General features: G+C 42.5%; 2 protein-coding genes across 2 annotated transcripts; one reads left to right on the forward strand and one right to left on the reverse strand.

Moving 5' to 3' along the window:
* Positions 1–2,022: 2,022 nt before the first annotated feature.
* Positions 2,023–17,658, forward strand: ptpdc1a (protein tyrosine phosphatase domain containing 1a). The gene is made up of 10 exons (XM_080460937.1): positions 2,023–2,354; positions 7,940–8,035; positions 10,575–10,746; positions 11,125–11,205; positions 11,284–11,402; positions 12,555–12,692; positions 12,777–13,723; positions 14,318–14,503; positions 15,006–15,116; positions 15,184–17,658. Exons 2-10 carry the CDS (start codon positions 7,948–7,950, stop codon positions 15,280–15,282), a joined length of 1,941 nt encoding a protein of 646 aa, XP_080317063.1. The 5' UTR covers positions 2,023–2,354; positions 7,940–7,947; the 3' UTR covers positions 15,283–17,658.
* An 11,746-nt stretch (positions 17,659–29,404) lies between these two features.
* LOC308108797 (copine-9-like) lies at positions 29,405–37,882 on the reverse strand. Its single transcript, XM_080462029.1, has 10 exons — positions 37,811–37,882; positions 37,539–37,592; positions 37,390–37,451; positions 36,121–36,167; positions 35,125–35,306; positions 34,544–34,671; positions 33,375–33,477; positions 32,765–32,822; positions 31,858–31,931; positions 29,405–30,360 (listed from the first exon to the last, which is right to left on the reverse strand). The coding sequence occupies exons 5-10, from the start codon at positions 35,272–35,274 to the stop codon at positions 30,133–30,135; spliced, it is 741 nt and encodes a 246-aa protein (XP_080318155.1). The 5' UTR covers positions 35,275–35,306; positions 36,121–36,167; positions 37,390–37,451; positions 37,539–37,592; positions 37,811–37,882; the 3' UTR covers positions 29,405–30,132.
* Positions 37,883–72,089: the final 34,207 nt, after the last annotated feature.

The following is a 72,089-nucleotide window of genomic DNA, read 5'->3' on the forward strand; positions in this document are numbered from 1 at the left end:
AGGAGACAATTCTGTCTGCATACCAGGAGCCGGCAGCGTCATTACCCGCTGCGTGAGGACCCGCAGCGTCATGATCCGCTGCGTGAGGACCCGCAGCGTCATGGTCCGCTGCGTGAGGACCCGCAATTAATATGAAATTAAATGAAATAGGAATTAAAATATTGTTGTATGTGATGATTTTATTCTACAGTTTGAAAGGTTTTATTTCTCGTTTTGATCCCAGTAATGTCTACAGACTTTTTCCATGTAAAGTACGACTCGAGTCCTACCGGTGACTTTAAAGCTTTAATTCATCCACAGTTATTTTTGTATAACTAACAAGTTAAAATTATTCCACCCAAAACATGACTTATCATAATAACTTGGTTGCTGAGACGTGTCGTTGAACAAATTGTGTAAATCGCAGATTGTGTTAATCAGTGACCCAAGGCTGAATTGAAATCAATGAAATATTCATTTCGAATATTTGCTTTAATTATAATATGATCATAATTTATGTTTTAGTTTCCAGTAGCTTACAGTACCAATAGGTTTGAAAGTGTCAGCATGTTGTGCTTTTCATCACCCAAATGACTCAACGCCACTATTTCCTGGTATGGCAGAGAGGCTGCACAAGTCACTGGGTCCGTCCGACTGGTCCCTCCGAACTCCTTAACTATCGACTTTACCTTAACCCCGTGGATGACGTCACGGGATTAAGGAAAGGTGTTAGAAGGCTTCCTAAGGTAGTTAGTGAAAGGCGATCACTTTAGTGTGGCAGTCAGACAGCGCGTTCACTTGGTGACGTCATAATAATGCGACGGCGGAGCAAGTTAGTGACGTCTTCGGTGGTGAGTGAAAGAACTACAAGTTTCTGAAAATGGACTACAAAAGGCGCATTTCAACCACTTACCCGTGTGCCTCTAACCGCTGATATAAACTCAAATATCTCAGGGTTTGAATGTAACTCAAAGGAAAAGAGGCTTCCAGGCTACAGGGAACTAAAGTGAAAGTAAAAGAACGTCACATTGGGAATGGTGGCACATACTCACCTTCCACTCAGGAATCAACATTAATCTAAAAGTATGATTACATGAAATTGTTATAAGCATGCAAATGTACAACTGCACAAAGCTCCTTGGTGAGTGAAATGTGTTGAATAAAGCATAATGTGGCTAAAAATGTCTCTGATCCCTTTTTCTTGAACGACAGAGTGCTCTGTTTTATGTCATTTATGTGATAATATATATCTTATCATAAGAACCAACACACACAACAGTAATCACTGACATGTAGACTTTATTGTGCTTTGACATTAGGCTGTGCAACTGTAATGTGAGAAAATAGTTGATTTCTGACAGAAATTACTGTCAGATAATAAAATGCCCAACACTGCCACACTTCAATGAATGAACAATATCCGATCTACACAGATGAGTGCTATCCACTCAGATGAGCCAATTAATTACTGGCCTATAAAATAGCAGCTGGGGGGAGTGCAGAGTTGAGTGACAGTAAAATGGAGCAAGAAGAGGTTGTTGTAGCTGCTATTTGGTCTGAGGAGGGTGCGAATGCGAATGCAGAGGCTCATGGCATTGTATACAGTAACAGTAACTGTAACGGTGGGTTTACACAACTGATCAGAGCATGTTTAAATGGAGCACACATCAAAGCCTAACTTAAACTAATCCCACATATGTTTTATGTACAATGTTGGCATTATGTATTACCTTACAGAAGGAGACAAAACATGCTTTATGTACTGACTATTTTGTCCTTGACAGGAGAGGAGACCCATGTATGCCCCCCCCCCCCCATGAACCTGCAGTTCAGATCTTTTTGGACCAAACCCAAGATTTGAAGACCGACTACCGCCTGAGTGGACCATCAATGGAAGCACTGATGGCCCTACTCAGGAGGGAAAAGACCCATGGCTGGGGGCAGTGCATGGAAGTCCTCATGGCGGTGTACTGGCTGGCACATGGGCCGTCCTCCAGGGTTGTGTCCCGTGTGTTCGATGTGCCAAAGTCGACTGTCTTTGACGTGGCGCACCGGATGTGTGGAAAAAAACTCTGCCACCTGGAGAAAGTGGTCTTCTTTCCCACTCTCACGCAGTGTGCTTAAGTAGGCAACGGTTTAAAATAAAGTGTAGATTTAAGCAGTGTGACTTTTAAAGTTTTTAAATATTCAAGCGGTCCTGTGACGTCACGGGCTGTGACGCGTCAGCGAGCGTGGTTAGCCTCGGAGCTAGCTGCTCTTGCATCGCTGAACGATGTGGCTCCGGGGAAATACGAGGCGGAAACAGTCCGCGGCCGGGGGGGACATGGGCCCGCTCTCCCGGGACCCTTGAAGACAGCTCGGACGACAGAACGACGGTGAGTCGGTCTCTTCTTAGTCACTATGCTAGGAAGCTAAGTAGCTAGCGTCAAGACTCCAGCCTGCAGCATCAGCACCGGCTAAAGCTAACGGACCAGCCGGGGGGGGGGCTCCGCCCGGGGGGGTGTAAACTCCGGGGCACAGGTCTGCAGATGACACAAAAATCAGAATAACGCCAAACGTCAACTCACTCGCTCCCATCATAGGAGGTTATCGCACTACACATCTCATTTTATTTATACAAACTTTATCATCACAGTCAAATCTCATTTTAGTCATAGAAACTTCTATAAGCCCATCTGGTGTCTGTTGTAGAGCAGACCGCCTTCAAACGCAGGTAAAATGTGACATGGAGGTGCTGAGGCTTCCAGGCATTCATTGGGTGGTGTGGATAACGGTGCTCTTTCTCTCTCCACAAAGCTACACCACCTTTGACAAGGCCTTTTTCAATGGATTCAGATTTTTTTTATATTAAACTAACAATATTTGTTATTTGCTACCAATGTAATGAACATATTGGATTCATGAGAGAATACACTTGAAAATGATGACACAACAGTAGTACAAAATACTTAATTTACTTTGACAGTATTAGTTGGTCAATTTTTATGAGCTGTCCAAGACATGGTCATCAGAATGAACCTTTTACAGTTGTGCATAAAAGTGTTATTTTTCCTGCTGTTTGGAAACAACTGAACATGAATTAAGTCATATTTTTGATTAAAACTTATCTAATCAGGCATAGATATCTGGAGAAATACAACATGTACGTACATCGGTAATTATTATACATTTTTATTTGTGGTGGGTCAAATATTGCAGCTATAACCTTTAACGAAAAAGCATTTCTGCAAATGGTTTTGCAAAATACTTTCTGGGGTATCGTTTGAAAATGTAATCGTCCTTTTCTTTTTAATTTGAATTAAGTCACAGAATAAGCAGTCTCGAAGAAGAAAATGAAAAAGCCGTTTGGATGATGTATTATTAATTTAATTTCTGAGTCAAAAAAGCAGTTTTAATCTGAAAATTAAAAAGGCGTTTCTATACATTTCAAATTGATTTCTGATCCATATTCGCTTCCATACCTCAGAACTCCTGGAGGGAAATATCGACAACTTTAGGAAAGGATGAGAACGCTGGCCACCAGAAGTGGAAATATTTTCATGATCGTTATGTTTTGTTGAGGAACTTGCACCGACGTAAACCCAGAAGTTTGAGCGGTCTGTGGACGAGCAAAGTGGAACGTATGGCAGAGCCCTCAGGCCAGATGTAACGAGACACACACCTTCCAAAAAGTTCAACTTTTGTCTTGTCAGTCCAGAGAATATTCTGTTTGCTCATTCAGATGTTTGTTTGCCTTTTATGTTCTTCTTGGTCAGCAGTGGTTTTTGGCACTCGATGCCATTTCTGCCCAGCCTCTTCCTTGTTGTTGAGTCATGAACTTAACAGAGGCCCACACTTCTTTAGATGTTGTCCTGGGTCCTTGGTTTGGATAGTCTCTCTTCAAAACATTACATCATCATTCAAAAACTGCATTTTGTGTTTACTTTGATTATCTCTGTGTACTATTTAAAATTTGTTCGTTCTTAAGCAATTTTGTTCATGTATGTGCCGAAGGTGTATCTTTTGATTGACAATAAAGATATCGGTCATCGAAATATATACATCTCTGTTGAACATTTAAGTGGGGGAAAATATTAATTTGAGAAGGGAAAACATTTTTATCACAGCACTTTATGTACAGCTAAGGAAACTAGACTCATTAAACACTGACTGTTAAATGGTAAAGGAATTTCACTTTTGTAGTGCTTTTCCACCACTTGAGCAGTCCACAAAGTATTATTTCTGACTATCCATCAGAGTTTGGTTTAATCCACTGTGTAATTCATGTTGTGAAAGGTCAGTTAAGGTAAGTCATTACATCTCATTTCACTTCCTGCTGTAGTGTGCGTTTAAAGAGAGTGATGCATGCTGGGAAAGCACTGCTTGTGAATGAGTTTGTGGTGAAAACCTGTGAAACACTTGAACTATACATTAATCAGAAGAGCCCATCAGGCATCATCAGCATGAGCATTTCACGCCTCCCATCGGCCATGTTTCCCTATGAGCACTCTGTCGAGGAGCCTCTTGCGTCCCACTGTCATTATCTGAGCGTTCACACGTCCACCAAGACAGCGTATGCTCCCTCCCCCTACGTGTTGGCTCTTCTTCAGATGATCTGAAGAAATGTGTCTCTCCATGTAATTGTTGATATTTGATGTGTGGACATCACGAGGAGCAGCTGGTGATGGAGCCGAGCTTCCTGTGAGTGCAGCCAGGCGGTGTCAGGCTCGAACTGGATACCCAGACACTCCGCCAGGCCCATCGGGTCAGTCTCTTTCCGCCGGGGTGTTGGAACATCGTCAGCTGCGATTTGGAGATACAAGCGTGTCTTAAAGGGAGGCCGTTTGCAGATAGCAGCGTGAGAATCCGCAGCAAGAGGACTTGCAGCCATAAAACCTGTGCTGCTTATTAAGGCGTCTTCACATTCCCCTGTTTGGTCTGAACCAGAGTTCTTCTCAGGGAAAAAACATTTTGTTCTGGCGAACACGCCCACCAACTGTGAACTGGAGCAAACAAGATCTCTGGTCCCCTTGAAAAGCTAGAGGGACATCCTAATAGTCCCTCCTTTCTCTTTTCCGATCTACTTCCCTGAACCCCCTGGATGACGTCATGGGATTAAGGAAAGGTGTCAGGAAGCTTCCTAAAGGAGTTAGTGAAAGGCCATCACGTTGTTGTGACAATCAGACTGCACTTCCACTAGATGACGTAATAATATTCAGACGGAGGCGAAGGTTAGTGACGTCTGCTGTGGCGAAAAAACTACAAATTTCCGAAAATTTATTACAAAAAGTGCATTTCTACCACTTTCCCCTGCGGCTCTAACCACTGATATAAACTCAAATATCACAAAATTTGAATTTAAATCAAGGGAAAAGAGGGACTAAAGGTAAACGGCTGCCAGGTGAATAAATAACCAATCAAACTGAGAATAAGCTGCACAAAAACGTTACTGTGTTCGTTATACGACAAAGCGACCGCCTTGCTGTACAACTGATTTGCAAACATCCACGTTGCTGTGTAGCTTTGAGTGTTTTGAGCGTAAAATCCATCCAAACAGCAACATGTTGTCATGAGAAATTGTATAGCACAGTGCTACTTCCCTAGCCTGCTCGCTGGCTGCAAACTGTGGAATGGATTTCCTGACTCATTCCTCCTCGTCTCATTGAGACCCGCCTCCCTTCAGGAAATCCAGTCCACAGTTTGCAGCCAGCGAGCAGAGCAGCAGCAGGGAAACACTGTGGAGTCATTTCAGTAACAGTGAAGCACAGACAAGGCTCATGGATCAGAAATCTCTGCAGGTTGGATCGTAAATTTCTGATCTGTGAATTACGTTGATATCGGAACCCGATCCCGGATCGGATCAGCTCCATCCCTAAAAACCAGGCTATTGTGCAACAGGTTCAGTTGACTTCTGTCCCTGCTGCTCTGCTCCGCTCGCTCACGATGTATATGTGGGCGCATGACACGCGTAGGACACGCAAGTCGTCACGTGACCAGATCACGTGAGCAGTCAAATCGCAGCCCTTGCGATTGGAAAATCCTGTTTTATCATATCGCGATATTATCGCAAATGCAATTAATTGTTCAGCCCAAGTGGAAAGCGATGGCCATACTCGCGATTTGTGTTGAAAGTTTCTGCGCCCAACCCAGTGTTTGTTCCTCCACCTCGGTCGTTGTCCGTTTGGCGCAGTGCTCCTCTCTTTCACCTTTTTGTTTGCCTTACTCCTTGTTTGTCCAATGATTCTTGATGTTGACATGTGCTCTGTGTTTTTACTAAAGTTATTTCTCCCCTTTTAGATTCATAAAATTGAGTCAATCAATGCATTTCAGTCATTTAAATGCCTGGCCAGAACACGCCAAACGACTCACGCCGCCATGCTCTTTTGTCACGTGACTCCATCCTTCAGGCTTTACTATTAATTTTGGTAATTGTAATAATTTTTATTCCAAATCAATAGTTTAATATACATTTTGAGACTGATATAAAGAAATTGCCATCGTTTCCTGTTAAACAGGTGGTGCCCCGAGGTATCTGATGCTCATCAGATTCCATTTTGTGTTGATAATTAATAACCATCTTTGATAATTATTAATCATTATTGAAAGCCAAACTGCCCATAAACTGTGTTTAACCCTAACCCTAAGACCAGTGTTCACAACGTTTGCCTCCTCACACAAAAATCTGTACAGGACCTCCATTTTCTCACGGAGGAAAAAAGTGGGGGAAGAAAGTGAGTCTTTCTCCGATAGTTAACATGTTTAGATTTATTACTTCCACCAAGGAGGTTATAAAATCACCAAGGTAATTTCTCTGTTTGTCTCTCTGTTAACAAGATATCTCAAAAACTAATGAGCTGGTCTTCATCTTCAGTTGATCTGGATGTGGAATATGTGTCATTTGCCTGTGTCCATGTCGATCGACCCTTGGCGGAGGACAGAAATCTCTGATTGCTCTTGTTATCTATAAAATGTATTTTGCTGTTCTGAAGTTAAGCACTGTATTTCAACATGCAGTTTTCCGTATTCTTACTAGAACTAGTTGTTAAAATCTCTTGATGAATCAGATCACCGCTTGTATTTGTCTCTCATTGTGAAAATGAGACTGACTTATATTTAGTAAATGGGAACATTTCATCAGCAGCCATACGTATATTTCATGTTATATGACAATAAATATTGTCAAACTGTTTTTGAAGTGCACTGAATTCATTTGATTTGACAGTAAGGTGTTGATAGAATTACTAGGCTACTTAATGAATAAATATATATGAGACTTTGTCCAACTGGACCTGGATGTTTGTGTGAGGAAGATGCTTTATACACTGGATGTCACTGCAAAAGAGTCGGCATTGTTGTGCCTCTGCCTGCAATATGTTGTCTTGACAGTGGGTGGCAGTAGGTAGCACAGTGATAATGACCTTGTTTGACCCCAGGATTAATGTAATGAGGAGAGATTTAGCATCTAACAAGGCTACAGCTGAAGATGCTATACTGATGCTCAGGACAGAGAGGCAGCAGGTTTGCAGCTAAATGTGATAACAGGAAGCAGTTGGTGCCACTTGTTGCGTTTTAAGGTGTTATTCAGAACCACCGGCCTTTGATAAAGACTTCTTGAGTGTTTCTGAAGGAAGAAGCAGAGATCAGGGAATCATTTGGCTGGCAGAAAGTCAGCATGTGCTCAATTGTTAATGCTCTCGGTGTAATGTGAGAAACACTTGGTCCCTGCAGTTAAACCGACACCCTGACAGAGCTGCCGCACAACAGTGAGAGGAGCCCTGATCTGAAACTGTGATGTCTGCTGCATGCTCTGTTTATCTGGAGACGTTAATGAGGCTACAGGAAGGGTTTCACCTGTTCACTTCAGGCCACGCCCACCTGCAGCCTCCCCCCTGGGTTTTCCTGCCAGGCAACGCTCTGGAAGCTTCTCCCTGATCTTCCGCTCTTTGCCATCACTGACATAGTGTTTTGTTGCACCTTGCAGTCCCTGCCATGGCAGCTGGAGTCGGCATGCAGAGTGACCGGTCTCACTCCACCAGCACAGACCACAGACCACACATCGCAGGAAGCATGCAGACAGGTAGGACCACTCCACCGCACACAGCTGCTGAGGTTCACCCAGGAACGCCAGCATGTCCACACCTTCTCAATGCGTCATTAAGGGCGTGAGGATCAACCTAAATAATTTCACGTTGTCGTCTCTGGTTGAAGGATCAATGTAATTATTTCCGATGTGGACTAAAACAAATGAGAATGTTTGGTTGTTGTTATTTCCCGGTTATTACTAATTTATTTTCCTCATCAAAAAAATCTCACTGAGATCAGATTGTTGATTTCAGAGTCTCATTCATAAGTAGTGGATACAAAAAATTGTTGATTCTAATGCAATTTCATGCCAATTTTCTGGAATAAAATTAAATCTACTGAGGTTTTGACCTTATAGAGCTTCCTATCACTTTAGTTGCATTCTTATGACCTGGTTGTAAGTGAATCTGTATGTTGAATCTATTCAAGTTGTTCTCTTATTACCACTCCACCGTTAACTCATGGGTTTATGAACTAACAAAGAGATATCACTATAAGTCATATTATTTATTGAAAGGTAATTTTCCTTGTGCATTCAGCTCATGAAAATCAAAGAAAAGATGTCTGTACCAGCTGATGCTGGTACAGACATCTTTTCTTAAATGATTCACCCAGAAAGGGATCACAGCTTGCTTACTTCTAAAAGGAAAAATAAATATGGAGGAAAAAGCTGCGTGATTTAGAAAAGAAATGTTGAATAATGGAAAATGTAGAGTTTGAGCTGCAGTTACTGGCAGAAATGTTGCCTCCTCTCGGTTAGAAGTTTTGCCTCCTAACCGCTGAGTAAGAATAAGTCTTTGTACAATAAGTCTTTATTGTCACTCTGTTAAAACAGTGTTAGCAGCAGAAAGTTAAAATCTTAGTTCCTCTTTTCCACACTCTTCAACTAACGACCTAAAGGCCCTTCCTCACTTTCCACATTGCACATCCGCAGACTGTGTGCCAACTGCAAATGCTCACAATTGCCTTCATACTACACTGCTGGGCTCACGTCGGCATGTGTTTCATTCATGTGCATTGGTCTACGCATCCCGGTTGATAAGGGCGCCGTGTGCATTTAAAACCAAAATGGCGATCTCGCAAAAAGGGAAAGAAATAGAGCGGCTGTGTTTGTTGTGTTTGGCTGAAGAGTTCAGTTTCTCAGAATGGAAAAAACTGACAACGCACATGTAGTTATTTGCATGTCCACAGTTAATTACATACCCTCATGTGAACACTCGTGAGCCACACTCAGAATAGACTGAAACTACCAGCCTCGGCAGGCCTGCTGCTCGTAGCTACTTTGTCTTGATTGCAGCCTCTCGTTTTCTCATAGTTTTATGATTTCTTAGTTCACCTTACCTCTTCTGTATTCCATTTTCTATTTTGCTTTCACGTACCGGTCGCGGAGAGACTTCCATTTCTGGTGGCATATGTGCTCCTCTTTCCTTACATTCTTTGAAATCTCGTGCCATGAATTTAGAGCCATCTGGCTGTCTTTGTAAACCTTGAGGTTGGGATTAAACAGATGTGGATACCGGCGGACCTCCACGTACAAACACTCCTCAAAGGTGGCATCCATTGTTGTTTGTGTGTGTGTGAGCTCTGACCACGTATGCACCAGAATGGCGCATGCCTGTTTGGAGCGCACAGTCCACCCAATGACCAGATTTGAGCTGCGCGTGGTCGACCGCATAGAGGTCAGAGCGGAACCTCGAGCACAGGGTGGATTACCTGTGCTCGGAAAGTAAAGATTGGACTTAAGTCCCTTTTTCAACCTTGACACTTTAAAACAACACTGTCTCTGAGAAGTAATGTAGTTGAAGTAATGACTTTCTGGGTGTTGGTCATAATGTTTTATCGATGAGTGATCACACACGGTCACAATGCATGTATCACTTTACAGTTCTTAACACAATCACAGTGTCTCAGCCAGGCGGATCAGTTTGGCCTCAGAGCCTCTTGCTTTTCTTTCTCAACATGTGTTTATAATGGTTCACTGATGCTTTTGTAGTTTGCTGCTATTCATTTGGTTTATGAAGAAGCTGAATGTCATACTGAAACATTTCAAAGTATGTGATGAAACCTAAAATCCTGTGTTAAAGTGTGTCTTTGGGTGTATGTCCAGCTGCGCTTCAGATAAACCACTTGTTAGCAATCGCCCATCAAAAGCAGCAGGAGGAGCTTCGATGCTGCAGCAGATGAACGAAGGACAACCTATCACGGTGGAGACGGTTGTCATGGGGACACATGCTGCTGCAGATGAAGTGATGGTTGATGAATCAGCATTGGCCCTTTGTTGGTGCGGTGAGATGCAGCAGTGAGGAAGCCGCTCCCTCGGCCCAGGGAAGGAGAGCTGCCACTCAGCCTCAGACGCTCTACCGAAGGAGATCCTCTCCTCCTCTCACATGTTTGCTGTCAGCGTGAATCAGCCTCAGCTGCTTGGCAGGACCAGGAGATGAACCATGACTTGAGCTTCATGGGACTGCTGGAACTGCATCAAGTCACACCGGTGACTCTCACCATTTGTGTTTTCTCTTGTTTTTGTCTTCTAGTTATTGCAAGGGTTCCCACAGCAAAGTACACCAAGATGGGGGAGACCCTGAGGCATGTCATCCCCGGTCACATGCAGTGCTCCATGGCCTGTGGAGGCAGAGCCTGCAAATACGAGAACCCCTCTCGCTGGAGCGACGAGGAGCAAGCCATCAAGGGACTCTACTCGTCCTGGTACGATGGACACAGCCTCAAGTCTCCAAGAAAAACATCTCAATATTCTTCACTTCAAACTCATTGTGGTTGATCAATGAATCAAGGAATAGAATTACATATGTTTGTACAACTAATTGGTCTTCATTTATTCTGTTTTTAAAAGTCTAATGTCAAAAACTGTATGTAGTGTATAAAAGTAGGATTAAACGTGAGCTGGTGGCTTCATGTTTAGTGTTGTGCTGATCCAAACATTTGTATTTCTGGATGTGTCAAATCTTTCATTCCACTTAGTAATAGGAAATAACTCAGACATGTACTTCCTGAAGAGTTTTTACCTCCCTGAAGGATTTTATTGTATACACAGCTCTCACTAACTGGCCAACTCTTCACTTCCAGGATTACTGACAACTTGCTAGCTATGGCGAGGCCTTCCACTGAAATAATCGACAAATACAATATCCTCCAACAGTTTCAAAGGTACAGCTTTAATCATCAGATGGATGTTGAGTCTGACTGTGCAAGCTCATGGCTGTCTGTTGTGTCGTCCATGTTCAGCTGCGGTCTGAAGACGGTCATTAATCTGCAGCGGCCCGGAGAACACGCTAGCTGTGGATACTCTCTGGAGCCCGAGAGCGGCTTCACTTATCGACCCGAAACCTTCATGGAGGCAGGCAGTGAGTTTGACTTTATTCGACTTTGAGGGAAGGGTTAAGATAGGTTGTGTTGTCTGACGAAGGCGGAAAGCTTCATGAAACGGTCTCAAGAGACATTGTCCAAAGACTTACATCATCATGGTCGTGTAAAAGAACGAGCTAAACGTCAGAACCAATACAGTCCCCAGACACTTGGCTGCAGTACTGTTCTTCTTCTTGCTTCTTGATGCAGTGACCTGAGTGTTTCCCCTGTCAGAAGCTTTCTGATAGGATCCTCCAGGAGATGTTTCTGAGCAACAGCGACACAAGCTTTTGGTCTATGACACAGTTCTTAGGGAATATTTTCTACAAGGATGAGAAGAACTGACTGAAGGTTTTGTTTGAAATGTGTCAGATCTCTGTTCAGAGGGTCTAAAGAGCTCTCTCAGAGGAACAGGTTGAACCTCAGCTCGGTGCATGACACTGAGCAGCAGTCAGCTATTAAACGACAAACTCAGGAACATTTAGCATTTTACCCCGGCGCTGCCACAGCTGGGTATTTTTGCATCCCGGATGTAGTGCAGTCCCTTGTAGCCTGCTAATTGCTGGGGGATTGTGCATGTGTTCTGTTTCCATTGGGTGGTGGTGATAATTCCTCTTCCTAACAAGCTCTCTGGAGACAATGACCCAAGACTGGTTGGAGCTGAAAGCCTGCAGCGTAAACACAGGCTTGTTTTCTTGCCACAAGTCATTTTCTTATGCCGGCAAAACTAAGCGCGTGAAAAATTAAATGAATAACCATCAATGTACTCTGCAATTCAACATTTTGAATTTGACTATTTAAGGTATACTATAACTTTCGAACAATTCCCAGACGTTTATAGTTTTGAAAGTTATAGAATATATGCACGGGTCTGCCCATACGCATGTGAAAGTTCAAATGGAGAAGCAAGTCATCGTAGTTCTTCATCATGCAGAGTGAGTTGTTCTTTCTGCCAGAGTGAGCCGCCGTGTAGATCGCTGACTTCTGTGCCTGTATAACAAAAGCACTGCTCCGACTCTGGATCTCAAAGTAATGGAATTAGGTCAACTGGACTTGGTGTTGGAACATGTTTAGCTCCTCTGCCTTTATCACTAGTTTTCACAGGGATGAGACAGAAACCAATGCATTAAGTCTTCCTTTGTGTATTTCAGTCTATTACTACACCTTTGGCTGGAAGGACTATGGTGTGGCCTCTCTGACTACGATCCTGGACATGGTCAAAGTCATGTCCTTTGCGGTCCAGGAGGGAAAGATGGCGGTTCACTGTCACGCTGGACTCGGTCGGACAGGTTGGTCTGAGCAGTCTGCAAATCCTCCGATGGCCTCGTCAGTCTTCTTTCTGAAGCAGCCAGTTTGTGCTTTGTGTTGTTCAGGTGTGCTGCTGGCTTGTTACCTCGTCTTCACGACCAGGATGAACGCTGACCAGGCCATCTTGTTCGTCCGGGCCAAGAGACCCAATTCCATCCAGACCAGGGGCCAGCTGCTGTGTGTGCGGGAGTTCGCCCAGTTCCTGGTCCCCCTGCGGAGCGTCTTCTCCTGCGCCGAGCCCAGAGCCGCCGCCGTCACCCTATCGCAGTACCTGACGCGGCAGCGCCACCTGCTGCACGGCTATGAAGCGCGCCTGATGAAGAACGTCCCGAAGATCGTCCAGGTGGTGTGCCGGCTGCTGGTGGACATCGCGGCCGACAGGCAGGTGGTGGTAGAGGAGGAGTGGCCAGAGGTCCCTGACCTCACGGCCGAGATAGAGAAGACGGTGTCCCGCCAGGCCCTCCAGCAGCTGGGGAAGGAGATGAGGGGGAAGGGGATTCCCGTCCCACCGTGTCCGACTCACCCCCTCAGTCCGGAGGCCCTCCAGCCCAGACTGCCTCACGATCAGGCTCTGGCCAGCGACAATGACCTGGACCCCCTGTGGAGGCTGCAGAATGAGGAGAGCCCTGTGAGGTCCTTGCTCTCTCACAGCAGGAGGCTCAGCTACAGCGACTCTATTCTCCACAAACTGGAGGAGCAGCAGAACCACAGACCCTTCAGCAGTCTGATCCAGCACTCCCTGTCTCACAGCAGCCTTCCAGCAGCCTGTCACCTCCTGCCTCAGGACCCTGGGTCAAAGGTCATGAACAGGAGCCCGTCCCTCTGTAGCTCCACAGTGCCTGTGCTGTCCCCCCGGAGCAGCCTGCTGCTCAGTGAGGAGGACGAGTCTCAGGTCCCCTTCATCAGCCTCCAGTCTGAACTCCCCCTGGAGGCTCGCCGGCTCATGGTGGCCAAAGCTCTGGCTCTGGACTTAACGGACCAGGATCTGACCACCAAGGTTTCTGTGTGGCAGGTAGGACCCTCCCACCCCCTTCACTCAACTTCCAACTGTGCCTCTGCCTCTCCATATGTGTATGTAATGTATTAATCATTTGGGGAAATTCCTTTAGCGACTGACCGTCAGTAGCAGCCACACAGAACAGCTCTCAGGGGGCTGCTGGGGTCTTCCAGGGTCTTGCTCAGGGACCCATGGTGCAGGTTTTTTGGATTGTGTGTACAGCTCAGATCTGACGATACGCTGGTTTATAAATCAGCGAGGCGGTAAGAATCTGTCATAATCCTGAAATGACAGAAAACCTCTGAGGGATCGATGAACTCAAACCAGGAGGTTTAACACAAATGTAGACCGCTATCAGATTTATTTCTTTATGCAAGTGTGTCCTCTGCACCACTGCTGTAGAATCTCTCGTTACCATCCTCTCTTATGTTTGCAGTAAACGTAGTCAAAATAGTGTTGGATAATATTAATAGATGTATGTCCAGCTGTAATACAGAACGGTTTCAGCTGAAACATCCTGTTTAAATTCGGTGCGTCATACACTTGAGCGTTTTACTTTCCAGAGTGTACATGTTGACCCCCCCCCCCCCTCTGTGCTGTGCTGTGCAGACGGAGCTGAACTCCAGGGAGGGGGCCTGGGAGCGTCTGTGTGTGGAGAGAGACCCCCTGGTGCTGTCGGCTCTCATGTGGTCCTGGCTGGAGCAGCTCAAAGAGCCCGTCATCAGCAGTGAGGACGTGAAGACCCTGAGCCAGAGGAAAGCCGACCCTCAGAGCGCCCTCCACTCCTTGCACAAGGTTCCACAAAGACAATTATCTTCTTTTGAAAAGCGAAAACTGAACAAAATGTCACATTTCTGTATTTGGTTGCATCATTGCCTTATAAAAATGAATTGATATTATGTCATAGAACCGGTTCTGTCAGGAAAGCTACAGATTTCAAGCTGGTTTATGTTTAAAAATTCCACTAAAAAAGCTTTTCTTTTTTTTTTTACTCGGATGTCTTGCTTAATTCAAAATTAAATATAAACCTCTCATGCAGGTTTTCTGCATGGCCTGGCCTACGTCTGGTGGCCTGGCGTGTTTTAGTTTCAAATACAAGTCACATTTTGGTGGAAACGGTGAAGGAACTCCTGAAACGATGAGACTTTCCTCCCAATTGTGTGTGTGTGTGTGTGTGCGTGCGTGTGTGTGTGTGTGTGTGCGTGCGTGCGTGCGTGCGTGCGTGCGTGTGTGTGTGTGTGTGTGTGTGTGTGTGTGTGTGTGTGTGTGTGTGTGTGTGTGTCTCTGCTGCTCTCAGGATCACCGGCTCACGCTGCTGTGTATCCTGGACTGTGCTGCTCAGCTGCTGCCGCTGCCCAGAGACGTGGAGACCAGCTTCCTGCGGCAGACGGTCCGGGCGTTCACCAAGGTGAGTGAGCTGAACACAACGTGACGGTGAGGTCTGAACCAGCGCTGACCGGGTTTCCTCTCTACAGACGGATCCCGCCTCCCAGTCGTCCCTGTACCAGACCCTGACACAGATCCTGACCCCCGTCCTTCACTCCAGACAGGACGAGCCGCCTCGTGGGCATTAACACCGCTGAGTGTCGTCTGTGCAGCTCTTTGAATGTTCCTGTAAACCTGTCGTGACGCCGATGTGTTGTTATAAACACATGAAATGCAGTTATTACTTGTTATTTTCACTAAGGGGGGGGGTCCAACCCAATGTTACAGAGTTTGATTTTTGTTTAAATGCACACTAAGTTCACCAGGTTTTCACAAAGGTCTCTAAAGATATGGAGAGTGTAATTAGAGTTGCCAACTGTCCCGTATTAGACATCCTCTATTTTGGCCTAAATAGGTTTGTCCCATACGGGATGCACTGTCTCTCTTATATTGACTGCTAGTGTCCTCCAACCACTAGATGGCACCCATTTCCCGTTTGCTACAGTAAGACGAGATGCAATTCCTGTAAATAAGACACTTTGATGGAGGTGATGCAGGTTGGTGGTACTGGAGTGCTCCACCATGGATGAAACAGCTGGGTCATGTATAGCGGGAAATGAAAAACATGTCAGTGTCATGATAACGCTGATTCATCGTTGTGGCGGCACTGATCACCGGTCAAAAACTTCTGTCCCTTATTTGGGAATGTTGGCAACTCTAGGTGTAACGGGAATAACGGCCTCTGTGCAGCTCTATGCCACCAATGTGTGTTTTTCCTTCAGACTTTGGAGTTATCAAGCAGTTTCAGTGTGTTAGCACTGAAGCTAACATTAGCTGGTGACGTGCAGCGGATGCGTCGGTCTTCTTCCTGTTTGGTCTGCATGTTAAAGAAGGGCCAAAAAATCTTATGTCATTAAGACGCATTTCAAAGCAGATGCTAGCTCCAATGCTATGTTCCTTAGCTTTCTGAATTGGGAAGTGAGATTAAATGAGATCAGTGTCGTGATGAGCATGCAGCCGAGTTAGCGTACTGAAACTGGCCTCCTGTGGACAAGCTGTGCAGAGAAGCTGTGGATCCTTCAGAGGACGTGGCTGTGAGCAGAAAAGCAGGCAGAGTAAATTCAAACTGGGAGGGAAAGTGAAGACTGCCATTGTAAATGTTGACGTGCCATGTGCTCCTTGCGTCTCCTCACCCAAGGCTTTGTTTGATTCTGTGAATGTTTTTAACGTGTCTTCACTATTTATTATTCCGTCTTACATACAGAACCACTGGTGCAATGCACTGTGGGAAAGTGTCTTTTTTTTTTCACTCTTACAAGCGGGCACTTACACAATTAAACTCCACTGACTGCAGCCTGTTTGTAGCACAAGATGACAGTTCTGGTGTGTTCATTCACATTCATGAGTAAGTCTTAACATTTACAGTTTTGTGATTAAAAACAATGTAATGCTTGTTCAGGATGAAGCTCATTTTGTTCAGTTGTTTTGTTCAGGTTTTTATCACTTGTATGTAACACTTAGGCTCGTTTACACGACAGCATTCCAACACCTCATCCGTTAAAGAAAAGTTCTGCCACAACACTGCGGCTGCAAACCCACGACTCACTTTACTGAACTGACTCACGAGTCATCACGTTCATTAACTGGTTCACCGAGTCACTCTTGCTCCAGCCGTCCAGCTGCAGAGAGGAAAACAGAAATGTCACTGTTGTGCTGCTGCAACTCAAACTGCACCTATATAGATATATCACAATACTCTCTTTAGTCGCCCTGTGGAAAAAGCAGCCGCACTTCTACTGCTAATACATGCTCATAGCTGCTCATAGCTGCTCATAGCTGCTCATAGCTGCTACCGGCTCCTGAAGCTCGCTCCAGTCGTTCAGCACGATGCCCGATTCAGCTTGAAACTGAAAAGTGTTGTTCACCTCTGAATCGGTACCTTGCAGTAGTTCAGTGAGCTGCTCCGCTCCGCCCACCACCACCTGGTGGAGCTCCGCCCACCACCACCTGGTGGAGCTCCGCTCCTTCCTTACCTGAAAGTCTGCAGCTTCTCAGAAAGTTTGCGTGATGGCGGAGAAAAAAACACATTGATTGTTTTGCAAAGCTGGCTGTCAGATTATTTTAACTTGAATTCTTCTATGTCGTCGGCCATTTTAGCTTCACTGTTACAGAGACAAAAGCTTTGCATTCGACCATGTGTTTTTACCTCCATTTCGTACCATGTGATTGCATTGGTACTCAAGAACAGTCGCCTGTTGAGGTGTAAACAAGGAAGTGCCTGCAAACTGGAGCCCCCCTCAGAGAGCAGAGTCCATTGTGATTGGTAGAGAGTGTAAAACAGGAAGTGGTCACAGGAGGAGGTTCACAAAGACTGAAGGAGAACCGCCTCTCTGATTCAAAGGTCAATGTTGGTAAAGAATCTCTCTCTTTCCATCCCTAAACTGGGGGGGGGGCACGGCCGTGACCTGAGCAGCTGACCATGTGGTGAGAATGTCTTTGTTTAGTAAATAATTGTGTAAATTCTTGACTCTCAGATCTGTTGTTCTTGAGCACCACAGTTTAGGAACGTGCAGAATCATGAGATTATAGATCAAATTAAATCTAACATGGTAGAAATAAATATATGAATTAAATCCATAAATAATAAAAAAAATAATGTTAATATATGACTGGAATGTATTTGTTGCATTTAATGCTGTCCCCTATAATCAGTTCTGTCCTATTTATTGATACTAATAAAACTATCTTTGAAATTTGTGAAAAGAAAATCAGAATGTTGGCAGAAAATATGAAACTTTAAAATCATACATATATTAATATATAATGTATATTTGCTTTTCTGGATACCTGGTATTCATTTTATGTTTAATGATTTATTTAACTTAGTTCCTGCTTCAAATAACCCTCAAAACAACACAAATAATGTAGAATAAAGACCTGGTTTTCTCTCCTGCAAACGTCATAGGTGTAGGTATGACGTGTTTTAATGTTCATAGCGTGCTAAACAATAGTAGAATGTTCTGATTTGTGATAAACGATAGGTAATTTGCAAAACACACACACACACACACAAACAAACACTAATCAATGATGCAGAAGCAGATTGTGCCATATATGACACTTACGCTGTCCCACAGAGAACGAGGCTCAAGGCTTCACTCGGCCGCTCCGGATTCTTCGCCCTACACATTTTAACCGTACTGTCTGCGGCGGGACCACGAGCGACAGAGCTGGGTCTGGGTGCGCTTTACCGTACCGTAATCGCTCCATATCACAACAAAGAAAACTTAAAAATGTACATTTAAATGTTTTTATGTTAGTATTTTACCAGTCTGACCCAAAGATGAAATTGGGCCTCTTGTGGTCTCTGAATGAAACGTGTCTGTCTGGAAGAATCTTCTGTGGACAAATGATACCGAAGTGGAGCCGTTTATGGGAGCAGAGAATGACTTGGTTAAAAGACAGGAAAACGTGTTCAAGGGAAAAACAGATTGAAGTTGGAACATCAAACAACACAATGGGGGAAATGTCCGTAATCGAAGTGTGACTTCAATCCAGCTGTGAAGCTTTAAAAAGAGGAAGAAAAAACTTTAAGCTTTGAAAAAAAAAAAAAGAAGGAGAGTCAAATATCAGTGATCTTGTTAGTTACTTATGACACATCACTGAGTGTTGAAGGCATTGGTACATTTAACAAATGGTGCCAGTAACATTCTCCTTCAAACATGCTGGAACCACATCTGCGTGAACCTGCTGTGCTCCTGTACAGCCATCAGGGGGCGCTGTCCACCTAAATATCACAGATAACTGGATCCCCACAGAGAGGAAGAGACATTTGAAACGACTGGGCCTCACTCATTAAACAATCCTTCACAAACCGGGGAGCATCAACACTCAAACTAACTGTGTAACTAACAGCTGAGCTCCTCCTCCTGACGTCCCGGAGCTCAGCGGAGGAGTTCAGTACGGTTAATGAATGCTCAGCGACATTCCAGCAGCACGTGAGGCAGGCAGTTCCTCTGCCAGTGGTAGGGGGCGCTGGTGAGTCCACATACTCTTATGCTACAGTTGCAGAGGAAGAAACAGCAGGTCAATCCAAACTACTTTTTTTCCACAATGGAGGATTATATAGCCAACATCCATCTATTTTCTAAACTGGCCTTTCAATCGCAGCAGGAGGCAATAATGAAAGAGTTTCTTGTTCAGGACTTTCTGCAGATGAACGTCACTTTAAGAGAAGGTAAGACTATAATAACATTTCTTGAATGAAATGTGTATCATACGGTAATAATGATAATTGGAGATGCTGCCTGTTTTCATTCATTCTTTTTGTCACTTTAAACTGTTTTTTCTTTGTTTCTTTCTTCCTGCTGTGTTGGTGAGTTTTACTCTGCTCTGTCCAACATGCTGGTTATTTCTCACTCTTGACAGTGAATAGAACACCGACTGGTTCGCAGGAATCAGCCAATCGCTTTTTTGTAAATAGTTTTTTTTTCTTTCCAGCCCTTCACTGTGTTTGAATATTTTTACCAATTGCCTTGTATGTAAATATTATCTGTGTATTTTATATTCTATTCTTTTTTTTTTCCAGCGTTGCATATATTAATGTCATTGTCAGTATTCGTCTCATAGGAATGACTGTGGAACCGACATTGAAACGCTACATTAAAACTAACTTAACATCAATACTCTTCTTTTTTTTAAAATATTAAAACGACGATGCATGAATACAGAGAAGAAGGAAAAAAAAAATAGTTCATCCCGGAGCGGGGCGGGCCGGTATGGTAAGGCAAAGCACACCCAGAACCAACTGTGTTACGCGGTCCCACTACAGAGAGTGCGGTAAATTGTAGGCGGTGTTGTGAATGACGCAGGGATGTAACGTCATTATGCAACAATAGTGGCGCGAAGAAAGCAGTCGAATTGTCCTCCTATCTCCTTAAATATCGACTTTACCTTAACCCCATGGAGGACGTCACGGGATTAAGGAAAGGTGTCAGGAGGCTTCCTAAAGTAGTTAGTGAAAGGTGATCACGGTGGTGTGGCAGGCAGACCGCACTTGCACTTAGTGACGTCATAATCAGTGACGTGCAGTCAGGGGAGGCAGTGCCTCACCTGACTGCATGGAAAGAAAAAAAATGTAAAAAGAAAAAAAAATAATTAAATTGTTATACGTATCCAGTGATTATACTATAAAGTTATTTTCCATTTAACTTCACCAGTTTTAGATTATTTTTATTCAAAATCGCTGAATTTTCACATTTACCGTTCAAATACTGAGAAGAGACTTGTGGTGAGGCGGCAGCCAGCTGAGCCTCACCATGGATTGCGCAATGACTCGGCTAACTGCTGGCCTGCTGTGCAGTGAGACCGTATTGCTATCTCTCTGTATGTCGCTATTAAAATGTTCAAACACTTTTGCTATATGAATTATATTATAAATTTCCATAGTTTAGTTAACTGAGGTATATAATGTACAGTGTATTTTGTCAACAACTGTATGTGTGTAACGTGTTTCTTGTGCTGAGCAATCAAAAAACGGCTGCGAAGACGCACTGGGTGAGGCACGCAGTTCTCCTGCCTCATGGTAGAGGGCGCTAGTGATCCCAGGGATCCTTCTTGCGACTCCTCGGCTGTAGAATAAGTGACAACAAGCTACAGTTAGCAAGTCAAGTGCAGCGGCAGCGATCGTTTATTTTTTCCTCTCGCCTGGACTTACTTTTAACACGGAGGATTACAGATCTAAAATAAAACAGTTTTCTAAACTTCTATAAACAAGTTATCGATGCTTTTGTTCAGAAGGAGCGACGCATGGACTTCATTTATAAGTAAAGGTAAGACCATAATAACGTTTTTTTTTATTAAATGTGCTTTTTTGTGTGCTACAGTTTGTATGTGTAAAGAATGCTGGGATGAGCTTTTAAACATAACCCGTTAACTGCTGCCAATCAAATGGTGAATAAGATCCTCTTTAGGGTTCATATGTTTGTAAATCTGACCGTGATGAAGTCAGTGCCTCACCAGCCATGAACCTCACCGCACGTCACTGGTCATAATAATGCAACGGCGGCGCAAGTTAGTGACGTCCGCCATGATGGGGAAACAACTACAGGTTTCTGAAAATGGACTACAAAAAGCACATTTGGGTTTTATATGATTTAAAGTTGTTCAAGGCAGATTATTGCTTTGGTAACTTACATGAGCTACGTCCTTTTTCTGACATCCTGAGTTTCCCTGAACGCTCGGATGAGCGGGTCCCTTTAAATGTTGTCGCACCAAGGAATTGTGGGGCAGCATGAGCTCGCCTCCTTTGATAAAGGAAGCATCAGTGGTTCCTAAGCTAAAGGAGGTTCTAAAGGAAGCAACGAGCCTCCTTTCCTTTGCTTATTGAGAATTCAGACAGTCCTTATCATGGCCGCCACACAAAACACTTCCGGGGTGAAGGAAGAGTCGATAGATAAGGAGTTAGGAGGGACAATTCGGACGTACCTGCGGTCACGCCCGTTCGTTATTTGTGACTCAGCAGAAAACTTTCTCAATCCGAACAGCAGCGTCTCCCGCTGTGTGCTGTGGGGCGCCGACATTTCAATAAAGCCAGTATAGTCGAAATAAGCAGCGTGTGCAAAGCGGCGTACGTGAACAATAACGGGAGTGTTTACAGCAGATGAGATATTTTAATATTGCAGACTTGTTGAGTGACAATCGTCACGACAAATCAGCAGACGAGTGGAGGAACGATGCTTCATACTCACAGCCACAGAGCGGCAATTAACTTAACGCTAAATAATCCGGAATTACACAACTGAATGACATCGTAAGCCACACCACTCATAGTCAGGGTTCTAAAAACCCAGATCTCCTGCATATATGCACTGATTTAATAATAATATGGCGGTGACGGGGTGGGGGGGCTCACAGTGTGTTCTGTTCAGTGGGAAACGAGTCCAAATGGCTTTAAGTGTTGAAGGTTGCCGACCCCTGATCTACACAATATATACATCAACAGAAAAACTATCACAGTGAAATAATAAACCCTTTTTTGTACAAGATTTTAAGTGAGAATTTAATCTCCAAATAAGCCGATTATTTACAAATTTACTTTATCTAATTTCTAAATTAGATTGGGACGGGATCTCATGTAAATTTTAATTTCTAAATTTGGAAATAAATACAAATGATCATTTTGTTTGGATGGGACCAGTCCTTGAGTTTGACAATTACAAAATGATTGTAATAGTTTAGATATTTCTCAAGTTAACACTTCTCCTTAAAATTTTCATTGCAAGTGAAAAAGATAAATACCTTTGAAGACCCTTTTTAGATTTATCTGCTCAAATCTTTACCTTCTGATTATTTATGGAAAACACAATTAATACAATTCACCTAGAATCAAAATAAGAAACATTAACTTCGTTCCAGAAGACTCTTAAAGATGTTGTAGTTATCCTTTTTGTTTCAGTTCAGTTCTATATCTCACTCCACTCAGCTCAGTGAGTGATGGGAAATCCACAGACCGACTGCGAGAGGGATGTTGAACCTCAGTTGAGGGATCCAGCAATGGTGTTGTCCTTTATGGACAATCCAAGTCCTCGGGAATCCTTGGGTCAGGCTCGCTGTTTCAGGTCATGTGCAAGTGTGCTGCCACCTTGTGGTGCAGCACGTGCAGCCATGAGCCGTCTGCAGCCACCATGACGTCTAGAAGTTCTCCTGAGTGGGACAAAGAACCTGGCCTGCACACACATATATATATATATATATAATAAATGAACTCCAACTCAAAAGTGAACTATCATTAATTTAATAACAGATACTAACGTAAAATGGCGCCTTAGCGTCTTCCCCGCTCGGCACACACACACACACACACACTGATTGAATTAGTTAACGTAAAAAAAAACATGCAACTCACCAAAACCTTGTCGCTTAATTAAGGAAGTTTTCAGGGCCACAGAAGAAAAAATAAATTCGGAGGCTAATAAAAAATAAAAAAAACCTTCATGGCCTCAAAAAAGTCGAAAATCAAAGTCGAGATTTTTTTTTTTCACGGTGGAAAAAAAAGTCCATCCATCCACATGCCAGCGCGTGTGACTGTTTCCTCCAAATGCATCAGGCAGTTTAATGAAGTGATGAAAAGATGCTTCAGGACAGAATGGAGCTCATAAACACGGTGCAGTTATCACCAGTATCAGGACCAGAAGAGACAGAGCAGCCTGCTGCCTGGTTCTGTAGAGGAACACAGTTATCACCAGTATCAGGACAAGAAGAGACAGAGCAGCCTGCTGCCTGGTTCTGTAGAGGAACACAGTTATCATCAGTACTTCGCCGAGTACGAAGGACAAAGGCTCGGATCCCGGGCTGCTTATTTAAATGTTCTTATTAATCAAGGAAATCCTGTGTAAAATCACACGTCCATAAGCAGTAAGCAACCCGATATAGTCACAATTAAGTGATTTAATGTGAATTCACATCTACGGGCAAATGATGAGGGAGAGATAGACGTCTCTCCGTGAAAAAAAAAAAAAATCTAGAATTTGATTTTCGACTTTTTCTGTTGCCACAAAGGTTGGTTTTTTTTTTTAGCCTCCGAATTTTTTTTTTTCTTCAGTGGCCCTAAAACTCTTCCGTACTTAATCTCTCCCTTCCAGGAACAGTGTGAAGAAATTAAATACTTCAAACTTATTCTTAATGCAACAGCGCCATCTAGTGGCATGAATAGACGTTGCTCAACATGGCGTCCTTCAAACAGGAATGGTGTGATCAGGTAAGGACTAGTCCCCCTGAACAGAGAGACCCCCCACAGCCCTCGCTGATTTGCTTTGTATTGCTTTTGTCTTTTCCAGTAAATGCAATGACAAAAAGCAAATGGAAAAGACAAAACAGGAGAAGCATTGACAAAATGGAATAAGCAAAGACAAGACAGAAAAAGAAAATGACTACCTTTGTATTCACTCCTGTGATTCCATATGCTGCTGCTTCACTCAGGCGCTCACGCCCTCATTAACACGGAAGCAGTTTTTCTTAAAGCAGAAGTAGCATGAACAACTTTTTAACATATTATTGAATTAATTATTTTTATTTTTACCCACTGTAAAGTAACATATAAATTAAAACTGATGCAATTTAAGTAATTTGTATGAATGAATTATTATTTTTAGAAATGATTCAAAATGAGATGTGTCCACTTTTTAAACCTGGGTTACACCATAGACATAAACACACGGCTATGGTTCCACCTGGATGACTGGGCGTGGCAGCAGCTGCTTCCTGGCTTCCAGTTCAGGCTCCAGGCTCCCAGGACACAACTCTGGCACCACCTTTACAATGAGGTCAGATTATGAACCCAAAACCATGAATACAATAAGCTTTGGTCTTAGAAGTGCTGATAGAAATGGCAGCTTGGACTTTCATTCTTTGAGGATGTGGACAGAGAGCAGTACTACGAACTGTGATCAACATACCCAGGATCTCTCTGTTTCCTGGGTTGACTCATCCAGACACGTGCGATCCTGATCACCGTTACTACGAAGCAGGTTATCAACGCGTTCACATGAAAGGGGCGGAGTTTGCAGCGTCTGACCAATCACACACGGAGAAATCCTGCAGCTCATCTAAAAATCTGCCTCGGAGTTGTCTTGATAATCGTCTCTCATTTCCACATGTTGTCTGTTTCATTTGCACAACAGAGGAAACTGATTCACAATTAGTGTTGCTTCCTAACAGGACAGGTTGATTTCACATGAGTGTGATATACTTGGAGTTACATTGTGTTTTCCATAGGGATGTCCCAATCACACTTTTTTGGCCCCGATACTGATCCGATTTTTCAGAACTGAGTATCGGTCGATACCGATACTTTCCCGATCCGATACTTACATTGCTATTGCAAAGATACTCAATAGTCTATTTTTGGAGCGACTAAGACGTCTGAAGCTAAAAGCACTATTGGCAGAAGCTTTGTTTACCTAGAAATTATTGTAAAACTCACTTATTGAATCAAAATTCTTCTCCTTCTCTTTAGTTGTTGTTGTAAACTGAGGGTACATCCACAAGACAAAAAAACAATCTTTTTCCTCCCTGGCCTTCTCCAAAAAAACCGTCCACACCTCACTATGAACACGGCTCAACTCGAGGCTTCAGGGCATGTAGTACACATGCCAGGCCTTTAGGGGCGCTGTGACTCACCAAACACAATAAAAAAGCAGAAGAAGACAGACAACATAGAAATTTAGATATAGCCTTCTGCACATAAACACATAAACCACTAATATAACTCTAGTTTTATAGGTCTATGGCCCCGCTCCGCCTGCTTCTAGCTTCTGCAGCTCGACCGGAGCTTCTAGTTCCTGATTGTTGGGGTTATTAGGGGACGTTACGGACCGCGGTTTTTTTTTTTTCGATCGGCGGGGTGATCGGCTGGATTTGCCGATCCCCGATCACTCACAAATCACTATTATCGGCCCCAATCCGATATCTACCAGTCGGATCGGGACATCCCTAGTTGTTTAGGTGTTCCCTTTAGTTTTCTGAGCAGCATTCACACAGGAATTGAGTGTCGTTAGTTCAGTTGAACTAAAAACACGAGCATTTGTCCCTCTTTATTCTGTTTTTCTGGGATGATTTAATAGTAATAAATCCTGGTCACTGAGGCTTTGAAGGATGTTTTTGTTCTTGACTTGTTCCAGGTCTGTTTATCACCATGAGGGTTGATCAGTAATAATGATGTTAATGATCACACCTGACAGAACTACAGAAACAGGAATTTATGGAACGCAGAACTACTTGTGCCGTAGCGGTGATGAATTAATATTCTCAACATAAAACACAAGAGAAGCTCAGCCTCTAAACAACTGGATGGAAAATCTAAACTAATAGAAGAGCAGTGAGGAAATTCAGCCCGACACGTTTCTGCTGTAATAAAGTGAAATTGATTGATCAGCGGAGGTGCTGTCCGTTTATATCGCTGATAAATTAATCTGGTATAATCTCACCAAGTCACGCATTAAAATGTCAGGAATGTTCTGGCTTTGGCTGCAGCAGCAGTGTTGCTTTGACCTGCTGGATGTGTTTTAATTAATTCTTCATAATCTCTGAGAATATCTGCTACCTCAGTAATCTGTAAACTGCTCTGAAGGATTTCTCCGTGTGTGTGATTGGTCAGACGCTGCAAACTCCGCCCCTTTCATGTGAACGAGCACACGGAGCTCTGCGTTGAACCAGTGAGTTGATAACCTGCTTCGTAGTAACGGTTAACAGAATCGAGCACATCTGGATAAGTTAATCCAGGAAACAGAGAGATCCTGGATATGTTGATCACAGTTCGTAGTACTCCGGTTAGAGTTTCAGCATCAGTTACCAGGTGATTTATCCTGGTGAGAAGTGAGCGAGCGTCGTAGTATGGAAAACCCAGAGTTAATCCTTGACGTTATCTCGATGAGAGAAAATCCAGCTTCGTAGTCCAGGCCTCAGGAAACAGAGATCCTGGATGTGTTTATCACGGGTCGTAGTTCAGGCCTCTGGCTCATGAGTCAATGTGAACGCCTGCTTTAAACACGTTGCATTACAAAAAGGGCTGCGTGATATTTATTGTGATCTCAATCAATACATCAACAGTCATACTGACGGGACTGTGGTAATTGCATGTTAATGTATTTACCAATCAGATGATCCCTGCTGCTCTAAATTGTGTTTTACAACAGATCTTATTTCAACTTCACATCAAACCTGGAGACGACTGGACAGAAGTCAGAAGCATAAAAATTAAGAAAAATGACTGAAAACAACTAAGTTGGCAAACACAGTGGTCAAAATTATGTTTACAATCGGGTCCAAAAAGAGAAAGAGCACTGTTATTTAGAGAGTATAAATGCCAAAGCATGAACACATCCACATCAGCCTGTGATCGCAATAATTAAATTGTCTCACATTGACTGTTTAACTCATATCGTGCGGCCCCAGATATAAATAGATATAAATCTACTCTATTACTCTTGTCTCTCCTTGGTACACTCCACACTTCAACAGCAGAATTCAAAAGAACACATAGAGCACATGTTGGGATGTGGTTTTAAATATGGATAAATATCACGATAGTACAATCTTGGCAACATTGTCAGCCAAAGCATGCAAAATAAGATTGATCTCCTGCATTTCCTATAAAAATAGTCCTTCCTCACATCTGCTTGTAGGATCATAACGGGAATAAAGCCACATGTTTGTTTCCTTCCTGATGAAATGTGACGGATGCTCAGTAATTCAGCAGAATCCCAGTGAATCCATTCAGTGTTGGTTTGGGTTGGTAAGATGATGAAAGGTCACTCAAGGTGCTCCAGAAGTGATTTACCAAACACTGAAGAGAAAGATATGAATAAACCGACACGCCTGTACCTCTACCTCTACCTGTACCTGTACCTGTACCTGTACCTGTACCTGTACCTGTACCTGTACCTGTACCTGTACCTCTATCTCTACCTCTACCTCTACCTCTACCTGTACACATGCACATAACACATTAATAAACCGTTGATCCAATCAATGCATGCCCAGAACAGTAGCATAGAATAATAACCCTGTTAAATTAATGAACACAGTTCGATAAAAGAAGACAAATCAAAATGTTTCACCATTTCTAATTTCCAAAATCGATGAAGAGTTTATTGCTGGTAAACTGGCATTATTCATTTAATCAAAATCTTGCCATGTTGCTGACTAAAGAAAAGGTGTGTTTGGAAAAACTACAGACTTTACACAGATCGTTACAAAACGAAACACACATACACACGTTTCATTATCAGATGAAGGATAAAACATTTTTATGATGTACTTTCACTCATTTGGACTAAAACTACATTTGTGCTTGTTATTTATAGGTCACATTACTTTACATGTCTGCTCTGTGACTGTCCTTTGGAAAAAAAATCAATGTGACACCTCTGATCTAAATAACACGTGAATAATTTGGACTCAGGATTAACCAAAATTCACTCTTTTTACACTTTTCTTGTCAGTCAGTGATGTTTTTCTTCTTTCAATAAATGAAGAAAAAACTCAATCTGACCTGTTCACAGAGGCGCTGCTACATCTCTACACCTGTTTCCATCCTCACCTTTTATGGAGGTATTATGGGGGAAAAAGGTCTGAGCACTTGTAAAAGTGAAATTTGTAGTTGTGTACCTTGAATTCATAGTTGTGTACCTTGAATTTGTAGTTGTGTACCTTGAATTTGTAGTTGTGTACCTTGAATTTGTAGTTGTGTACCTGTAGAATTCCTTTCTCTCCACAAGTACACCACATTACAAATTCACAACTTCTTAATTACAGGAGCACAAATCCTGTTTTACGAGTCACAGATTAAAAAAACTGTAATTTGTCCTCCAATTGTTGCAGTAAATTCTGTGTAAAACGTATTTGTGCTCCTATATCAATGTGAAGTTTTTCCACACGAGTCACAGACTCTGTTTTCTTCAACTACAAATCGCACATCGCGGCCCTCCGCTGAGATTTCTGTTGAAAAACGACCGGTGCTTTCAGTCAATGGAGAAAATGACCGTGCTTATCTGAGACTGACTGATTTCACAGCCAATCAGGAGAGAGGATTTTGTCCCGCGGCCAATCAGGAGAGGATATTTTGTCTGTATTGAGAGTTTTCCCCTCTTGGAATCAACACGGTCATTGAATCAACAGCAGCAGAGACGTGTTTTCTTTTAAGCCACATTAATAAATTAACTTTGACGCGAAGTTGAAAAGAATTTAGCACCTTGTCACGTCTTTCCTTTATTTCCGCCTCAAAATATACACGCTATTGAGCGCACGTGCTAATTAGCATAAGGGCTAACGTTACATGTGTGCTAATTAGCATATGGGCTAATGTGAGCATCTCCGTTCATTAGCATACGGGCTAACATTAGCATACGGGCTAACATTAGCATACGGGCTAACATTAGCATCCACGCTAATTAGCATACGCGCAGCATGAGAGTCCACATCTGATCACTGTCAAGAGACACAACCATCAGGCATAGTGCCACCTGCTGGAAACAGGAAGTGAGGCGTACATGCAACATATTCCGACGTGCGAGGACCCGTTCAACGCTGCTTGCAGCTTTAATTTTTGTTGATGCTTAGTTGTTGCTTTTATACGCGTCATTTGATTTATTTGGTAATATTTTATTGACATTTGTCATGGTACAGGTGAGCGTTTATGTTTGGCCCCTGAGTTCTTTTCAAAATAAAATGAACACAAATAAATAGCAACCATTTGTTTCTTTTTTTTTTTTTCATTAGTTGTAGATTATTCGGAAAATTGGTCAAAATATTAATCGTTAAAAAATTTGCCATTCGGGGCAGCACTAAAGTTTTGGTGCCATAAATGTTTTTGCTGTATATTGTGCTTAGATGTGTGAATATTAGTGCGCCCGGTTCCAAATAGGAACCAATTTGCGCTGACCGTAAACATGCTTTGAAATAGGCATTACATTTTGTTAGTAGTCTTAAAAAGGTCTTAAAAAGACTTAAAATGAACTTGTACAAACCTGTAGGAACCCTGGAGAGACAAAAAGATTCTACAGTTACACAATTCATGGTACACAACTCCAAATTCCACTTTTACAAGTGCTCAAACCGTTTTCACCAACAATACCTCCATATCATCGCCCTCGGTCAGAAAAGAGGGGTGAGTTGGTCTGAGCTGCTGCAACATCTGTCGTTGCGTCGGTGAAGCTTCGTCATGCTTTTACCATTCATATCAAAATACTGGATTACTGAGGGAAAAGAGTAAAAAACTAGAGAGCTTTTGCTGGAACGTGTGTTGTAGCTGCAGCGTCGGCTGACAGGAGCCCAAAGCAGCATCTTCTGCCTTTTCAATTCACACCTGAAGAATTTTCAAGTGTAAAAAAAAAATAAAAAATTCCTCCTCTTGTAGTTTCAGTTTATTGAGTTGGATCGTTTAACCAACAAACTCTCTTGGTCCTCACTCGCTGTCACGATGCTGCGCATTGTTGCCGTTCTCAGGCATGAGTGTTGCACTGCTTGGGGGCAGAAGAGGAGTCCGTGGTGCTGGAGGACGCGGAAGGCAGGTCAGAGGCAGCCGGCAGCGGAGGTCGGGGCTCCACGGCCCGACTCTTCATGAAGGACAGCAGCTGGTCGGGAATCTCAGCCAGGACGTCTTTAGCCAGTCGAGCCATGCTCAGGACCTGGTTCCCTGACCGGTCGATGTAGTCTCGGAAAGGAACAAACTGCACAGGAAACACAAGTAAACACACGGCTGCTGAGATCACTTCCTGTGGCTGGAGGCAGTTTGTGAAACCTTGATGCTGAAATTTACAGAAGCAGTTACTCATGCTTTCATGCATGCGTGGTCATTGCAGAGGGAAAAAAGAAAAACAAGCTGTCCGTGATCACACATTGAGCTCTAAACTCACTCTCTCATGCTACACAGGTGTTTCTCTAGCTACAATGCTATTCTCCCCTCGGTGTGAAACTTTATTTTTTTAATAGAAGATTAATCAACTACTTCTAAAAATAGTGCAGCAAACTAAATGAAAAGGTAACGTGTGTTATAAACTTTAATTTTGAGCGCAATGGTCTGTCATACTTCAATGTTTGCCCTCGAGCAGAGCTCTACTGCCACATGTGGCTCTACAGCCCCCCTGTAGTGACTCTACAGCTCCTCTAGTGGCTCTACAACTCCACTATAAAGGCTCTACAACTCCACTATAAAGGCTCTACAGCTCCTCTAGTGGCTCTACAACACCACTGTAAAGGCTCTACAGCTCCACTGTAAAGGCTCTACAGCTCCTCTAGTGGCTCTACAACTCCACTGTAATGGCTTTACAGCTCCCCTAGTGGCTCTACAACGCCACTGTAAAGGCTCTACAGCTCCACTGTAAAGGCTCTACAGCTCCTCTAGTGGCTCTACAGCTCCTCTAGTGGCTCTACAGCTCCTCTACTGGCTCTACAACTCCACTGTAAAGGCTCTACAGCTCCACTGTAAAGGCTCTACAACGCCACTGTAAAGGCTCTACAGCTCCTCTACTGGCTCTACAGCTCCTCTACTGGCTCTACAACTCCACTGTAAAGGCTCTACAGCTCCACTGTAAAGGCTCTACAGCTCCTCTAGTGGCTCTACAGCTCCTCTACTGGCTCTACAACTCCACTGTAAAGGCTCTACAGCTTCTCTAGTGGCTCTACAACTCCACTGTAATGGCTCTATAGCTCCTCTAGTGGCTCTACAACTCAACTGTGATGGCTCCCCACACGCACACACACACACACACACACACACACACACACACACACACACACACACACACACACACACACACACACACACACACACACACACACACACACACACACACACACACACACACACACGCACGCACACACACACACACGCACACACACACACACACACACTGAAAGTCTCTTAACGTTTCTGCAGACACTACCTCTAGTGACTCCAACCTCTTGTGAAGGTAAACTAGCAAATATTCACTCAATTCAGAAACGATGCCCCATAAAGTAGTTTTGGGAGTTGAATAGTTTGAAGATCTTTTCAGGAATAGTTATTGCACATTCCACTCCATTTGTTCCATCACATGACGGGTTGGGTAATTCTCATAGCTGGACTGTGCTGGAGGTAAGGAGGTTAAATGATTACTGAGGTTGTGTACGGTTGTTACAGCTGCATGACCCCACTGGAAGGAGAGAGGAAGTAAAGTTCACTGCACCTGGACGATGTCTCTCTCAGCAAAGCGTCCCTTGGTAGACACTCTCACCTCGTCTCCGTCCAGCTCCTCCATGGCTGCAGACAGTAAGACAACTCGAACTGGATTCTTATGCAGCGATATGTCATTTGTACTCCCTTTAAATTACAGACTTCTGATGGCTTCTTCTCAAGAAAAACAAACACATGAACAAGCAAAGGTGACAGTGGAAAGGAAGAAGTTGGTTTTACTAAGGATAAACCTTTGTTGAACTTGTTGGAAAACTCAGCTCAACTCAGCCAAACCAAAAGCAAAACAACAAGAGTGTCATCTTCTTCTTCCTCCTGCTTCATTATGTCACGAGAGAAGAGGTTCAGTGACACTTTTTAACATGAACATGACTTTTGAGGTGGTGTGGTCTGTTATTTCAGGAATCAATTATCTGTGGAGTTGGGAAGAGTTAAACTTCATAGTTGCTCGAAATAAGCTTATTATCATGAGACCTACATGATGTTCTTGAAAAACAGAGTAAAAAGCAGTCCAACTGACTTGACTACAACTTCATTTGTGTGTGTATTTTGAATGGACTCTGGAATAGTGAAGTTATAGCCGCAACTTCAATTTACTAAGTAAAATATGTTACCTCGTGTAGTCCTGTGACTTTTCATGAAGGTGCTGTTATTGTGTGAAGAATATAGGATGATATGGTCTCTCCCTCCAGAACACACTCCCACAGCCCCCCGTGTTATAAACTATGTGGATGAGCTGCAGGAGGATCAACAGGGTCGACATGTCGATGCCACGGAGGCTCTGAAAGGTCGATTATATTTTCCAGCTGTGCATCCACATGATCATTAACAGTGGAACAAGTGTCTGACTGCGATGGAGGACTGTGTGAGGACATCTCCGCTGATCTCCTTCACACACTTACCGTCAAACTCAGCAGGACCGACTCCGACTATGATGATGGACATGGGAAGAGAGGCTGCCTGGACAACGGGACAGAAAAGCACAGATTATGTAACTTGTGAATGCACAATAACAGCATTTATTTTTTCTGCTCATGAGTCCTGTGAACTTGTCTTTTATAAACCTACTATTAACTTATTTATTTAGGGGCCACGAACAGCCTAAATCAATCTTAATTAGATCAGGCAGCAAATGGAAAGACTTCATAGTTTGTTTTGGTTTTGTTACAAAAGTTTTGTATTTACTGCACTTTATGCAAAACCCAGAACACTAGGCTAGATTGGTGCTGGCCCACGGGCCTCATGTTTGACATGCATGTCTTTTTTTTGTCTCTGAAAAAAAAACATTGTTTATGTATATCAACACTTTTAACTGAATTTATATGGCTGAATAGCTTTGGTTGAACACAATGTGATGTTCTCACACCAGTGTGCAATGGAAACCCGAAAGTAAACCAACTGGAGAATCTTGTCACAAATCACAGATCATTAAGACTTTGAATATTTGTGTTAAAGGAAGAGAGCGTGGAACTTCTGCATGCATCTGACGCATGAGGTGTTGTTTATACTCACATTGACGACTGCCTCTTTGGTCTGAGCCATGTCTGAGATGACTCCGTCTGTGATCATGAGCAGCACAAAGTACTGAGAGCCGTCAGTCACCTCCGCTGCACACCTTTCACCAGAAAACACACAAACATGCACAAGTTAATGTTCAGTAGAGTCCAGTGTGATGACTCACTGACCCAACTTCTACAGAAATCTACAGCCTCCAAAACTGTGAAACATCTTCAACACCAGTGGAAAGCAGTTGTCTTCGCATTAGCCCAACTCAGGTTGACTTTGTTGTAGATGGTGTAGCAGCTTCACTTTGCTCAACACGTGATTCTATTGCTCCTCCGAAGATAAAAGCAACAACTCAGAGGAGGGTAGCTCCATGGCATAACTAACATTGGCCAACTTCAAAGAATTCAGCACAGAAACTGGAGAAGAAATGGCTTCTAACTCAATTAGAAGTGTTTCGTATTGCCTGGAGAGATAAGCCCTTCACAGAAATCACAGAAAGGAATAGTAAGCAGTTGCCTACTATTCCTCCTTAAAAACAGACAAAGAACAATCCTAGATTTCTCTTCAGCACAATAGCCAGGCTGACAAAAAGTCCCAGCTCTGTTCAACCTCATATCCCTTTAACTTTGAGCAGTAATGCCTTTGCAATCTTCTTCAATCACCAAATTCTTACTAATAAAAATAAAATTGAAGACACCCTCCTTAAAGCAGAGCAACCACATCTTCTTCAAATTTACAGTTGTATAGCTGTCATTCTAAAGAGCTCTCCTCAACTGTGACTCTAATTCAGAGACAGCGCTGCTCAAAGTTACTACTGATCTTCTCATGGCCTGAGACAAATGCTTTATTAATCCCTGGGGGGAATTCTTGAATTCTCGTTGTCTGAGTGGTACGGTTTGGCTTTCCCAGATGGCTTGAAATGTCGGACATGCATATGAAACACATGTAAACCTGCTGAAATGTGCAAATTTTATGTATGGAAAGCATGGAAATATGTTAATTTGTGTTAATATATAGAATTCATTTTGCACACAGCTGTATGGTGTGTGTGTGTGTGTGTGTGTGTGTGTGTGTGTGTGTGTGTGTGTGTGTGTGTGTGTGTGTGTGTGTGTGTGTGTGTGTGTGTGTGTGTGTGTGTGTGTGTGTGTGTGTGTGTGTGTGTGTGTGTGTCTCACCGCGCCACCTGGTTGATGACAGGCGAGAAGTTAGTTGGTCCGTACAGCTGAACGGTTCTCAGGCTTTGGAAGTAAGCTTCTAGTACACCTTCAATCCCCACACAGTTTGGATTTTCTGCATTAAAGTTCTGCAATTGAACCCAGAATAGATCAAACTGACACAACGTTCTAATGGATTCACGATTCATATCCACACAACCCCCTATCAAGCCGTATTTACCTCATACTTAGATTATTCCACCTGTCATTATATGATGTAGCTACCAGTGTTCTTCTAGAACCATCCAGTGCTCAACAGAAAGTTCTTCTTCTCTTTAACATATAGGGCTTTTCCACCAAAAAGACCAAGAGACCCTTTGATGTTCACAATGATCTTTAATTAGCGCGGGGTCTCGGGTCAATACATCTAATCCGAGCTAGTGGGAAGTCAGGTTCACCTGTGCAGATTCACTGCTGTCCATAAAAAGCCATACAGAGACACAAACATCAGGAACAAGTCTCTGCAATGTGTTAAATCTTTATCAATTTACAGCTTCATGTTTGTGTCTGCACAGGAAGAAACAACCCCCAGGATGTTTTACCAGAGCGAAGGCGTGGGAGATCTTTCCATCTGGGGGAAGTTTGGCTCCAAAACCGTACGCAGGGAAAAGTTTGTCACTGTCGTAGTCCTGAATGATTTCCCCCACAGCTTTCAACGCCATCGCATATGCATTCATCTGGTATGGACTCATGTAGTGCAGGGAGGTGGGCTGGGAGGGATTACCTGCACACACACACACACAAACACACACGATGATTAGTATAAATGAGCTCATCCACACCATGTCCTCCTCAGGCAGTTCCTTCATATTTCAGAGAATGACGCTACATTCTTATTTCAGCCTCAGGACTTTAAACTGAGCCGCCTGCTGTCGTCACTATTATCACTCAGACGACAGTAAACCAGTGATAAACCAGTGATAAACCGGTGATAAATCCACTGTTTGACCCAACTTAACACAACAAAAATGAAAAACTATCATCATTATTTAACGGTGATGGTCAACTCTACATCCCTCACCTCTAGTCTGCCTGAAGCACTTTCTTCCTGTTGAGAATCAGAGCTCCATGCTGAGAGGAAAGAGTCACTCTAATGTCTCTATCATTAAACTCTGCAATCTTTCAAGCCACTGTTTCAGTTCGAGCTGTCAGGAATAACCTAAAAGTACTGTTAACAAACATCCTTTATATACTTTTAACAGTGGATGGTAAACATATGCCTGGACCATCTGCCAGTCTATTCATCGTTCCACACCTCAGAGCAGACTCTTTACTTTGTATTTGTGCTTCTGTCAGGTTCGTATATATCCAAACTATTACTAACCTACTATTATAAAGACACACACTCCCTCATGGTTTCACATCTATATTAAATAGTTTAAGTGTTTAAGATGATTGTACAAGAAGTCTCCTGTGCACGGTAGAATAACCAACCAAGATTTCATGATACCAACAGAACAATCATAATCACCTGTTGCAACGACACAACAAGCATGACAGAACAGTCCTCTGCATGTATGAATGTGAAATAGTCTCACCATTCGACGCTGTGAAGTCGATGGCCACAGTGAAATTGAGTTGTGCCCTGGTTGGAGAAGGAGCTGGTCAGTATCATCAGAACACACTAAAAAAAAACTGATCAGCTCTTGGCTGTCACGTATGAAGAACCAGGCCATAAACACACACGGAACTGAATTAACTGTCCATTCATATTGTTTATGACAGTTTGTTCTGATACTTAGCCTTCAGCTGTGGAGGCTCTAAGAATGATGCAAGACTTTTTTTTTTTAAATAAATATACTTTATTTTTATTCAAGGCTTATTCCAATTTACAATTCAATGATTTCACTTCATTCAGAAAATGAACTTTCAGACGGTGCCTGTTTTGTCTGCCAGAAAGATCTGATGAGATGAAGACACTTTAATGTGAATGGTCTACTCTACATTAACACGAGTGTTTTGTTGTATCTCTCAATGTGTTCACACTCCTGTTTGAACCGGAATTCTCTTCAGGGAAAAACCGTTTCGTTTCATGAAGACTCCCACAACCTCTGATCAGGATCTAACAAGCAATCCCTGGTCCCCTTAAAATTCTAGGTGTCGGTTCGTTTGCAAACAATCTTTTTAGTGGGCAGAGTGTGAGGGCGTGACATAGTGTCCATTCTGGGAAATAAACAAACAACGCTAACCGCACGAATCAGAAGAAGCAGAAGCAGAAAGAAAGAATTTGATAATATCTTCCGTTCAGACGTAGAGTAGTGAGGAAGATGCAGCGAGGAAGACTCTCATTGATATCTGGTCTGAAGACTGTATATCATGGTTGTTTGTAGCTACCTATTAGCCACATGCTAACTAGCCTAGCTACCACGGGCTAAAGCGGCAGGACTACTGGTTTCCGTCCGGACCAATCAATGAGCCATGTTTCTTCTTTACTTCATTGGTCAGTATCATCAGAACACACCAAGAAACTCATCAGTACTTGGCTGTCACATATGAAGAACCAGGCCATAAACACACGTAAACATGTTTCTTCTTTACTTTCCTTCTTTACTTCGTCAGGGTTCATTTCTGGCGACAGCGCCCCCAAACCACCAGCTGTTGTAATTGCATGACATTTCCCAGGGGGTTTGATCCGGTCTCTAAAGTGAATGTGAACGCTACCTGAACCAAATGAAAGTGTGATTTGATTTCACTAAGAAATATGCCCTACACTGCGTTTGCTTTCTTCCTGTTGGTAGAATCACACCATTGGCCCCATTGTGTATTTTGAGTGTAAAATCAGTTAAGTATGACAGAGTGAAGCTCACCCTCCTCTGATGAAGTCGACGAATGTGTGTTCTGAGTCCACTTTGAAGGACAGCAGGGTCACCTGGGAAAGACCAGGCAAAAAGATTCAGTCCGACAAAGATCTCAGTCCTCATCCTTCACTCGTCAAACACACTCCAGCAGGTCTCACCGTGCCTGAGTTGATGTATTTCTTCTTCTTGCCTTTCTTTTTGGGATTCAAAACCTTGATCAAAGACATAAAGCAAGAGGGGAACTTTCTGAATAAGTGTGTCTGAGCAGGTTGTTTCTTCTTTCAGCACTTTTCTTTATATCGATTAAACAATTTTCCCATATGAATAATGAAATAATTCAGAGAACTGATTTTATAAAACACACTTTCATCATATGTCCTCCAAGCATGCAGGAGAACGAATGTGTGATAAGTTGTTGGTGATGTGTTACCTCGTACACGTTGAACTGGTTCTGTCCTCTGGACAGCTCTCTGTAGCTGGTTGTGAACTCCCCAATAAAGTCATGGCTACAAATAACAACAACCAAAAAATACAAGATTATTTAGGACTTGTTTTTTATCAGCAGTTTAGATCGTTTGTAGGTCATTGAAGATATTGCAATTGTGTACTATAGAGATGAATCGATTCATTCGTAATCTAGTTGTCATAAAACTTTGACTCGGTCAAGTCAAGGAAATTACCTCATGGTGATTATATTAACTTTAAATCATAAGATTCAGTACAAAACTTGATTCAACACTAATTAGTACTGCGTTCATACAAAGTCATTATAGTGGGTGATTTTAACGTTCTTATAGATGTTGACAATGAGCCTCACCATTGCATTGCAAGGTGAATAAACCCACTCATTATTTTAATCACACTCTTGACCTGGTTCTCACATGGCAGTGAAATTTCTCCCCACAACCCTCTGTTGTCTGATCACTTCCTGATATCATTTGAATTTGTATTAACTGGCTTTATAACGTGCGTGAATCTTTTTTAAATATAGGAGCTGTCTATCAGACAATGCTGTGGCCAAATGGAAATAATCCATCACTGTTGACTTCGATTCCATCAGTGGATCAATTGTAAAACAGTTGTCTTAGCATTAGCATTTGCATTAGCATTCGCTCAACTCAGGTTGATTCTGTTGGAGTTAGAGCAGCAGCCTCACTTTGGTCCACACTTGATTCTGTTGCCCTCCTGAAGAGAAAAGCTCAGAAGAGGGAAGCTCCATGGTATAGTGAACAGTTGCGAACATTAAAAAAACTGGAGAGGAAATGGTATTTAATTCAGTTATCAGTGTTTCATACTGCCTGGATAGTTTGTTCAACTATTTAAAAAAAAGAAACTGAACTTAGTAGAATAGAAGTAGTTTATTTAACAGAGTTTTCCTTTCCACCCTCTCCTAAACGTTGACTTGTGGAATTGTTGGGTGTGACATTGAAACGACTCTGCTCTATTTGTCTCCATAGAAATAAAATTGAATTGAAAATGGAACTATTAGTGTGTGAGGCTGGTCTCGTGAGAGGATGGGGTCCTCCAACCACATGGATGGTTTCCATGGTGATCTCCGGTCCTGAACATGAGCATCAGGCTGCAAATGTCAAAGTATCCCTGAGTGTGCTCAGGTTCAACCAACAGGAGGTCCACATGTTAATATCACCACGGAGCTACTCTCAAACTCATATTAATGCCTTCACAGCTGAATAAACTGCAGGTAAAACACGGCTTATAATAGACTTGTAAAAATATTTGTAGCATATTTCAAAAGCTTTTGCTGAGTTTATTTAAATTCTCACAGCTATAAAAAAAAAACAACTGACATTTTTAGTGTTAGAACTGTGTATATAAGTCTGTACATTTCCTTTGTTGCATAAAAATGTTTAGCATTTTGGGAGTCACGTATGTAATGACTTGTTTGATTTTGTTCTTTCCTATTGTCTTTGAATGGACCATGCGCTGTGCTGATTGCTGATAGGAGGAGACAAGTGTCAATCAAGGAGGGAAAAGTTGATCACGTTCTGACTCTTAGGGTGCGTCTGAATAGTCCCTCCTATCTCCTTTCCTATGCACTTTTTCTTTAACCCCGTGGATGACGTCACGGTAAGGGCAAGTGAGTCATGTTGATGAAAACTCCTTTTCTTTCTGAGAAGTGAAGTTGGAAATTCCACATTTATTAACTGCAGTGAAAGAATCTTATTTGTCACTTGAGTCAATTTGGCACATTTGCTGCTGAACAACAAAATTAAAATAAGACAAAAACGTTTACATTTAATATTTATGAAATGTTTGATGGCTGCAGGTTTCTGACCTCCATCTTTGAAGTTGTTTTGATCAAGTCCAGCAATTTCACTAAATATTTTAGCTGTATTACTTTGTCAAACATCTGATCCTTAAATAAACATTAAAGACAGAAACCGAAGTAATATGAAAAAATGCAAATGAACCAATTCTGTGTAATTAGGGTGGAATAAATAATAAATTATTGGCATGAGGCTCATGATGATCAGAATACATCTGTTTTTGTTCCTTTTTTCATAAAAAAAATGTCTTAGTTTGTTTTCTTAAATGATGGAAAACAGAGAAATCCTGTTCAGAAGAGAACGCTCTTGATGTTTTGTTTTAAAACGACTTTGTGAAGAAAACATGATGTGCTATCTAGATAGAAAACTCATCTTTCAGACAGAATCATTTTATATTTTTATTTGTTGTTCGTGTGTGTGTTTTTCTAGTCTCCACATTATCAGCTTCAGAATCGCAGAAATCATTTTCTGGTGATAAATGTGATTCTGATCTGAAGAAGAATTAAGGAGACTTTCTTGATCCCACAAGTATATTTCTTCTATAAATCAACCTATCCTATTGAGCGTTAACTCCAGTGTACATGCTCGGAGTGTTGAGCTGCTGTGGTGTGGTGCCTGGGAGCTGCTGGGCTCAGGGGTCACAGGTCATGGTCAGGGACTCACATTCAAGAGACTGAAATGAAGCAACTAACCTCCCGTCTCTGTCCCAGTCAAACACGTCCACCTTGACCGTCCTGAACGGGTGGTGGTGGTGGTGGTGGGGGGGATCAGTGTTAGGGTAGAAAAGAGAAAGGGAAGTAAAAAGAAGAAATTATTGGAGGCAGAACGGAGGCAGAGGTTTTTCAAACCAAATGAAATTGTTAATTGGCTTCACTTGAATATGTTCCTCATCTTTACCACGTCAGGGAGTAACAGTGTTGGACTGAAACCTGGGAAAAGTCACACATGAAGACTCAAAGATGTTCATTCTTACACTGAGTGGGACTTCTCACTGATCTGGACTTTGTCTGGAATTAGTAGGTGAAGTAGGTTCTTTACATTACGCCTGCAGTTGTTTCAGTAATGACTATTCAAAAACATTATTTTGTTATTTTGATTACACATTCATGATTATGAAGGTTTCATTTTGATTGTCAGCTTCCTACAATGTGGATCATGAACACAAAACAAACATAGCTTGAATCAGACATGGAAGATAAAACTATTCCTCAACTGAACCAAGTTCTGGATTTACTGACTGACAGAGGCTAGTATTACAGCAACTCAACCAATGTGTTCGGACTCCCTTCACTCTGGCTGACTCCTCAGCAGAATCTCATGGTTCCCACTTTGTTGAAGGATGTGAAGAAGAGAAGTAGAGCTCTGTAGTGCCAGAATACAACCAGTCGTCAAGGAAGCGGCACATTCTTCCAATAACCCCTGACTGCGGACCGGAGCAACGTCGGGCCAAACGTTTAGGTATGTGGGCGGAGTCAAAGGTTTGAGGCATTTACGCCATTTTGAGGCAGAATGTGGGCGGAGTTGACTGCGTTTGCTGCATTTACAGTCCGGAGAGTGAAATGGAGAGACTAATTTAACTTCTTTAGGCCCCTGCAGACTCCCATAAGAACAAGAAGAAAAGTTGGGCTGTGACGGAAGCCAGCAGCCAAAAAAAACCAAAGTTTTTTCAGCAGGAGAGTTCATCCTCTATGAAGAAGCTGTCGAACTCATAGGCCACGCCCCCTCATGGCAGGCACACATCTGTGAAGCAGCGTTTTAACATTTCAACTGCACAGCTTATTTCTCGCTTCCAATGTTTTCAGAAATACATCTCCCTGAACTGTTTCAGTAATAAAAGAGAAAGTTTGTTTCTGAGCCGCGATGTTGGTCTGGTTTTAACTATAGGAGCTGACAGCTTTTAGTGATGCGTTCAGGTGCATCACGTAAGCCCGCCTCCAACATTTTAACGCTCTGCAGGGCTCATACAGTAGCGATGTTACAAGCTAAACATAATTAGAGTAAGACTGATAGTCATTAGCGAGCTGGAACACGCATGCGCAGCACACGGCAGTGCAGAAGTTTCGGCAGCGCGGCTCCTCCATAGTTCGGCCAGGACGGTTGGAACAGTCGAACCAATTTTGTTCGGCCAGAGGGAGCTGGCCGTAGAAAATTATGTAATTTTGTTTGGCAGGACCCCGGAGTTTCAAACTTTCTTCTTGTTCTTCTGGAGGATGAATCAGCCTTAACGACGCACAGTGCCCAAGCACGTCTCCCAAAAACCCAACCCACGTCAACGTTGACTCCGCCCACATTGGGGCACGCTGAGCTCATCAATGGCGCAGCCAGGGGCTTCTCCATTATTCAGATTCAGTTCAGATCTGGTATCAGATTCAGTATTCTCGACCACTTGAGTGAGGAAGAAGATTCAAATATCTTCCACACCATCGTGGCTGTTGATGTTCCTCCCTCTGTGAACTACAGACCTGCCTGCCTGCGTCCTTCATTTCCATCCAGGGGGCCAGTTTGGACATTGTGGAGGAGTATAAGTATCTGGAGGTTCATATTGACAATGAACTGGACTGGGTGAGGATCACTGAAGCTGCTTACATGAATGTTCAGCACCATTTCTATCTTATGAGACGGCGGAGGTCGTGTTGAAGGCCTTCTATGAGTCTGTGGTGGCGAGCGCTATCCTCTTTCCTGTTGCATGCTGGGGCAGCACGCTGAGGCTTTCCAACACCAGCAGACTCAAGAAATTGATCATTCAACCCATTGAAATGGTGGATGTGGAGATGGAGGCTTCAGGGAGGAGGATCCGGTCCAAACTCAGTCCTCCATGATGTCCTGGTCCACAGCTGGAGCTCCTTCTGCATGGACTTATTCCTCCAAAGTGCTTTACAGAGATCCTTTCTACCTGTGGACATCCGACTCTAACTCTTCTCTTTAAAAATAGTTTGTCTAGTTTTTCTGTCAATTCCATTCGTCAATGTCACTGTTAAACCGTAATGGTTAATATTTACTACTAAAATTGTTATTCTGACTTAATTGGTTGTTTCAACATTATTTACCATTAATCCTATATTTCTTTCTGTTGAGAGCAAGGCTGTAAAGTAGTTTCTACTCTCTTTCTAGTCTTTTCGGACAGCACAAAGACAGAGACACCACTCCATGTTGATCTCAATAACACCAGCACTGGCCTCAGACTGATTCACGGCCGACTGCTGGCATTATTCTGACCACCACAGAGTCACTTCCACTGCTTCACCATGACCAGCCGGTTTACTGCCTACTGCTACAAAATCAAAGTCATGCCTGCCGCAAATTCGCTGCAAGATAATGCCCATGAATTATTTCATCAGGTTTAAATCCGGTGTTTGCTGTCATACTGTCATGTTTCTGTTTAGAGAGTAGGAAGTACAGGTACGTCACAAAAACACAACACTGCACACGTGTTTGCAGAAGGTCTGAGTTGCTTGTATCAACTAGAAGTTGTATCTTCAGTTGTCTGGGTCCATGGACCTGAGGACGATTCTCATTCAGCAGCATGCAGCCAGCAAGGTATTTGACTTATGTATGTTTTATTATTTAGTATTGTTTCATATGCTCTACCTGTTCTGACTGGTTTGTGTTTATGTCTTTTCATACACGTGTAGTTCCAAGTGTGTGTGTGTGTGTGTGTGTGTGTGTGTGTGTGTGTGTGTGTGTGTGTGTGTGTGTGTGTGTGTGTGTGTGTGTGTGTGTGTGTGTGTGTGTGTGTGTGTGTGTGTGTATAGTTCGTGTGTTGTGTATTTTCATTTGTCACACGTTCACAAATGATCTGTGGACTGAGCTCCATCAGAGCTGTATGCTTGATCAGAAGTACATCCAAATCCTACTCAGGCTTAGATTAGGATTTGGTGAGTAACTCAATGATTAATCATACTGATTACATCGCAGACACACAGATTCACCCCATCACGATCAGCCACCATGCAGCTGTCACTCTGACACTCACTAATAAAACCTATCAGAAGATGGAGATTTAACACATCACTGCTCAAGGATCAAGGATGAAGGAAGAAGAATTAGGAGATAAAATCAAAGCCTTGGAGACGACTCATGCCGCCTCCCTGGAGGAGCTCTTGTTTATTGAGTTTATAAAATTAAAAATGGATTTAAATAAAATAATAATTGACCACAAAATACAATTTGAACTGCAGGGATTACCCTTGGATAACTTTGAACACACAAGTCCAAATATTTTGGCAACAGATCTGTCAAGATCTAGTTTTACGTCTGGGTCACCCTGTTCCAGTCTCGCCCGTATTTTGGTGTGGGACTCAAGAAACAGCTTCATGCATGTTGAAACATAGCAGGTGTAGCTGATTACCACCTCTGAAGAGCCGGTTTAGGCCCCGTGTCCACGACAGCGTTTCACATCACAACACCTCATTCGTTTAAAAAAAGGGGGTGAGTTCACACAGCACACTGGACACACAGACAACAATGTAGTTAGTCTGCGGGGCCATGGGAGGGCGCTGTTGCTTGTTTTTGGAATAAAACCACATGGACATGTGCAGAGAATAAAGTGCTATAAATGTGAACAAAATGGAGAGAACTGACATTCTAGTGGACTGATGAAGAGTCGGATGCTATCAGGGGTAAGTCTACTATCAAACTATATGCACGATAAAAAATTAATACATTAGAATACGTCTGTGAGTCAAACCACTACGGGTCCGCCATGTTCGGTCGCCTCCGGCAGTCTCTGCAGGAGGGAAATGTCACCGTGAAAGAATCTTTCCACCTTGGGAGCCGGGATGAAAACTTCACGGATGCAGTGGATCTGAACACGAGTGTCGTGTAAATAGACTGCCCACAAGTGGAAAAAGATTTGCGGATACAATCGTGTTCATTGTTGTGTAAACGGGGCCTCAGTTGACTCTGACAGAATCCCTGGAAGTAACACTTTATTTTAGGAATAAAAGGCAGAAGTGTTTTGTCAGATGGAAGGAAGCAGGGAGCCTCTGTCCTGCTGGTTGAACCTCACCTGTCGTAGTCTCCGTTACAAAGAGCTCGCACGGGGATGGTGAATGACTGCCACACCGGGTTCAGATTGTTCTTGATCACCTCAGTCTTGTGGCATATGGTGAACCTGAAATCACACAAAAACAGCTCAAAATATAAAAGACAGTGTGAAAGGACAATGGTCCAGGGTGGTGCAAAACTGGACAGTCTTTGTGAATGAGACAGGTATCGTGGTTTGTGTATACAGTATCCAAATGTACTTCACCCAGACTACAGAAGTGTTCTGAGGCATCAGAATTGTGATTCTTGGATGTTAAAATATTCAAAACTACCAGCAAGAAAAGATAAGGAGTATCTGATTCCTCCTTTCTCACAGGGCTGAGCTCAGTAGAAACATGTTGGCAGTAATGAACGGAGGTCACGACGCCACTGCTGGAGGACGAAAGGCCGATTCATCCTCCATAAGAACAAGAAGAAACTTCGGCACTCCAGGGTTGTGCTAAACAAAATGACGTCATTTTCTTCTGTAAGCTCCTTCTGGTCGAAGACATTTCATTTGGCAGTCCCACAAGTCCGTGACATGGAATGTGCATTTTATATTTACGCACTGCCATGTATTGTGCGCACACATCCCAGCTCGCTAATGACTGTATCAGTCATGTTTTAATCATATTTAACATGTAGCCTTGCTACTGTGTGAGTCCAGAAGCTCGTTGGCATGTAGCATGGATCAGAGTTTACGTGATGCACCTGAACGCATCACTCAGCTCCCGCAGTTAAAACCAGACCAACATGGCAGCTTGGATACAAATGTTCTCTTTTATTACTGAAACAGTTCAGAGACAAGTATTTCTGAAAACATTTGAAGTCAGATAAAAGGTGTGCAGTTGAAAAGCTAAAACACCGCTTCACAGACATGCGGCTGCGGCGAGGGGGCGTGGCCTGTAGCGAGGGGGCGTGGTCTGTGGGTTCGACAGCTTTTTCTCAGCGTATGAACTCTCCTGCCGAACAAGCATTTCTTTTATCCGCTAGCTGATGTTACAACCAAACTTTTCTTCTTGTTCTTATGGCAGAATGCAGGGGCCTCAGCAAGGGACAGAGCACAAGACGATTTAGAGTCACACTCGCCAAACAATGCAAACACTTACGTCCCGTCCTCGTTACTTCGGTAGAAGACAAGGAAAGGGTCGGACTTGCCGAAGAAATCCTTTTTATCCAGCTTGTTGGCACAGAACTGCATTGTGGCGATATCCTGTGAGAAAAATAGCAGTGTGTTTTTAAGAATAAAACCTTTTAAAGCCTTCAGTTAGGGACTTCAGCAGATTTCTATGACTTAAAGTTTTCAGCTCACACTAGTAGTTCAGGAGACTGACACTGTCTGTGAGCGTAAGATCAGGCTAAAACATTTTATTTGATCAAATGTATTGCACAGACAGGATAAAGTCACTTTTTCTTTACTAATTATTTACACCAATAGGAACTCTAATTGAATGGAGATCTCAGAGGAGAAGTCATTAAGTACGTTGATCAGACTCAAACGCAGCTTCACGCATGTCTGTAAATGATCAGTCTCCGTGAGTGAGCCAGAGACTTGTAATAAAGGCAAGAGCTGCAGTGAAATCTAGACTTCTACATGAGCAAGTTTAACAAGTAGACTGAAGGATCTAAACTACAAAGTGGACAGAATGTATGAGGGAACACCAGAGTCTGAACAAAACACACCTTTGGATATCTGGTTATCTAATCCATCACCCAGCATAGCAAGTAAAGGGAACTAAAGGACCAGTTACATTATAAATGATGGTTTGCAGGGTGAAAATATGCAAACTGATTTTCCCTTTATGTCATGCAAATGAGAAAATCAGTGAACTGTGACTGCATTTAGATTCACTTGGCAAAGTTAAATATAGATGCAGAGGATGTGAGTGTCATGCATTAAGATGGCGGCGTTTGACTGAGTGTCTCTGGTCATGGATGGTTTGAAACAGGTGTGTCAGTCAGGTACTGACCCGGCAGTTGCTGAGCTCCTCTGCTGTGAAGATAATGGATCCACACTTCTTCCCTGGAATTCCCCTGAGACACAGAGAAGGAAGGGAAGAGAGAGAGAGAGAGAGAGAGAGAGAGAGAGAGAGAGAGAGAGAGAGAGAGAGAGAGAGAGAGATTATTTGCTCACAATAATACAATGGACTATAGACAAAAAACCAAGGAAGCAAAAAAAAAGAAAGAAAACTTTTATTAATTTCACAATAAAACGAAAAGCCATATTATTATTATTCATAAATCATAAAAGATTGATTGATTGACTTTTTTAACAGCGTGAGCAGCGTCTAAGCTTTACATCGTTAATCACATTCACTCAATCAGGCAGCAGCCATGCAAGGCACCGTCACTGCAATGGGATTTAGTGCCTTGCTTAAGGGCACTTGGACAGGTGGAGGTGGAAATTGAGCGTGCAACCTTCCAATTGGGAGACAACCGCTCTACCTACCGAGCCATGGCCCATGGAAGTTGAAAAATTGTCACTTTGACTTTTGTTAATCCCACCTCTCCAGGAAATGCCTCCAGGTAACTTTAGCCTCGGCACAGTTCGTCGCCGACCGCTTCACTTTTTACCCAACTTATGTTGGCAGAGGTCAGGTTCTCAAAGTCCTTAACAGTTTCATATAAAACACTGATTTCACATTGACTTTTCACAAGAACAATGCCATCATCAGCATACGTGGACTATTTATAAAACAGTCACCACACCGAGGGAAAGAGAGAAACACCAGAAACATAGTCTTCATTTTAAAAAGTCTCTATGGGCAGAGAGTAGAACATCCTGAACAGGCCACAGTCTGAATCTCCTCTCAATCCATGCACAACAATGCATGTGAACTTTGGGGATCATTTGACCAGAAGCTGCTCCTCCAATCAACCATATTTGGCAACAACACGCATCTTTATAAAGCAGGTGAATATTTCTTTTTTCCTCGTGATGCGTAACCACTGAGCTGTTCTGCACAATAAATGAGTTCCTCCAGGCCACAGGGCAACAGCGTTTAATAGCGACAAGTGCAACGCAGTTTAGTTGACTAAATGAAACCCTTTTCTATTAATAGAATTAAATTACATCGGCACTCGGTAGAGCACATACCGTCGCCAATGTCACCTTGAATTGTTACGGTTAAATGATGATGTTCTGTTGGTTCCCATTCTTTTGTGTTACTTGAACGCACCGTTAGAGCAAGTTGGCCTGTGATTGGCTGAGAGTGGAGAAAGGGGGCGGGGAGCAGAGTTAGCAGTGTGCTAGCAGATGGCCAACAGCAGCTGCAGCCCGCTAGTGTGTCTCCATGGCAACAGACGCTCATCACTGCTCTCCTCCATGGGGTGCCTCTCATGGGACTTTGTATGGGACTTTTTTTTTGCAGCTTTTTGGGATTTATATTGAAACAGTTAGCAGTTAACATTCTAAAATCTAATCATTAGATTTTAGAATGTTAACTGCTAACTGTTCATCATCCAAGGACCAATCCATTAGATTCTAATGGATTGGTCCTTGGATGATGACAAATCATCCCTGAAGATTTCATGCAATTCAGGTTAATGGTTTTTGCGAAAAGTTGGTAAAATACATACATACATACATACATACATACATACATACATACATACATACATACATACATACATACATACATACATACATACATACATACAAAAGCAAAATAACCTTCCCCCAACTTTCGTTCGCGAAGGTAATTAGTTCTGTGATGGTGCTTTAATTACAAGGCGGGTGGATTCTGTGGTGACGGGACTACTGGTAGAAACCAGATGTACTGGACACAGAGTTGTATTTAGTGCTTTACAAATGAAACTGAGCAGAATTGAATTGAAAGTTGAACTGAAATTAATGAACAGCAATCTGACATATGTTCCATTGCCTTGCCTGCTGTAGGTAGGTAAGTATCACCTCCTACCACGGTGCTGTTTTGACCCACAAATTCACACAGAGAACAGTTATAAACAACAACCCACCTTTAAACCGCCTTTCTTTGTTGTCTTGGCCCAGTCGGGGTCGGTTGTGAGAAACAAAATGTGTCTCTGCATGTGACTCGGATGATGGTGTAATAAATGTTCATTTTATTGTTTACTGTTAAACTCAAGAGTGAACAGCACAACCAGCATATTTATGAATGACTGTTCCTCGTGCTCAAGTACAGAATTATTTACGACAACCATAGTACTCATGTGCAGTATCAGAGTTCCAGAAAAGTTACGTTTTCGCTTCTTACACAGAGATGGAGCATTTTAAAAATGTGCTGTCTCCAGTGAATCCAAGCATACTGTAAAGAATTTCCCTCTGGGATTAATGAAGTATTTCCTATTGTATTCTTTTGAATACATACTGAATCCAGGGTTTCGACAGAAACATTTAAGGCTTTTTGTATTGTCAGTCCTCAACTGGCTAATAGGATCAAACTGAATAAAACTTGGCTAAAGTACAGCACAAGTGCCTTTCAGATGTATTCCTGATGCTCACATTCAGTTAAATCTTGCTTTATACAACCTTTTTGATTGTCTTATGCAAATGATATTCACCTCAAGAGAGTTGAAATTTATATCAGTCTTCCTTTTTGAATTCATTTCAAACCAGGTCAGTCCCAGTGAGATTTTTTCAAGTGTAATTTAAAGTAAAACCAGGCCAACACAGGAACATCAAAATAAAAATGAACAGTGAAAACAACCAATAAAGAATGTAGGAAGAACATGGTCAGAGTGAAAATAAATATCATCATCCAGACATTTTAGAGGCTCAGACTGCATGATCATCGTTGTCATCATTATTTATTTATTTTTTAATTAATTTTACTTTTACTCATAAATAGAAATTTGCTGCCTTTCCACTTCCATGCAGGGGTAAAGACTATTTCAAGATTGTAACAATCACAGTTCGAGATCTTTTGGGCATATTTGCATTCGTGTGACTGCAGATATTTGGTCGTGATGTCCAGTGCGTGTATTGAACTACTGACTGTTCTACTTTCTCTGTTTGAGCTTTAATGTTCTCGCTGTGATGTGAGCTCACATTCTTTCTTTTTTCATCCACGTTTTTACCAGACCTTTAAATGCACTAAACTCAACTAATAATGCTTTGCTTTTAAATCACAGTGTGGGGAAGAAAACTGTGATGAGCAGTTTTCCCATCTTCACTACAAAACTTCAGGAGTCACCTCGAAGAACATGAACAGAAGCAGATGAACAAGAGCCTGTTCTGTACCAATGTAGTCCGAGCTGGTGTCGGCCTTTGTACATTTTGAGACTAGAACAGACTCTATTTCCCTTTTCAAACTCCTCCAGTTATGTCAGTTGCATGTGCAGTTAACAGAAATTTTTTTATTTGATTGGACTGCTGTATGCATTTTCTTGCTCAATAATAAATCTTCTTCCAAGCCGCAGTTCCAAAGCTGAGTAAACCAGGTTCTCCTCTCAGATCTATCTGGATGATGATGATGCATTTATTGTTACACTGTGTCTTACCAAGCTGTACTTTAGTTTAACATTACTTTTATAGCTCGTGAGCTCAGTTTCTAGATTCTTTATCGTAGTCAGATGAGTCCAGAAAGCTTCTCTGACGGGTCTCCTGGAGACCAGAACCATCTTTCATTAGTAAAGCCATCAAAACGGCCATGACGCTGTCAGAAACATGAAACTTGGACGATCCAGCGGAGCCGGTACGACGGGACAACGTGTGTTCAGATTTTCAAAAAGAGGTGGTTTCAGGTGGCCGAGAGGTTCGAGACATGGACTTAGGATCAGAAGCTCACAGGCTTGAATATCACAGTGGGCAGTTCACCACTATGGGTCCCTAAGCATGACCTTTGACCCCCTTCAGCTCCCTGGAGCTCCCCAGTGTGGCTGGACGGGTACGATCATTCGTAACGCTCAGGATTCCTTCGATCAGGACACTGGTTTGTGTGGGAAACATATGATGTCTGACCTGTTTGTTTTTAATTAAGATGCATTACGAGGCCGAGGGTTTGTCCGTGACAAGAATGTGTAAAGGACTTTTTCTCACCAGCCACTCACTGACGTCTGCTTCACCTTCCAGAGTATAAGAGAGGGAAAGAAGACTGTATACAGTACATCGCCGCAGCTCAGCTTTCTGTCAGAGACACTGACACAGAAGTACATTCAAGTGTACAAGTGCACATAAATATGCGAGCATGCAGTACAACATTGGTGTGTTATCTGAAGACATGTCAAGCTTTCAGAGTGTCTCTGCCAGGCTGACGCTCATCACACTGAAGGGAACGGCAGATAAGGAAAGGTAATGGGGACCGTGGCTTCTAAACACACACACACACACACACACACACACACACACACACACACACACACACACACACACACACACGCGCACACACACGCGCACACACACACACGCGCATGCACACACACACACACACACACACACACACACACACACACACACACACACACACACACACACACACACACACACGCGCACACACACACACACACACACACGCGCACACACACGCGCACACACACACATGCGCACGCACACACACACACACACACACACACACACACACACACACACTCCCGTCACCCTCTGATGGGGATGACGGGAGCCTGAGAAGATGAGCAGCTCTTTCAATTACACAGCTTTCTGATAAAAAGCTTTCATGTTCTCCAGAGAGAGCTGAGGATGGAGGGAGGGGAGGAATAACGACGGAACAGATGAGAGAACAATAGTGGACATACCAGCCACTTGGAGACGTATTCATCTTAAACACGAGTCCTTCACATGGTAACTTTGGCCACATCAAAGGTGAAAATCTCTGGTCGTGTCAACTTTTCAAACACCAGAATGGATCATTTAGTTCCTACGGTGTGAATCTCAGAGGACGTCAGCATACAAGATGTAACACACTCATAAGAGATGTAGACCAATTAGAACATCCAGGAGTGTATTTACTAGTTAACATAAATCAGAGAAGTCGTAATACTTTTATTTTTTAAGATTTTGTTTGTATGAAAAACAGTTCCTAAACAGAGAGAGATTTTGTGTTTTGCTTGTAAAGCAACAGATAATGAAAAATTAATAATTTCTACAAATAATGAACTTCCAGTAATTATAAGGTTATTCATGATTTATATATAAGTTATAAACAAGAAAAGAAAATGGAAAAAAAGATGCCAGATTGCGAGGGATGCACTGATACCATGTAAGAGTACTAACCAGCTACTTGCCGACACCACATTCTGATATAAGTACGTATTAAAAGACGTAAATCCTAATTCATACTCCGTAAGGAATCAGTAAGTGAAGGCTCTGCGTTGCCGCGAACCACCTCCGCACAACCTCTGCGTCGCGCTACACACACCTCAGCTTTACAGTCTGCAGTACGCGTAGCGCCGTGCGTAGCGTCTACACACTTATACATTCAAACCGAAGAGCCGCCATTCCCTCCAGCTCACTGTGCATGATTGTATCAGTCATGCAAGTGGAGTTTCTGTCCACGTTGTCCCTTTGTGGAGCCTGATTGTGTTGATATTGCATCAGCTGCTTCTGGTGATTCTTCCTCCAGCAATTTTCATAGATCAAGTTGAGACGTTGGCCCGTTGTGGTCTGGATGAGTCGGTGAGCAGTTATTTCTCTGGTTGGGGCCACGTGGTTAAGAGACTTTCCACATTTTCGACAAGCTATCCAGTGATCAGTTTGAAATCCTCGCCATGACAGATCCCCCCATCAACTGCTCTTCTTCACGTGTGATGGTTGGTATCTCATCCTGCTCAGCCAAAGCTTTCCAGGCTCAAAGATCTATGGCAGCGACTCTCCTACCATCAGGGTTCCAAATCTTTGTATGCAGACCAAAGGTTACTCCATCTATGTTTTGTTCCATAGGAAGCCTGTCCTCCAGGTCCATGGAGTTCCACACCATGTCAGCTACTTCCACCGACTTTACGTACGGCTTCATTTTACCTTGCATCAACACAAAGAGCTGCGGCTTCGTGTCGTCAACACAGAGAAGGGCTTCGGCAGACATCACTCAGTTGGTTGTGATGCAATGCTCACACCACAGCAGATTACTCGCCTGCTACAGGTACCCACTTTGATGCAACTCAATCTTGCAGTTGAAGCAAATGATTTTACTGTGGAGAGCATAGATACACAGCTACTGGTTAGATCATTAAGCATGGCTCCAGGAGTCTGCCCTTCCTGCTTGGCCAGACTTGATGATCTGAATGCTGAATTGCTTCAGTCGTTGCAATCCTTTTTTCTTGGAAAGCAGACGGTATGTGTCATGAGCCATGAGACTACCCTCATGTCGTTCACGTTGCCCAATCGGCACTGAGATCGTTTTCCACACACAACCAAACCAAACTAAGGCTTTCAGCCATTTTTGCCTATTGTCCTTTTTTAGAACTCTGATCAACATTGCAGAATTTCCCAACATGCCTCATGCCATGATTGCTTCCAGAATTAAGATTTAGACTCTCAGATGGAGGAAGAGCATACCCGCAGTGTCTAAGACCATCTAGGCTCCAACTCCGGTCCTCGAGGGCCCCTGTCCTGCATGTTTAGTTCTCCCTGCTTCAGCAAACCTGAATCTAATGATGATGTCATCACCAAGGTTGTGGAAAAGCTCAATAACGAGCCGCTCATTGCAATCAGGTGTGTTGCACCTGGGAGAGAGCTAAACCCTGCAGGATAGGACTAAGGTTGGACATCCCTGATCTAGATTGTAATAAATGTTCCCATTGGGTTCAGGCCTTTTGGAACTCGTTGTAACTTGGTTCGGAGACTCTGCTGATGGGGATGGCTGCCATTTGATGACTTTGTGGCTGTGTTTCCCGTAAGGGATGCCTTGCCACTTTCCTTAACACCACTTTAATGTCAAACATTTCCACAGTTTTTTGTATTGACATTTTCTTTTAATCATCTTTATGTTGTTTCCATTTCCTGTCCAAAGCCCGATATCACCTCCTCGTCTTGTGCCCATTCACCACTTCCAACATCCACTTCTTCCTCACTTTCGCTCTCACTCTCAACCTTTTCTCTGGGTGCAGAGCTCACTGGACTGCGCTGGCTTGAATAAGTTGTCCATGAACTGCGGGACCCTCTTCGGTGTTCCCTTCCCCCATTCTGCTTCTTTCATCGGTGTTGGCTGTGGCAGCAGACACGTGCATCTTTCCATCTTTAGCCAGATCACTGTAATTTCCAGGTGTTTTGGTTGTGCCTTTTCTGGCTCCACAACCTGGTTGTATTTATGTTGACTCTTTTCCTGGATGATTCCATGCTGTCATCATAGCTGTCCTCAAAGCCCTGCTCAGATCAGATTTCCTTTACAGGCCTGGATGACCTCCAGTGTTGTGGGTCTTTCTGCAGGGTTTCCAGTTTTCTCCAAATGTACTCGTTTGGGTTCTGCCTGTTTTGTCAGCTTGGCAGCTTGTGACAACACCTGCCTTCTCCTCTCTCCACCCTGTTCACAGGATGCCACCAAAATGACTTATTTAATGCTGAGAAGGAGGGATTTGGTTTCCATGTGCCACTTCATAGCTGCAACTGCAGCTTGTCCCGCCCACTGCCAGGGGACACTGTTGGATCTCTCTCATTACATGTCTACATACAAACTGACAAGCATGAACCAAACCAGCTTCCCGGTCATTTGTTACCCTTCCCAAATAACTTTTCTCATCCTCTCCTCTCTCATATGCATCTGACTGCATGTGGAAAATGCCATAATAAGTGGAATGTCCTCCACTTGTCATCACCAACTCTTGCTGTTCAGTTGTTTTTACACTCCAACCTATGCGATGTCCTTTTAGCTCTTTGCAGCCCTTCGTGCATGTCTCTTTATTCATTTGCCCCCTGAGACTGTCAACGGATCGTTCACCAGTATGAGAAGCCGGTCTCCATGCAGGCTCCATGGGTCCCCAATGTACTGTCCTGCATGACTTCCCAACTGATGTCTCATTTTCTTCACCTCTTTCAGCTTTAAAACGGGCAAGATTGGGTTGATTTCACATTGTTACAGATCCATTGCCTTCTTGACTTTTCCACCTCAGATGGGACTGAGGTTCCAAAATTGAGCTGAATTACTCAAACTTTCAACCACGGGCATTATTGCCTGATTTATTTGAGGTGGCAGGTCAGCATATACCTGTATATGTTATGTATATATATGTTTTTTCCGGACTAAATATAAATGTTTGTTTATCTGGCAAAAACCCGCTGGACCCGCTACTGAGTCAATGAGCAGACTAAAAAATAAAAGTTATGGCGCGTTTAGCCCCAATTAATACCTAAAACATGAGATCCTCTAAACGTATTGAGAATGGCTGACTACCATCCCCACAAGTAATGGTATTGGCAGGTTATTGACAGGTTAGCGAGCTAATAAAAGTAGTTGACAGAGTCCAGGTGTGTGTCAGTAAAAGTGAGCGGGTTGTTTCCTTCCTGTAGAGGTTTCTTCAGGTTAGACGTTGACACAGTTTCACGGCTGGGAGGCATCATTTGCATTGTACAGAGAGGTTAAGAGCCTTCAGAGACTTCAAAACAAAATGATGTCGGAGTTTCCAGCCAGAAAATGTGTTTCTTTCTCCGGGAGCAGCCATGACCAGAGCAGCTGCCGGCAGTATCCATGGCAACGCGTCGTTTCAGGCAGCAGATTGTTGTTGCAGTCTGCCATAAAGTGTCGGGAAGTGTCGCAATGCCAGTGGACGGCACATGTGTCAGGTTACATTTCTAGTTTAAGCGATCTGGTTTTCTATTGTAATCCCGCTAAGTAATCCCAGTTTTATCTAATATACTTGTAACAAGATTACACATTTTTCTATGTACTGTAACGGATTACAGTTAAATAGTTTTTTGTATTCTAATTACATAACGCCGTTACATGTAGTCCATTACTCCCCAACCCTGAGTAGCATGTAGCATCGTTGGTGTGTGAGCCCCAAAGCGCTTTAACATCTAGTCAGAGAAGTCTCAAAATACTCGGTAGCTGAATGTGGTGAGAGGGTGTACGAACTTCTCCTGAGCTGGTAATGGAAGATAAAACAGGCCCACCGACCTTCTCTCATGAGAGGAAGAAGCTTCATTATACATGTTTGTGTTTCCTCCCCTGCGCTCCCTCTCTTGTGAAATGTGATGAGAAATGTTGAGCGGGACATTATAATTGGCAGTGCAAGCAGGTTGTGGGTGATTCTCTCCTCAGCTGTATGTCACAGAGCTACAGAGGCAGGAAGAACAAACCCAGTTTTTCCTGGTCTTTTGGAGCTTTCAGTGTGTGTTTGGCCTACATAGTGATAAACTGAAGAAAACTGTCAGACTTATATAAGACTAACAAAGTGTTTGTATAAAAGTAGGTTCTTGCCAATCATTTAAATTAGCTGGATTGTTAATCAAGTATTAATCCAGCACTCATGTCTGCTCACTTCAGCAAGCTGGAGCTTATCTCACCTGAGTGATTCATCACATAGCTGAGATGGATCTTTATCTACATATATCCACAGCAACAAGAGTCGCCACTCAGCCTGATGGTAGAGAAGACACTGAGCAGAACCTGTTCACCTTCACCTTCTCTGTTATGGTGTCTTCAAACGGAACATGTTCACTGGAGTTGTTTCAGTCCTTCAGAGCTTCTTCTTGAGAAAGGAAAATGAACAACAATGACTCGATGAGTATATTATCTGTCTCATAAGAATGTGCTAAACGATTTCATAAGTAACTTGGATTCATAATTAAATCAATTACGACAATCAAAGTTACAAAATAACCAGTGCATGTTTGTGTGCTTGTGTGATGAAGATGAAGACTAACAACTCAACTGAATATAATTTGAGATCACTGATTTGTTTATCCTTTCACCCAAACTTAACTAAATTGAAATAGAACTTGATTCTTCCTGTACACAACAGACATCATCACACTGGCCATATGACAAATGTTGAACTGAATGAAGGTGTTAATGCTCTGACGTCACACTAATGATAATGCCAGTAAGACTCACTTGTCTGATTTATCGCCACGAGAATTCTTCATTATGTTCTACAGATATGATGTAGCCAGCTGGTCTCCGCAGAGTTATACAAGAAGAGCTTGTGTGCTCATCACTTTGTGGCTTTCAATCTCAGCTGATGCATTTGAATGAGACACTTTGAGAAGCACACAGTCAAACCACTACAGTGCCGTTGTCTTATAAAGTATGCAGTGTCTTCTCCGACTCAAAGTGAGGAGTGTGGACAGAGTAGTGCTGCATCCAGCCTCTGATCTAGGTTAGCCCCCCAAAGCCCAGCCAGCTGCTATTAGCTGCATTTAATAATGAACAGCTACAAGGACAGGGGGGCTGAACATCCAGGAGGGGAAATGAAACACATGGAACACCGCTCATCAGCGGTGCGATCTCCGCCCGCTCACACAATGTGATATATCAGCAGCGTTCAGAGGGACATATAGGGGAGGAGGAAACAGACTCCCAGGAGACACGCTGACCTGGTTCTGCTGCTCCGAGAAGTGCAGCCGGCGCTGATGGAAACACTGGCAGTGAGATGCTGCAACACCAGTTCATGTACATTTGTTGACAGAAAACATGAATAAATCCATCTGATAAATCTTTTCTTTCCTCATAAACAGACGTCCATGGAGGATTTTGTATGTTTGAAAGATCCAGATGGACGGAGCGAGTTGGGAATCAAACAATGATGGAAAGACAACCCACTGCACCAGCTGAACCAAGCAAAGTGTGTGTGGATAACTGAACTTTTCACTAAAATACTGAGCTCATAACAACATAGGAGTGAACCTTCATTTAATCTTCCATGTGAATAATATTCTCAGGTGCAGTAGAAGTGAAATCCATTTGACATTTAATTTTAACAGCACACCTGTGGCAACCATCAGGCCCTACCACAACATGTTCATCAGTGTGCTATGGAAAGCTGGTTGAGTATTTATTAGATATCTTTGATATCCAACTTAAGCTCAATGTACTAGTAAGTTCTTGGTCCTCACAAGTAAGACAATTCAGCGCACTAGTAGAACAACTATGTCTTATTAGTCATGATTTTTCCACCACTAGTAGCCAACTACTGTGCAATGAAACCTTTTAACTACTGTGTGGCAAAATGCCCACTAGTAGCACTCGGCAGGCATTTTTGACTTCACTAGTACTACTAGTGGTAGTACTAGTAGTTCTCAGCAGAAAAATTCTGTCATTTGTCAATGGCTGTGTCTGCAACATCCTTGACATAAGACGGCCTGAGAAGATATCAAATAAAGAGCTGTGGCAGCGCATGAGACAACTTCCTCCAGCCATGGAAGTCAGAAAGATAAAGTGGGGTTGGATTGGCCACACCCTGAGGAAGGGAGAGTTGAACATCACCCAGCATGCCCTGCGTTGGAACCCGCCTGACAAGAGGAGACGTGGACGAAGGAGAAACACCTGTATCGTAGCAGCTGATGCTCACATCTGAAAAACCCGATTGGTATCGGGGCCAAAAAGTGGGATGGGAACTTCCCTAATACATATTTATTATCATCCACATGTTCTCTCTCCAAAAAACACAGTCTGTGTTTCAGATACTTTCTGTAAAACTTCTCCTCGGTGACACACAATAGCAGTCCGGACAAACTCTTTCTACTCACCACATCGTCTGAATCACAAATCATGTTCAGTGTTCAGAGAAACTCTGAAGGTCAATATAACTGAAGGTAGATATAACAGAAGGTAGATATAACTGAAGGTAGATATAACAGAAGGTAAATATAACAGAAGGTCAATATAACTGAAGGTAGATATAACAGAAGGTAGATATAACAGAAGGTAGATATAACAGAAGGTAGATATAACTGAAGGTAAATATAACAGAAGGTAGATATAACTGAAGGTAGATATAACTGAAGGTAAATATAACAGAAGGTAGATATAACAGAAGGTAGATATAACAGAAGGTAGATATAACAGAGAAAAAGCACAGTGATCATTCCAGTCTTTTCTACTCTATTCAGTCTCTTTTGTTCTGAAGTTACATTCCACTGGCTGATCTACTTCTTAAAAAGGGATTTTGTGTCATTTCCAGCTACTTTCTTTGATCCTCCTGCAAATCTTCTTCTTGTTATTATTATTATCATTATTAGTACTGAACCATACTGCTGCTATTGTGCTTCACTGACGACCAGCTCCTTTCAACACCTCACCCACACACATTTTACTCTGAGTGCTGATGAGCTTGTTCACCAAACACTGAATCTTCACCGCGTCTGAAAAAGCTGCTGTTACACAGCTCAGACCATCGCGCCCACGTTGAAGCTCTCAGGCTTTAATGACATTTGTGTCCCATTGCCGAATGATTTGAGCAACTGATTTATTCTCAGTCAGGTTTTAGAGCTCATCACAGCTCCGATGAAAGTTATTAATGATCTGTTCATTGCCCGAGACAAAGGACTGGTCTCTGTCACCAGAACTACCCGGTGAGTCTACCTGCAGGATTCTTTCCTCTATAAGCTGGAAAAAGTGTTCCCACAGTTCTGGCGCGCCATGGTGGCAGTGGGCGGTTCCACTATCCATCTGGAAAAGCATCAAACAGCCCACTGTGGACATAATGCCTCATGTTTATGAGAATGAGCCCAAAGCGTCTGTTTACTGAGAGAAAACAGAAAAAGAAAACATAATGCAACACGGTGTGAAAATACAGTTTGTGACGACACATCCAGCTCCTTTTCTAAGAGTTTGGGGAACATGGAGAGTAAAGAATACAGATTTACTGTGCTCATTTTGTGTTTGATTATGTTTGCAGTCTAAGTTTAGTTTTGGTGATTGACTAATCATCGCTTCAAATTAGTATTTAAACATTTCAAGATGAGCGTGAATAGACTCAGGAGGGATATGAGTGACTGAAATATGAATTTCAGTTTCAGTCCTGCAACAATAACAGTTTTGGACTGCTAAGTTGATGTTAGCATGAGCATAACATCAAGAAGTTACTGAACATAAACTTGTGAAGTCACGCGTCTTTGGTAAAAGCAGAAATATTGTCATTGTCCTCCTCTCACCCCCTCACTTCATCTTCACTTTTTCTTTTGCTTCCTGAGTTGAATTATTTACACACAGAGACATTAATGAAAAATTAAATGAGTCTAAAAGGACACGCCCGAGTGCTGTGTTGTCTTATGATTTGTGCTCACAGAGGAGGATTTGTGAAAGAGGCTGAAACCTTCGGTCAGTGATGAGATAATGGGAAACATTCAGAGGGAAGGCAGGTGAGGACGAAGGAGGTCGACAAGACCACCACCACATTTTTCATCTGAGCGTTAATCTTCCCGGGGCTCCAAGGTGCTCGCTCAGTGAAATGTAATTATGGGACTTAATAGGCAGCGACTTGTCTGGATGCTGCAGAGCATTTCTTCAAGGTTGAACGAATCGCCACCCAAAGTATCAAACATTTTCCCAGTGGCTCAGCAGCGTGAGTCTGGAAAGTATCTTTAAGTCATGTCCATGTCAGAGGGAGACCAGTAAATTCATATTATCTTCAGTGTTTTTCTGTCCGTGGATGCAAAGACATCTAAACAGTGGGGCGGCAGCGGCGGCGGTGGTGGGGTGGGATGTACTGTCACCTTCCTTGTCATTGATTTATCTCACAGCCTCCAGCTCATACATCTCAATGAAGCTACTTGACAGCTTCTTCCTGCGCTAAATTGACGTTTACGTGAATTCATCCTTCACATAGGAGAAGATTTAATTCTGTGTGTATGGAATAAATGGGGAGGCTGGAGAAGCAATTCATGGCGGCGCAGTGACCCATTGATTGGCCAGAATCTATTAAAACAGATATATAGCGAGAGGACAGATAGAAGGATGGCGTCTTGTAGCTTCAGACCAGAGCAGGAAGTGAAGAGCGGGTAAAGACGCGCAGTATTTAACAGCCAAATAAAAGGGGCTGCTCTTTCACAATGAACATACACAAATCTTGACATGACTCTCTCTAGGAGGATTCCTCACGTATCACCTGACCATTATTAACCCATTCATCAGCTGTTTGAGCTTTAATGGAATATTTTGTTCTTCTGAACACAAAGTCCAGACCATGTGTACGTTGTAGGAACAAAGGACTTAATTATCTTTAGCCTCGTTTCCACTGCGCAGTACAGTTTGGTACGGTAAAGCAAAACGTAGCCACACACAACTCTCTCCACCGCAGAGAGGACGGTTAAAATGTAGGCGGGGTTGTGAACGGCCGCCTAACGAAGCAGGTATATGACATCATTACATTGCGACAGTAAACGCAGGAGCAGCACAGTTCGGGCGTCCAATCAAAGCCGTGACAAAGCTCTGAAAACGTTCTCATTGTGAACAGCAGCGTCCCGCTGAATCTCCTCCTCTCCTGTTACTGAGAGGAGCGTATGCACCTCCTCGATCGTCACTACCGATCAGCACACGGCTGCATTGTAGCTCCTCCTCATGGGAACCATACCAATGTAGTAGGTACAAAAAATGGTAACGGTTGGGTACAGTACTTTTGGTACCATCCACAACTTTTGTCAGTGGAAACACATGAAAACCCGTCCTGTACTGACCCGTACCAACACTTACCTCAAGTGGAAACCAGGATTTAGGTTTCTGAGTATTTAAAAAAAACATTCTTTATACATTTTCGAAGTGTTGATTCAAATCATGAAATAAAAACTCTCCTAATTTGTCACTTTTCACTCAACTCCCAGCAAATAAGCTGGTTGATGTCTTCTCTGCCCCAGAGAGCTAATCAGGGTTGATCAAGCCCCGAGCACAGGACTCTAATTTTAGATAGGACTTATTTAACTTTGCTGCTTCTCCAAACAGAGCAGCAGGACATGAAAGGAAAACTGCATATTTTCACTGTTTTTCGTCTTCATGTAACTAGTAAACGATAATGTGAGAAAACTTTCTCAGTGAGGAGGTATTTCTACAACGACAGAGGAGCGAGCGTGTGTGCGTGCGTGCGTGCGTGCGTGCGTGCGTGCGTGCGTGCGTGCGTGCGTGTGTGCGTGCGTGCGTGCGTGTTGTCACAAGATTGAGGCCGAACCTTCCACAGAACATGAGGTCGTCAGGTTACATGTATTAGTTCAACACTTCTGTTTTAATCTTCAAAGTGAATTTTGATGTAAATAAACCAAACCTTGTCGTCCAGTGTGCCGGGCCCTCATCAGAGGTGCAGTATTATCATGTTTTAGTCCTGTTTTCTGACGGGATGTGGTGTGTGTACCTCACCATAACTCCTCAGAGGTGTTTGAGATCTACAGGACTCTACAGTCGATCACAGACGAGATTCACCAGAATGTCACACACTTTTTTTAAACATCCCATTTTATGCAAAATTTACTTTCTTATGGTTCTCTAACAGTAATATGTGTCTCTATGCTATAGTCTGTGTATGAGGCCACATAAAATAAGGACGTCTGTCATCTCCCTCACATGCTCGCTCCACTTTTTAGTGAATGTGCGCTCATCAGTGATGCCAGTAACGCGCTACTTAGGGATACTAGTTACTTACTGGTTACTTACTGGTCACTTCGGGTCTAAAGAATGACAGGGTGATTCAGCCGCCTTCTGACTCGTCTGTGTCGTGACGCGCCGGCCAATCAGCGCCCTGCCGTCTGCCAACGTCACATTGTCTACTTGCCTTAGCTCGCTTGGAACCTCGGCTGCGTAGGTACCATGAAAGTACCTGGTAGTGGGACTAACACGTAGTGGACAAAAACCATTAGACCGGCTGAACTTCAGGACCAGGGCCGACTTTGGGGGGAAACACTTTAATACAATGTTGTTGGACCTCGATACCTATGTGAACTAGAAAAAACTGTGTACTGTAACATGAGTATCGTCACAGAGACACTGAAAGGACACACATCTCAGGTTACAAATCCACCACCTTCCACAGTATCACAGCTACTCACAACATATTGTTAGTAAATTCAGACAATACTTCGCCTGAAAGTGAAGTTTTCCAAAACAATTAACAACCAATTTTCAATTCAATTTCAATTTTCAACAACCAATCAACGTAATCAGGAGAAAAAGTGTTCATGTAACGTTTGTTTTGCAGAACGTGAGACGAGCTCAGTAACAGCCAGTGGAAGATTTTTCTGTTCGACCCTTGTAGCCTATAAGTCAGCCTCCAGAAAAACGTTTGTGTCGTATATTCCACGCTCGGGGCGGGATTTCCTCACAATTGTGTCCTCCGAGCGCTAAATGCCATGTGGCTATCTTCCTCTTCCCAACAGGCATCTGAAAATAGACTCTGATGTCATCTGAAGCTCAGGAGAACAGAGCAGCATGAAAGACACCCAGAAAGACTTTCCATCAGCACACCAGGCACATTTAATGCTCCCAGTTCCCTTGGAAACACATTGGTTACCAACAGAAAATCAGCTCTGCGTGTCTGCAGGTATCTGCATTTAAAAATGATGTTAACATCCCTGAAACTAAATTATGTTGAGCTTTAACAAGCATTCAAATGAGGGTTCTGCTGAATTTCTTGAGTTCTCCACCAGATTCAGCTCTCAGCCTCAGAGGCACTAAATGAAATGTGATATTGTGGTATTGGAGGAAGTTGGTAGGAAGTTTTTATTTTAATTCTTTTCAATTTATTTTTCAGTGAAATATCTTTAAACTACAAGCCGCAAATGAAAAGAAAAGAAAAGTAATACACAGTTAATACTCAAAAGGAGGAGGTAGAAGTTCACTGGCCTTATGAAAATCCTCCTCATCATCCATCATACAATATAGTGCAGTTTCTAAGATGTACGTCCAATTACATTATTGAATCTGATTTACGGTCGTACAAAATGAAGCAAAAAAAACCAAAACTGAAGCTATTAGCACTAGTGGTGTTTTCATTTGGGGTCATACAGAAAAAACAATTATAACAAAAATGAAAGGTATGTTACCATTTAAGGATGTGCACATCTGGATTAAAAAGCCCAGAGTATTATTTACTAATAGTCAAGTATTTCTACTTACTTCCTCAGCATATTCATGCTGGAAGTCGTTTTTTATAAAGCTTTTTGAACTGCACTAAATTTGATACCATCCTCTAGTCTAGACAATTCAATAAGTCCACTCATCTGGTGACACACATGCTTTTCAGAGTTGTTTGGCGTTTTTAGATAAATTTCTTTCACTCAGGTTGCACTTCCCTTCTCTTATATAAAAGATTTGGGGATATTTAGTGGAAGAAGATTTAGTTTTACTTTAAAAAGAAGTTGGTTTGTTTTGAATTTTATCAGGTCCCTTAAATTTTAGTGTTTTTTATTGGAGAAACGGCATTTATATGTTCAGCCATGATATCCAGCTAAATGGAGAATTGTTATAGCTTTTTTCCTGAGTTTTACACAATACTTCAATGTAGAGGTCTGAATTTCCTCAGACCTCGACACAATACATTAAATGGAGAGATTTAGATTTGTTCATCAGGTCACAATTTTTGCTGTTTGTATTTTTATTTTCGTATTGTGTGGTTTCCAACTAATTTTATGATCAAGAGTTGTGAATTTGGACAAAAAGTCAAATGCTCCAGAAGATGACCTTACAGACAGAAATGTATTCAAAATGTCTGCAGATAAAAGTTGTGGCGATGCAGCAGGAAGTGTTTCAAATATACAGTATAATGTCCTGTACATCACAGAGTGGAAAAACAAGGGAAATTAACCAACAGTCTTTTTGGTTGTTTTTTTAATTGAACTTACTATGTGAATTCATTTTGTTCCATTATTTACCCAACATAAAGCTGCTCTAAAATAAAACTGCATGGCCACTGTTGTCAGCAAGGATTTTAAATCAAATCTTAGTATTTTAAAGCAATTGATCTTTAAAAATGAAGCAAAGATCAGCTTTCATCACTTTAAACGCTCACGTTCTCCACTTCTAGCACAATCTGAACACACACACACACACACACACACACACACACACAGGAGGAAGGATTTATAGAAGGATTTTTCAGTGTGTGCGTTCTGTCTTCTCCCTGCAGAGATTGTTTATGTTTCTACTTTAATAGATTTATTTTGTTATGAAGCTCATTTATATTCATGGAGACCAAAGATGTGCCCGTATCAAGACTGACTCCGCCCACTTTCACTCATATTTTCAAGTAAAAAAAAAGAGAAGAAAAGAAACCACTAACAAGTACTTAATCTAATAGAAAACACATGTACACACACCGGTTCCAGAAACGTTCATTTAATCTGGTTTCACTTTGACTCTCAAACCAGAGACGTGCTGATCAGGATTGATCTATTAAATTCACCACAGCTGGATCAGGTCAGTTTGAGCTGTCACAAAAGACTAACATGCCATATTAAGTGGAGTACCTTGAGTGATGTTTTCACCTTCATATGTGACTGGTGTGTAGAGGATGTAGGCTGCACCTACACTAGGGGCACAGTAATCGAGTATGAGCTATGAGGACTTCCACTTGAAAGGGAAACACCTTCATCCAAGGACAGCTTAATGAAAGCTGAAGGAGAAGACTGATAACACACTCCCCTTGTTCTGGGAAATAATCACACTGAAATTATTTGACAAGGTACAGATTCAAACCAATCAAAGTCCACTTTCATCTGAACTAAAAACAACATCCAGAAATCAAGCTGAGGGTGAGTCTGTAGCTTCAAGCAGTCTGAGATGATGCAGGTTCCAACACCACCTCAATCCAGCCTTAAGACAAAAGGTAGATGTGTGTACTCAGACTGCACTGGTAAACCCTCTACACGCCTCAGGAGGAGTATATCACAGTAATATACAGGTCCTTTTTCATTTTGTTGGGTTTGAATCAGAGCTCATGCCGAGGACGAACAGCTCAGAGTCACTACCGTCCACTGTGGAGGAACCACAGAGTTCCAGGCTGAAGGAGCTTGAATGTCACAGTACCACAGAAATCCACTCAGACTGAACCAAAGCCAGATCAGCCTCTTCCTATCAGAACACTGAATTCTGAACCTCTTGTGAGAACACATTAGGGTCATGCAGGTCCCGATGGGAATAATGCAGAAGAAATCAAATGCAAGTTTACCTTGGTATCAATATTCTCTCTCTGTCATCAAATTGTATTAAATGAATCTTAAATAAATCACCTCTGAATCCACAACAAGGTAGATATTATTATATTATCCAGCTTTCCAACACTTCCACATGGTCTCCTTGGTCCAAATATCATTGTATTCAAAGTTTCTAGCTCCTCCTTGATTTTCCTCCAGTTGAATATTGGATCATAGGAGCTGCATTGAGAATCTGCTGTGTCTGTGTGAGCAAGACTGGCTCCGCCCACACATGCCCATCTTGGGAAGAGAAGGAAGTACTTCCTCTCGTGGTGCCATGTGCCAGAGCAGAGCTGCCTAATTGTGGGAGGAGTCAAAGGGATGATTGGGATCCCTTGATTGGGATTGGCTGAACCCCCGATGACACTATATAGGGTTTGATTTCTGATTGGCTGGTTGGAGCAACACACTTTTTAAAAACTGAAACAAGCCAGGGAGAGAGAGGACAGACTGTCTTCACTTCTGGGGCATCAGTCCAGGTATGAGGACGATTATTACTGTTGGGAAACCGTCATAAAGTGAAATTAGCCATAAATATATTGCTTTGCTTTCATACTGTATATAATACAGGCAGATTTCTAACATTTAAATTCAGGAGCAAGAACCAAAAGACAAATTAACGCTGGTCTTCATTATGTCAGTTTTGTAGATTTGTTTGACATGTTTAAAGAAGGAAAAGTCTAATCATTGCAGATAGTCGTGTAGCCAGAATCGATGCCTTTACTGGATAAACAAACCCGGAGAGCACAACTCTCCTCCTGCAGCTAGAACAAGCATCAATAATCAACCTCATAGAATTGTAATGTTATTCAGGGAAATGGGAACATTTTACTCACCAACAATCTTTTTTATTATATGTAATCAAAATCCATCCTCCTTTTTATCCTCAAACAGATTTTCCATGTCTTTGTTGCATCAGGAAGTCCGTCTCTATCACCACTGAAGTGAGCTGCCCTGTCGTATTCTGGAAGAAGTTTTAATTCTCTTTAAGGCTGAAAATGTCCGCTGGACAGAAGCAGTGGACATGGGAGGGTCACAGCTGCCTCATGCTCTCACTCAGAACCTTCTGCTGAAGAAGGTGAAGGAGATCAGTGGGAGATGTTCTTCCAAATCCTCCATGGCCTACCTGACGGTCAGTTCAGTTCTTAACGAGACAGATCCAAAGTGTCTGTGTCTCCATGTTCAGCAGGAAGAGGCTGCATGCAGGACAGATTTCTGGTATTTCAGAAACTTCTGGGGGTTGAGGAGGGAGACACACATCAGCTTTTGGTCATTTTGAAATCTGGTCTGGTAAATAATATCATTCATAATCCAGTCGTGAAGTTGACAGTACTACATGAGGTACAGCTTCATCTGCTCAGAGAACCTGAGGTTCAGTGGCCTCTTGAGAAGTCCGTCTTGAAAATGGCTTTCACAATAAATCTACAACCATATCCCTTTCTTCTCCTCCTTCAGTCATTGTAGGTTGACCAAACCGCTATTATATACACCGATGTCACCATTCCTCTGCTAGAAGGCGCTGAGTCGCCAACTCAACATCTGATTGGTTGAAGGAGCAGCGTGATCAACTCTTATTTTATGCTACAGACGCCTGCGGGATTGAATGTGAAGTCCTCGGGCAGATTTCTTTACCCGGCAACAGGTGATGGCTGAAATGTGGTTGGTTAAATCAATGTTTGATGTTTCCTAGAGAGGAAAACAACAAATACAGTCGTCCAATCCAAAATGTAATTTTGGATTTATAGATGAAGAAAGATTATTTCAATTGTTCCAGAGCTTTTCTCAGCTTGATGAGGAAAGAGCGGGGGGGGGGGGGGGGGGGGGGGGGGGGTACTATCTGCATAGGGCCCCCGATGACCACCAGAGGGCTCCCAAGAGCATGTAATTGTGTGTTTAATAAATCAGATTCTTTTTTGGCACACATACACTTTTAGAATGGACCTATGCAATGTTTTAAAGATGAGGCCCCAGGTCTCCTGACTGTGTTGTAGTTTTCCCTCAAATGTGTTTGTTCTTCAAGTCTCTGTTCTGCTCTTTTCTTTCTCATCATCTGAACTGTGCAGAAAGCAGCACCTCCGGGTCTGACTGACTGAATTGCACGCTCTTAGAAATAAATTGTACTTTTGGTTTGCTTGATCTTTGTTGGTGATGAACTAAGAATAATGACCATGTTTACTGGAAACGTTTCCTTGATTGTTTGTTTGCTTGTGTTCTGCGTGCAGCTACTGGACAGCGCTGAGCCACAAATACAAACTGAACTGTGACGTTATGGAGATGGACATATTGATAGAAGAAGTTCTCAAAAATATCAGACCTCTACAGATGACAATGTTCACCAACCCAAACATTTCCAGTGGTTCACTCTGTGCACATGAGTCAGTTTAATGATGCTGAAGTCTGACCTACAGACCTACAGCCTCCATCGTTTTCAGAATAACTGCATGAATTTGATGTAAATATCTCAATACTGGCCGTTTACATCATTCTCACTTTGATTTTCACTCTTATTCAATACAAGCTTCATTCATCCCTGAAATCCCAAAGCCCTCAAACCACAGACTGACTAGAGTCCCTCTGAAGTTCTTTGAAAGGATTTTGAAGCAGCACAGATTTTTTCTTCTGACAAGAAAAAGGCGTTTGATGTCAGAATCACTGATATTCAGAGGAAATCCCAGCAGCTGCAGTCGGGTCACACTGTGCAGATGTTCTACTTACGAAAGCGTTTTTTCGAGCCTGCTTCCAGTTGATCCGATGATTTCTCCTAAAGTACAGAACATCTGACCCAGGAAGTCCTTCAGGGAAGAGAAGAACCCACCACTGGTCATACAATCATCGGCATGCAGCTCCTCTGTTTCCATCGAGCTATCACCATGCTTTTTGCCAATCATCCTTCTAACAAGTTTCCTAGTTTTTAGCAATTTTAGCAGTTTTACCCTTTTTGAATCATTTTAGCCAGAAGAGTCTTTTTGAAAATAAGCCAGGAATGCACATAACATTCAAAAAATAGAATAATAGAAGGAAAATTGTTAGATATACTGTAAATAAATAGATATAATTGTAGGTATGATGCAACTAAGCAACAACAGGCATTCATGGTAAAAAAAACACATTTTCAGTCAGTATATGAAACCACACACAGACAGAGCAGGAAAAGCAACACAAGCTAATAAATACTGTAGAAGATGAGGATTCATGCTCTAGACACCTGATACTGGAGGTAGATTCTTCCTTTCTTAATTTTAGATTTTCAATAAATACTTCAACTGCTGTGTGAAGGAAAATGTGGTGTTTTAAAGCACATTATTCTAGTTGTTGGTGACTTTTGTTTCGACTGTTGTTTGTATTGCAGTACCTTTGAGTTCTCACAGATTTCACCACAATGTCCCAGACGAGGTAATATATCAGACCATGTTTACACTAATGCCAACAATGCATACAAAACTGTGGAGGGTCTATGACTTACACCAGTCAACAGTGAATACATTCAGAACAACAGTTTTCCCTCTCGATGGCCAGTTTGCCGTAAGTTTAACAAGCCAAAGTGACGACTCACCTTCTGCTCACGCAGGAAGCAAAGCAGGAAGAAAGAAGAAACAGGAGTTAAAGGAGAACCTGGGAAAAGGCAATAGAAACGCCTCAACATGGATAGAAGAGATAGGATTCTGTTACTATACTGATAAATAACTCAAGTTCTCAACTAAACTCCACTCTCCCGTTTTCACCACTTGATTCTTTAAGCTCTAACTTTGTTCACCTCCATCCTTCAGGGCGATCCTCCACTCTTTTCTCTTGCTTTCTCTTCCACAGTAGATCATTTAGTACTCAGATCTGATGTTCTTCACCTGCTCTGTCCACACAGTCTATACACCTTCTTCTCTCCTTTATCTTTAACAAAACCAACTTAGAATCCCTCCCTTGGCTCTTCTCCTGCTCCGACCTACAGAACCACAGTTTCTACCTTCACGCAGGATCAACTAACAACATGTAAAACTGTCTAATTATCTCATGTGAACAATCCAATGATTCCAACATCAATGGATCAGAAAGCAGCGTCACTCTGAGCCCGTATTGGAATCCTCATTCTGACGAGATTTTCATCACTAATTTGACTTTGCTGGATTTGATCAAAGTTACGTACGTGCTTGGAGAGGTTGCAGCTCCTGGTATCCACATTATATCTGCAGTTTGAAATCAGAAACAAACAGAAATGGCAGATGTGAGTGTGTTCGCACACAAATGAAAGCTATGATGAGACAAAGCGTTAAGAATAAAGAGGACCGGGAGGCTGAGGAGAGACGGCCTTTGTGTTCTTCCTGCGTTGGATCTGATGAGTTGAACACACACAATGGAGCAGTGGTAACAATACATCTCTGGATGTATTGTTACCACTGCTGTGAATCCAACACAGACTGAACCAGCCAGCGCCACAAAACTGACACACTATTCTGGCCTCTGCCTGAGTAAGAGTGTGGAGCTTCATGAGACCAAAAGAGATTTCTTATATTCTCAGAACAAGGCAGTGGTGTTTTTATGGAGGTCTGGAGGTGGGAGGCGATGGTTCTGGATGATACATTTGTTCTGAGGGTCCGTGGAGCAGATTTATTTATTTTCTATTTATGTTATTAATTCATTTCAGCCATGCATATATATATATATGAAAAGCCACCCTGACTCATGTCCTGTCTTTCTACACCACACTATGAGACCAGCCAGCTTTTCCACTTTTCAAACTGTTATTTCTTCCCTTTTTAGGGACACCAGGGTTATTTTCCATCTCATTATTGGAACTGTTTAGTTTTCCACAGCCCAGTGCGTCAGACTGGACCCAAACACAACGGGATGCTTATGTAGATGTGCAATGAAAGAAAGTTAATGTAAAAAAGGTAATCACACACCATCACTTCATTAAATTATGGTCTGGTTCATTCCTTCAGGGTGCGGCAACAACAAGTAGAACAAACTTAATTACATTTTGCTCCAATCAGCAGAGAGTGGAGCAGCTGATCTTCCAATGTGACGGAGATTACACTATCAGGTCTTACGGCTGTTTAGCTCCTCTTTGATTAGCTGCTATTTGTTTCACTACGCTGGTCTGGCGGCTTCACTTCTTTTAAATGATTTTCTTTACAACCAGTTTAGATTTTTCAGCACTGAAATGAATAAAAAAATAAAAAATAAAGAGGTTCCAGTTTCTTTTACTGAAAATAATTTCCATGAGTACAAACAAGAGTTTGCATGTTTTTCTTGAACAGATGATCAGTGGACAGACATTTGGCCGAAGTTCAAAAAGTACCATCCAGTAGACCAGAGGGCTGCAACCTGCCACTCTGGAGCCACATGTGGCTTTTCAGCTCCTCTGTAGCGGCTCCCAGAAGCTTTCAGTCTATGTCATCAATATAAACATTTGTTTTCATTTTCATCTGATTTGCATTCACACTGATTTTCAAAAGTGGAAAACGGCTAGATAAGGTCAAACAGCCGAGTCAGCAAGAGCGCAGAGGAAAATAATGAAAAGATAAAAGGTTAAAAAGAAAAAAGGTTGAAAAGAAAAAAGGTTAAAAAGAAAAAAAGAAAAAAGATTTTCAAAAATATTAAAAGAAAAAGAAAGAAAGGAAAAAGAAAGAAAATTTTAAATAAAGAAAAGAAAAAGGGAAGAAAATAGAGGAAAGCTCAAACTGCTCTAACCATCGGGGACATAGAGAGACTATCAATGACTATTTAGCCTAATAGCTTTAGCTATTTATGTTGTATATAATGTATAAAATGGCCAAAGAAAGAAAATCCATTGGGAAAAAAAACTTAATAAAAAGCCACAACAGGTAAAAGTAAAATGAATATCTAAGTTGTACCTGTGACACTTCACTAATGCAACTTTACATGTGGTAACCTAGCAGCATATGAAGACTGTGGTCCGTGCAAACTGCTTCAACTGCAGTGCCATCTGAAGGAGTGGAGGTCTGGACCATGGAGTATTGCTTTTTAACCAAATGTTCAGATTCCCTCAGTATTTCAGATGAATGTGATGAAAGTGTTGCCGCTCAAGTCCACTGCTGAGGGGCTGCGGTTCTCCAGGGGACTCTTTTTATTCCCACTCACTTCTGAGGTCAAATAATCTCATCAGGACTGAGACCATCCAGCTGTTTTCCAGCATCAGTCAGTTTCAAAATCCAGCTTCCTCTTTTTCCTTCTTGCTCCAAGTGTCAAATTCTAAATAGAAAAATACATTTTTTTGTTTGTTTTCATTGTGTTATCTAAAGTAACCTGGATAAAGTTTGGATCTTGTTTTTATAGTGTTTTTATTTAAATAAATGTAGCAACAATAGAATTATAGGCTTGTTTAATGTGAGATATAG

The sequence above is a fragment of the Lipophrys pholis genome, assembly GCF_963383615.2.
Source record: "Lipophrys pholis genome assembly, chromosome: 4".
Lineage (NCBI taxonomy): Eukaryota > Metazoa > Chordata > Actinopteri > Blenniiformes > Blenniidae > Lipophrys > Lipophrys pholis.

Bases quoted from the DNA above. Each gene is read 5' to 3' on its own strand.
- ptpdc1a (XM_080460937.1), top strand. From the start codon at position 7,948: ATGGCAGCTGGAGTCGGCATGCAGAGTGACCGGTCTCACTCCACCAGC. The intron at 8,036-10,574 runs GTAGGACCACTC...TTTGTCTTCTAG, and splicing joins CGCAGGAAGCATGCAGACAG to TTATTGCAAGGGTTCCCACA. The intron at 12,693-12,776 runs GTTGGTCTGAGC...TGTGTTGTTCAG, and splicing joins CGCTGGACTCGGTCGGACAG to GTGTGCTGCTGGCTTGTTAC.
- LOC308108797 (XM_080462029.1), bottom strand. From the start codon at position 35,274: ATGAGTCCATACCAGATGAATGCATATGCGATGGCGTTGAAAGCTGTG. The intron at 32,823-33,374 runs GTGAGTATAAAC...CCCGTTGTCCAG, and splicing joins CCAAAGAGGCAGTCGTCAAT to GCAGCCTCTCTTCCCATGTC. The intron at 31,932-32,764 runs GTAAGTGTGTGA...TACTGTCTGCAG, and splicing joins CGGTCCTGCTGAGTTTGACG to CCATGGAGGAGCTGGACGGA.